Source organism: Spinacia oleracea, chromosome 6 (assembly GCF_020520425.1).
Source record: "Spinacia oleracea cultivar Varoflay chromosome 6, BTI_SOV_V1, whole genome shotgun sequence".
NCBI lineage: Eukaryota > Viridiplantae > Streptophyta > Magnoliopsida > Caryophyllales > Amaranthaceae > Spinacia > Spinacia oleracea.
In genome coordinates, this window is record NC_079492.1 from 143,891,197 (window position 1) to 143,946,484 (window position 55,288).

Below are 55,288 nucleotides of genomic sequence, written 5' to 3' on the forward strand. Positions count from 1 at the left end.
CTTACCCATTGATTTGCCGACTTTTAATTTATCATTCTATTTTGTAATTATATTAAATAAGTTTTATAATTACAACAAATTGAATTAAAATACCACGTTCTCATCCAAGAATATGCAGCTTGCTCTCTCTCAAACAACAATAACAAATAAAAAAATCTACAAGACCTTCTCGATTCCTTCTTTTACTTTGATATGTTCATGTAATTTTTAATGTGCAGATTTCAAATCAACCCTTAATTTGAAGACCCTAATTCGACGAATTACAAATATTAATTAATCTCAATTTTTTATATTGATTTTTCAAGGAAAAGGGAAATTTGTTCAAATTTCAATCTAATTAAATGATTTGAGATGATAATAACAATTAAAAAAGCTAAGTTTATGGCTTTCTATGTTAGATGAAGAAGAATATGCAAAGTAATGGAAATAGAATCATGTTCTTCATTGCCGTTTTTCCAATTAAATTTCAATGGTTGAGATGTGCAACGGTTAAAATAATAGAAGGAAATAAAGAAACATAAACCACTTCGAGGATTTCTCACTTATTTCTCACAACCATGGAGTTTTTTTTTCCCTAACAACAATGGAGGTACAATAAACGGAGGAATGTAAGAAAGAACATGGAAAGATAATTTATTATTTATTTTAATCATTTTTTAATTTATTTAAATCAATGGCCCAGATCAACCAACGATAATGAAGGGTTAAAATTTAGTACATTATAGTAGCTACCGTTTTATTGTAGCCATTGAAAAGCCTTCCAACCTAAAAACCCAGTCTAACAATCTATTTAGCCCAACTTCCACGCCATTAAAAAAGAAATTAGGTAATTTTGAAAAATTTAACCGAGTCCTAGAATTTGAAAATAACAATTAAAAACTTTCATTTTATTACCCGCCTATTTTGACACCCCCTCACACTTCCCTCTATAAATTAACACACTCAAAACACAAAACTCTACCCTTTCCTACTCAAAAAACCACCATGAAACACATCGTTTTCTCCCTCTCCTTCTTTATCCTCCTCACCTTCTCCTTTGCCAAGATCTTCAATCATCACCATGCTCATGATCTTCATATCAAACACAAATCGAACGGTGCAGATTCTTCCACGACCCTCCTCCCCACCGTATCATCCCTTGTATCCGACTACACCAAATCTCATGAGGACGTTAAACAAACAAACCGGATTCCGTTCCCGCTAAAAAACAGGTTCCATCAAAATCTTTTTTCGGGTCACCGGTTCAATAACAAACACAGAAGCCGCTGCCACCACCACCGCCACCGCCACGTGGCGAGGGATTTTCCAGAAGTGGAAGGTGATGACATAAGGATGCTTGATCACGTGAATGAGCCCCATTACATGATCCCAAACTACCATCATGGCTTCCCGCAATTTTTTAGCTACACTCGCTTACAACCATCGCCATTGCTGGATATACCCCTCCCAAAACGACGTCGTTTGTGTTGCTTAAGATGAACAAATAATGAACTGATTTGTAGATAAATAAATATTTATTTATTTATTGATTTGAAAATGAGCATTTATCATTGATTTCGAAAATGAACATTTACTAATTTGAAAATAAACATAGCTAGTGTATAATTATGCCAGTTATGTATTTGAAGCATATATGTTTATATAATGTAATGTGCAATTAGAACATGTCAAATAATATGCTTTACTAAAAATTTGAACATTTAGGCCGCATTGCTTTTGTAAAATTGTACAGAATAACAGACTTACATAATACGTAGTATATATATTACGAAGTATATATTGATAAAATCATCATCCTAATCTCGAGTCTTGCCTTTTATCTAGTACTACGTCTTAAATTTCTATTCTTTTGGATCGAGAAGTAGAATCTTGACCTTAAAAGTTTAGATTATCTGATTTTAAAGAGCAAGTTTCTTATGAGACCGTCATACACATAACATCATTAATGTCTTCATAAAAAAAATATAGCTATACAATACAATGACATAGTGTAACACTATTTGACTATAACGGTTTGATTAGGAAGTATAACTATTTGATTGACTGTAATTATAAAAAATAACTATTTGGTAAGAAATTAATCTTGTACATAAGACCGTCGTATATAATTTTTTTTGTATAATACGAAATAATATTTCCCTACGAGGTATTTCTAACAGTCTTCCTATCCGCAATCGTAACTAGACTAAGCTAGCCACAAAATCTGATACCAAAATGAGATCTATGAGTGGGAATAAGTTACTTCCTTATAAACAGGTACATATATAAAGACGTGCTAATAAAGCCCTACAAACTTCATCTATACCAGATTTATCCACATCGAAGACCTTCCACCACGGCAAATTTCGGAGATGCAAGCCCTGTTCTATTCACCTTATTTCCACTTTATTTCAGGAAAAACAAGTTCAGATAAGTTCAGTTAAGGCTGCGTTCTATTCACCTGATTTCCACTTATTTTTCCTGAACTTATCTGAACTTAACTGAACTTATCTGAACTTATCTGAACTTATTAGAACTTATCAAAACTTATTTTAGTTATAAATTGTACTTGGTCAACCCTTATTTTTCCTGAACTTATCTTATCTGAACTTATCTAAACTTATTTTTCCTGAAATAAGTGGAAATAAGGTGAACAGAACAAGGCCTAAGTTCAGATTAGATAAGTTTAGGAAAAATAAGGGTTGACCAAATACAATTTATAACTAAAATAAGTTTTGATAAGTTCTAATAAGTTCAGTTAAATTCAGATAAGTTCAGAAAAAATAAGTGAAAATCAGGTGAATAGAACGCAACCGCAATAATTTCGCTTCTGAATCAAACGCAAAGCGTAGTACGCAAACTGTCATTTGCTAGGTTCCATGCTTCCTGCCATAACTGAAACCCTAGAGCATATAAAACATGCATGTTTATTGGTAACTCGCAGTTCTTATGTCATTTTCACTTAGGATGTGTTTGGTTTAACGTTAAATGTTTTCTGAAAAAATGATTTTCCCCTTTAAAACATTTTCCGTTGTTTGTATTGGCAAATAACAAGGGTGGTAAACAATTTTTCAATAACTCTCTCACTTTTGGAAATGCTTTCCTTTTAAAATGAAGGAACACCATTTTTGTCACTTAGAAATTTCCTTCCTTTTTTCTCTTTTCCCTTCAATCATCATCCATCTAGTCATCTACTCCTGTTTTCCTACAATTTTTTTTAAAGTTCAAAACAATGAAAACTACGAGTAATTTTCCATGTTTTATATAGGAAATCGTTTTTCATTTTCATTAAAGATATGTTTTCCGACAAATTAAAGAGAGGCTTAAAACTTGGCTAAAATGCCTATTCAAGTAAGGAGTAAAAGTGACGGAGTATTAAAGTCATTAGAATGACAAGAGTCCAGTCTAGTCTACCCCTAGACTCACACTCACTCCACTTTATTTAATTTAACTAGATTAGATCCCGTACACGCACGGATTTTGATCATTTTTTTCCACAAAATATTTAAATTAATATCTCTCAAACTACTGTATAGTTATAACACTAGATTAGATCCCGTGCACGCACGGATTATGATATTTTTTTTGCAAAATATTTAACTAAATATCCCCAAACTAATGCATAATTATAAAAAAAATTAAACATACTCATTTATATTTATTCATCTAATATGTATAGTATATATGTGTAATATGCTACTTTGACCGACATATCGAGTGAATATAATTTCCATTATTAATGTACCAACTTGAATAAAATATTATAAAAAAAAATTAGCAAAATTATTATTACGTGGTATCTATTATTGCAATAATTATAACTAATATTTTTTTCATACATAGATACGGAGTAGTTTATAAAAAGGGTAGAGAATAAAATAAAATAAAAAATATATTTTAGGAAGTTGTTTTAGGCGGGAAAAATTTTACACCAGGAAGTGACATGTGTCATTCCTGGTGTCTGTTTTAGTATATAGTAATAGATTTTTAACATACTCGTTTAAATTTATTCATCTAATATGCATATTTAAAGTATTGAGGGATATATTTTCCATTATTAATATAACGATTTGACTAAAATATTACCAATTTAGAATAATTATTATTACGTTGTATCTATTATTGCCATAATTTATAAACTAAATTTTGTTTCCATACATAAATAATTTATAAAAAATGTAGAGAATAAAAATAAAATAAAACAGATACACCTTTTTTGGGAAAGTGGTTTTGGTGGGAAAAAATTGCACCAGGAATTGACACGTGTAATTCCTGACGTCTCTTTTAGTATACAGTAATAGATAGATTCCTCATCAATCACTATTAACACATTGACAAATGGCACGATCCGATTGATCCCAACATGATCAACTCCCAAACAATCTATTCCCAACTTCCACGGCATTAAAAAATAAAATACGGAGTAGTTAATTTTAGAAGAAAAAAATTAACATAGTCCTAGAATTTGAAAATAAGAAAATAAAAAACAATCAATTTACTCCCCGCCTTTCTTGACACCTCTCACACTTCCCTCTATAAAATCAACACACTCAAAAACACAAAACTCTACCCTTTCCAACTCAGAACACCACCATGAAACGCGTCGTTTTCTCCCTCTCCCTCTTCATCCTCCTCGCCTTCTCCTCTGCCCACCTCTTCAATCATCACTCTCATCGCATCAAACTCTCATCAGACGGCGCAGATTCATCCACCAATATTGATTACGAAACCCGGTTCAATCGAAATGGTCACCGGTTCAACCCACACAGAAGCCGCTGCCACCACCACCACCACCGGTTTATCCGTGACCCTCCCCAGTTCGTTGGGGTTAATGAGTTGGGAGCTGCTCCGGTTCGTGAGTACCGAACCGACGTTGACTTGAGACAGATTTCCACCAAGGATGATAAAGAGGCTGTTTTTCCTGCTGAAGCTAGAGTCCTCCATCACCGCCACATGGCGAGGAACTTTCCAGAAGTTGAGGGTGATGACCAAAAGATGCTTGATCGTTTCAACGGGCACCATTACATGATCCCACACTACCATCATCGCTTCCACCACCACCACCACCACCATCGCTACTATCAAAAGGCGGCGGCGGAGGTGGGAGTGAAGCATGGTGATCATGATCATGAGAACAGGGGGGAACATTTATTGAAAAAGATTGGCAAGTTCTTGGGTTACTTTTAAAATAAGACAACAGGGAAAAAAAAATATTACACAAAAAAAAAAAAAAAAAGCTACTCCGTACTTAGTTGCTTATACTATAAATAAAATGTTTTTTAGGTATGTACTTATATATAGTTGTATATTCTACGAAGTATAATAAAGATGCAGTCTTTTGATTTTGGAGTGGATGTTACAGTCTTACAGATAAACTAGGAAACTTTGGTATAAAATGATGAAATAAGGTGTAACCTTTTGATGATATAAAAGTACGGAGCCCCCTCAAAAAAAAAAAAAAATATAAAAGTACGGAGTAACATTTTCGAATCCACGTTTTCTTTCAGCTGCCTACTGTAAACTAGTAGTTCTTGTTGAACAGGGCCTAAGAGTAACAAAGCAGAAGCTAACCAGAAGGCATTTTGCAAGACCTGATCTAAGAGAATTATGGCTACTTTTGAGAGGAAAAAAATTATACTTCCAGTCACATAGCCTCAAATTAGACAAAACCATAAGCTTCCTGCCAATAGTAATGGAAAGTGGGTGCTCATGAAGTAATACTCCCTCCGTTTCTTTTTGTTATTCCCGTTTGGAATCTTTTTGTGATACAGATACAAAAAAAGTCAAACCAGGAAGAACAAACAGAGCCGGAGGAAGAGTATTAGAGAATGAATATAATTTTATTGTAAACAAACAAACAACATATGTTAGGAAGTTTTCTTCCTTTAACTAGCAGGACATGTAAATATTACAACAACAATTAAACATGTAGATCAACTCAAGTTTGAGTAAAACAAGATCCATCATGAGAGCTAATCAGTTCAGAGCAAGGCCAAGGACTTACCTTTAAAGAAGATCCTTTAACATCAGAACAATTCCAAGGTTGCATTCTTTTGTTCGGTGAGCCTTGAAGATTGATATCAGAAAGACAGATATTAATAAACGGGGCGTTTTTAATCCCCTTTACTAATCCAGGCTGTTGAATCTCCTTACCCCATATGCTCCTCAACGTGATATCCCGAACAACGGGGAGATTGTTTGGATCGAACTTGTCATCTGGATGATCACCAACATCACCACCAATCTTAATGCCTTTCTGGGCCTTTTCAATGTATACATTGGAGATTGTTATGTTTCTTATGTACCCGCCTCTTCCACTATTGGTCTTTATGTGTATGCCGAATTTGATATTGAAAAGGTTAATATGTTCTGCTAACACGTTCTCTACACCACCAGACATCTCACTACCGATAGCAATGCCAGCGAATTTTGATGATCCGGTTATCCTTCGGATGGTGATGTTGGAGCTAGGGCGATTAAAGGCAATTCCGTACTCATCCCATCCACTCTTTATGGCTATTAAATCATCACCGTTTGATATGTACATGTCTTCTATGCAAACATTGGAGCTTGAATCTGAATGCAAATTCAAGAAAGCTGAGTTAGTATACAGGATGGCTTATATCAAAATTCTGACAGGGAAAAAGCTTCCTAACTATCCAATATACAACACTAGTACACAACAGAGGATACATGAAGAACAATAATCTTAACAAAAAAGAAATCTCCTCATGTCAATCACACACACAATTGCAGGATACAAAAGAAAATGGGCAAATGAAGAGTGGATTTGTCAAGAAGACACATTAAAGCTCCGTTTGGTAGAGTGTAAAACGTTTTCACGGAAAACGATTTTCCCGGTTTCAATCATTTTTCGTTGTTTGTTTTGACAAGGGATGAAAAACAATTATCCATAACTCCCTCAAAGGTGGAAAAACCTTTTCCATTTGAAAGGGAGGAAAACCACTTTTCCTCATCACCTCCCTCTACCTTCTTCCATCTTCACCATCTTTTCCCATTTTCTTTTAAGGAACAAACAAAGGAAAACTAGTTTGAATTGTGTTTTCCGTGAAAAATCATTTTACACTGAAAATGTTTTACAACAAACCAAACGGAGCCGAATAGTGCGATTGGATGGGAATTTGGAGGAAAAGGGAAGGAAGAGAGTGAAGGATATATGTTCTTTAGGAAGGGAGTGACATGCAGGTTACATATAGGGTTCTTTGGTTTTATCACTTATCAGCTATTAGTACTTACTACAGTTCAAAATGAAGAAAGTGAATCAATGTTTGATATCCTCGGGGTTTCATATAGGTGTGAGTAGGAATCAGTGCACTGGAAGTTTTCCAAAGACCATGTGAGATGAAAAGAAAGGAGACAATCAGACAACCATGATCGTTTCACAGTAGCTGTTATTTTTGGAAGAAAAATCCAGCAAGTCCACGCGAGTTTAAAAAGTTGAGAGTTTTCGACTTTTCGTAAGATGATCCTAGTTTAACATGCATGGATATTATTCTGCATAAATAGCTATACAAATCACAAACAGTTGCAAATCCAAATTCCAAATTTACTTAAAACAGCACAAGTAGACCAGGACTCCAGGAGCAATGGTCAGGTGACAACATAATAGAGCATTGCCTTTTATACACTACTAGTCTAGTACCCTTAATGTTGCCAGATTATCTTATTTAGTGTGTCATATGTTTTCAAGAAGTGGATATTTGATACAGACAACAATAATCAGGGAGCAATATGATATACTGATATAGAACTGCATTCTATAAATACTAGTACCCGTTGTTATTGCAAAGGGACAATTTTGACAAGTACCTGGATCAACACCATCAGTATTGGGAGAGTCAACTGGAGCCAAAATAGTTACAAATCGAACAACAACATTGCTGAAAAAACCAAATAAGCATCAGATTAGCTTGCATCAAATGATAATTGTCTATCATGTCTGAGCTAAAATACACTCTCACTATAATGAAAGAAGTACAGCTCTTATCTATTCATCCCACCCGAAACCAAAACTAACAAACACGCATGTAAAATAACCATATCAATACCCCTATTTACATCTTTTTTGGTGTGTTGTCAAGTATAACACAAAAGACAGCAAAGACTACCTGCAATAGACAGGGTGAATATTCCAAAATGGAGAATTCTTGAATATCACGTTAGAAATAATAATGTTTTTGGAATGCATGAACTCTAGAAGATGTGGCCTGGTATATTGAAGAGTCTTTCGTCTCCACAAGTTCCACCAAACATCTCCTTGACCATCAATTGTTCCATTTTCACCTGTAAATACCAAGTTATCAGGGGACTTCGAAACATATATGCTCGCAAAACATATCAATCAATGGCTGAGAAGATCATATGAACTCACCAGTAATTATGACGTCATGGAGTCCATCCCCTAGGATGAAGCTCATGTACCTCCCTCCTTCTCGCTCCCTCCCTCTTCCATAAGAAGGCAAAGGATCAGCTAGAGGCCATATTGAAGTATCCTGAGACATAGGACTACAAATTAAAACAAGAAATGCTTCATCATCCCAGGGAAGCAATTTAAATCCTATGAAGCTAAATAAATTCTTTCGTAGAATAAATACTAAGGCTCCGTTTGTTTCAGCGGAAAACAGTTTCAAAGGAAAATGAGTTTCTATGGAAAACAATTTTCAAGGAAAAACATTAAGGGAAAGTAGTTTTCTTTTGTTTGTTTCCTTAAAAGAAAAATTGTAAAGAAAAAGAACATAGAAGTGGATATGAGAGGAGAGAAAAGGAAATGCAAGGATTAGAATGGAAAACTTGGCATTCTTTCTTTTAAAAAGGAAAGTTGTTTTCCACCTTTGGGAAAGTTGTTTTCCACCCTTAACAAAACAAGCAAAGGAAAATGGGAAAACCATTTTCCGGAAAGGTGTTTTCCGTCAAAACAAACGTAGCTTAAAGGTGTGATACGTAACAACACATGCAGCACTCATTTTCAGCCTGTGGTTACTGAACTCCTTAAAGGCACTAAGATCTCAAGAGTGTATGAATATCCATGAGAGATTGAGAGGCTAACTATTCCGAAGACTATCATAAATCAGAATCACACGGTCAACAGAATGGCACTGAAAAAGAAGGGGCAAGACCACATATGATAAGCAGTTGCACGTCATTTCTTTTTGGAGGAAAACTTAAACATCGTAACTTTTTTGTACTAGAAAAAAAGACAGACATCAGAATAAGGACATCCAAGACGCATGGTAGACCATGGAAACAATACATGTCAATGCTTTCACTAAATCAGAGCTCGACGTTATGTTTAAAACCTATCTCTTCTTTCTTTTCACTCCATAGTTTCAGCCTCTTATACACAAACGGTTTGTACAATCAACTTCAAAGGATACTAATGAATCATGGTAAGTCGGGATGAGTGACATGAAACACCATAAAGTCATAAACTTTTAACAAATTAAGAAAGTCAATTAGCTTGCAAGTTACAATTTGAGTCACATCTTATGTAGCACATAACAATGAAGCCTTCTGAAACACAATGGTGTTGTATAAGTGTGTAACGTCATGATGACCAATATGACCCGCATATATGTGTGATCTCTTCTTGGCAAGCGACGAATAATGGTGGGTCACACCAGAATTTGGCATAGAAACACTAAGAAGGGAAGAGAACAAAGTCTACTTGCCGGAAATTCTATGAGATAGGCTGAACACACAAAAATTGAGCATTTTGTTACTTTATCAGAAAGAAAAGTAGCAAATACTATTGGAAACTGCCTTTAGTCATCAGAAAAGAATATCTTGGCCAGATAAGGGACCACAGATGCATTATCTACATACACTATCCCTTTTAAAGGTGCTCTACATACTCTGTCCTCATGTTTATCTGAACAAATAAGAGCTTAATCTATAGTGTATGATAATTTATTAAAACCAGTCTGCTGTTTTTTGCTATTAAGGAAGACAGATATGTATGCACCAAGAACATGCTGAATCATAAAAGCAAGTGGTAGAATATTGCTTCCCGTTCCAGAATAATGGGTCACATTTGAATTTAACAGTTAAACCATAGATTTTCAAAAATTGCATCAAATTATGACGCAGAAATATGATATCATGATCAATGCTCAAAGTTGACAAAAACTGACCACAGAAGTCAAATGTAGCATATTATTACGAGACTGAGTAACAAAATCGTTGCATACATAAAACCCTGGCTACGGTGTACAGACTACAGAGCTATACGCCCATACGATCAGTTACCCGTCTAATTCCCCCTCTAAAAACCAAACTGAAAAGCACATGGACGCATTCACTTCAACTGACCCACCAAAACCCTCAACGAGTCAACGTCTCTAGCAGACTGTACCAAAAAAGACATGAGGACCATACAATTATACAAACCAAAATGGACCTCAATGTCTTAAATTCTTAATAATAAATGAAAGATTGAACCTATTCTTACCACCCTCAATAAGTCCAAATTCATGAAAAAGACTAAATTGCTATCATGAAACTTTATAACATCTAAGAAATGCGGCTTTAAGACTAACCAAAAGTTCCCATTTATAGTTGGTTCTAATTATTTGATCATGACATCCAATAACAAATTATTACACCAATGTAAAAAAGCAATAATCATCTCTAAGGTACTTCACAAGACACATTAATCACATTTATATTTATCTTTGTAAACAGTCATATGATACTCCCTTCGTCTCATGTTAAACTTCCTATTTTCCGGTTTTTCTCAAGTTAAATTCAAATTTTCTCCATTTATCACATGAACCATACTTCTCCATATTTGTATGTTTATCTTGCCTTTCACAAATTCGATCTCAATAATGTTCCTCCTGAAGTCAAATGCAATGTCTAATACTTCCCCTGTTTCAAAATAGTTACATCGTTTTGAATTTCACGTTTGTCAATGCATAATGTTGACCACCAGTATTAATCATTATGTATTAGTAAAAATCATATAAAGTTGATATATTTAAAATATACATCGAAACAAAATCATTAACATTGTATATAGTAATAATTTTTCTTTTTTGTTACAAGTAGAAAATTATGGTCAAAGTAATTTAAGTAAACGGTGTCAAAAGTCAATATGATACAGCTATTTAGAAATCAGATAGTATAAGTATAAGATGAAGGGGGTACTATATGCAACAAAAATAATAAAAAGTTACCCCATTTAACTTAGAAACTCCATGATCCTACATTCAAATTAAAACCATATAATAATGTTAATACTACTCAATTAACTCAAATTCACTCACACAAACATTATGCAATGTAACCAAAGACTATCCATAATAGGTAGCAATTAATGTTTTGACCAGGTAAAACACGGATTAGTTGAATAAAACAAACGAGAGTTAAAAGAAGATTACCTGAGTGGCTTTGATGACAGCACCACTAGCCAAGTAAAGTGTCATACGGCTAGTCAAATTAAACCGGTCAGTTAAGTATACACCCGGCGGTATATACAGCAGCGTACCTCCTCTTCTCCTCAGCCGCTTTATCCTGTATATCGCCGCTCTAAACGCCTTGCTGTTCACCGTCTTTCCGTCACCGACACCCCCGAAATCCGTTATCGATATCTTATCGTACCGGGTTCGCATCGGGACGATATCTGAACACGTCACCACCTCATCGGCGCCGGCGAGAATCGCCGGTAAGAATATTATTATGATCGACAACGTATTTTTGTACATTTTTTCTGATTAATTTTTAATCCAGATAATAGAATGCTTAAATTAGAATCATAAACTAAACATTAATAACACCTTTAAGAAAATGCTTAAATTAGAAAAACTGGGTAAGTGAATAACACCGATTAACGTGTGTTTTGGAGGGAAATGGTAAATGTCGGCAGATAATTTGGCGTCGGACGAGGTAGAGTGAGTGAGGGTGGGAGGAGTAGGAGGATGGGTGTATAGGAATATGAGCTGGAAACGACGTTTGTTTTTGTTGAGTGTCACGACTTACGAGATAGAAGACATTGGGAAAGGAGTTTATGGGACAGGATTTTAAATTAATGACGCCAATTCTATTAATCTAACTGCACTTACGTTAGTTGGTGGGAGTCCATACACATAAAATGGTTTTATGTTGACTGGATTTAAAATGCAATGGGTGATTGACATGTTAAATTGTAAATTTTGGGTTTAGGTGGGAAATGGTATATTTTAGGAGGAAAAGGTTTTTATTTTTCCCGCCAGTTTGCTCTTCACAACGGGTATTTTGGCGCCCAAAACTCCTCTGAAAAGTTCCCGCCTAAATTTCCCCAAAAAAAAAAAAAAAAAAAAAAGTGAAGGTGAACATTAAGTATCCACAGAAGTTTATCACTTACCAGACTTGTTGTAAGAGGTGAACATTCATGAACTCCATTTCTACTTCTCATGTAATACAAAGCAATTACTAAGTAATCTTTTAACTTTGTTATCTACAAATTTGTTCTCGTTTTATGTTTTTTCTTAGTAAATTTTTTTCCCGAATATAATCTTATTGTGATTTTATCATTGTCGTATAATCTATGAACCATTAATTAATCAAGCGGAGTAACCAATGTTGTTGATTGAAGTTGACGGAGAAACCTATGTACCGTGTGTGTATAAGCATTTATTTTCGTGGATAACTTATGTATGTTAACCATTTTAATTTAATTAATTGTATATGTATAATTAAAAAACAAAATGATATTTTATTATATCAATTAATTATTTGTTTATTTGAATTAAATTTGATTTGTATAAAAGCATCCAATGTATCGGAGACTAGAAAAGCATCCAATGTATCGGAGAATCCCGCCTCAATTAATCTTCCCCTATATGTACAGTATGGAGACTGCATCCATTGATGTGGATATTAAGATTCGGGAAATACAGATGATGGCAAGACATGCGCGTGAGATTGAGAAAGGAGAAAGCTCTCCAAGTGAAGGAGTGAATTGGATGAACAAATTCCAAACGAGATGCACTTGGTAGAGAGAGATACTGTTGAAGGACTTAAGGACTCGATTTGGAGTGATGTATTGGAGAAACAAGCATCCAATGTACTGCCATTCATAGGGGAAGATGTTTCAGAGGAACATGTTGAAGGTGACATGAATCTCACGAATAACGTTTTAAGTGAAGCATTGTATGAATCTCACGAAGCCATGATATACCTATTTATATGTATAAAAGCATTGTATGATTTATTTAAATTTGTATTAATAATTAACTTGTTTAATTTCATTTGTTATTCCAGAGTACAATGGTTAGTATAGACCTTAATGTTGAACCTGTCGTCGGAGAAGGAACTATTGTGAATTCAACTACGCCTACCACCCCTTGTCCAGGAATGTGTTTTGAGTCCGGTATTGAGTTTAGTGAATTTTACCATCGTTATGCTTACATGACGGGTTTTGAGTTGTTTGTAATTGGTAATAGGATAAAGAAGGAATACAAGGATAAGGGTGTTAGTAAAATTAACTTTTGATGAAAATAAAAGGAAAATATAAATAACATCCTACTTGTGCACCCTCCTTACAAATTAATAATAATTAAATTGTTATTTATGTTACATTCTTTTCAAATATTTCTATCACTAACGACCAAGCTCGTTATTAATGTATTTATTAATTAGATGGTTATTTCGATCTAATTGTTTTAATTTTTTCGAGTATGTTAGGTGTCTCGTGTGTTTTTATGGACAAATAAAGTACGTGTAAGCTAGTACACTGACACCTAAGTAAACTCGATCGTCTAAGCCAACCCTTTCATGTGTCCAAAACAATTCTCATTCCCGGATAACCTAGTACACTGACACCTAAGTAAACTCGATCGTCTAAGCTAACCCTTTCATGTGTCACGAACAATTCTCATTCCCGGATAACCTACTACCATGATACCTAAGTAAACTCATCCTCTAAGCCAACCCTTTCATGTGCCCCGAACAATTCTCATTCCCGGATAACCTACTATCATGACACCTAAGTAAACTCGATCGTCTAAGCCAACCCTCTCATGTGCCCCGAACAATTCTCATTCCCGGATAACCTACTATCATGACACCTAAGTAAATTCATCCTCTAAGCCAACCCTTTCATGTGACCAAAAACAATTCTCATTCTCGGATAACCTAGTACACTGACACCTAAGTAAACTCGATCGTCTAAGCCAACCCTTTCATGTGTCCCGAACAATTCTTATTCCCGTATAACCTAGTACCATGACACTTAAGTGAACTAGTTACGAGGATTAGCCAACATTTCGTCCGACATGTAGGTGAGTAGGTGTAAGCTTTTCCAATTTTCAAATTAACTTTTGATGAAAATAAAAGGAAAATATAAATAACATCCTACTTGTGCACCCTCCTTACAAATTAATAATAATTAAATTGTTATTTATGTTACATTCTTTTCAAATATTTCTATCACTAATGAACAAGCTCGGTATTAATGTATTTATTAATTACATGGTTATTTCGATGTAATTGTTTTAATTTTTTCGAGTATGTTAGTGTCTCGTGTGTTTTTATGGACAACTAAAGTATGTGCAAGCTCCCTCTATCAAAGCCAACATTTCATATGTCCCGATCGATTCTCATTCCCGGATAACCTAGTACCATGACACCTAAATAAACTCATCGTCTAAGCCAACCCTTTCATGTGTCCCGATCGATTCTCATTCCCGGATAACCTAGTACCATGACACCTAAGTGAACTCGATCGTCTAAGCCAACACTTCATGTGACCCGAACAATTCTTATCTCCGTATAACCTAGTACCATGACACTTAAGGAAACTAGTTACGAGGATTAGCCAACCCTTTCATGTGTCCAAAACAATTCTCATATTCCCGGATAACCTAGTACACTGACACCTAAGTAAACTCGATCGTCTAAGCCAACCCTTTCATGTGTCCAAAACAATTCTCATTCCCGGATAACCTAGTACACTGACACCTAAGTAAACTCTATCGTCTAAGCCAACCCTTTCATGTGTCCCGATCGATTCTTATTCCCGGATAACCTAGTACCATGACACCTAAGTAAACTCATCGTCTAAGCCAACCCTTTTATGTGTCCCGAGCGATTCTCATTCCCGGATAACCTAGTACCATGACACTTAAGTGAACTAGTTACGAGGATTAGCCAACCTTATTAGCAAGACACTTATGTAAACTATGTATAACAATAATATGGACACATACGTATCCCAAAACCAATAATAAGAAAATCACTTAATTAATATGTATACATGATAAACCAAATAACATCGAGGAAATTAAAAACGCATACACACTTCATTAGCAAATTAATGTTAAATCTATGGTGGACCCGGCTACTAATTGCTCATGATGGTATTGGTTCGTTAGTTGATTGGCTGCAGCAACAACCCTTAGTATAGGCGGGAAACAATACAGTAGTGTGTAATTTATAAAAAAAATACATGTTCTAATTTATATTACAACTTAATCTTTACACTAACTATAGTTTCTACACAATACAATTTCAGATTTTTTATTGTATAAAAAAATAATAAATCAGCGATTTCCTTTTTTACAATATAATTTAGATTGTATTTTACAAATACTGAAACCAAACAAATACAATTTCTACGCAAAACCAACAATGGCTTCGGCCTCACGTCACAATGGTCACAACTAAAACATTAACATAGAGCATTGCTTGCACGCTGGTCACGGGTTCAAGTACTGGCTTGAGCATAATAAAACGCGCATTTAGCTTCTTCCCTACCAACCCCCCACCCTTTTTTTCCCCCTTTTTTTTTCCAATTCCCTGCAATTTTCCATTTCTATAGATTTGTCAACAACAACCCATGTTTTTTATTTCCAAACTTAAACAAAACATTGATAACATTAGGGGATATGGATATCAAACTAGGATTAATTAACCAACAACAAACCAAATCCAACATTGCAAATATCGAAAAAAAAATATACAAAATCCGAGAAAAGAACTCCATTGACATAGATGCTCCGACGACGAAGAAGGAGATTTCACAACAAAATTCTTTTTCTGGAAAATCAAAACATAAATTTCATAACAGCTCAAATGAGTTCAAGGAGATGATGAAACATTGGTTTCATCGAAATAAATCCTAGAAAAAAAAAGAATTGTTTTATTATTTGAAATTCAAATTCAAATTGTCCTTGAAATTTTTTCAGATGACTAGGCTGTGACAAGGCAATGAGCTGGCAATGTTACCCAATTGGTGAGCATTTTAAGTCCAGTCATCTTAAAATGATTTTAAGTGAGGGTTTGGCGTTAGTCGGTGTGTGCGGGTCCGATGAGTGTGTTTTTGTACAAACTTTTATGAAAAAATTTATACTCCTCGCATTCTCTTATGTTCTATTGTTTGTCCTATGTTCTAAAAATATTTTTATTGAATATTAGGTTGAATGAAAATGAAAAAGACAAAAATATATTTTATATTAGAGTAAAATTGTGATTTTATATCCATTTTAAATAACACAAATTCTTATTTACAAAGAGTGTACAATAAATATTGTACATCTAAGTAAAAGTTAACACAAAATGCTTAAAAGTTAAGCTTATATAGGTAAAGGTTATTAATTTTTGGTGATAAGTTTTTTCATTTTAGTAAAACTTATTTCTTCAAAATCACTAATAATGTATAAAATTAATCATTTAAACCTTTATTATGTTTTCTATCAACTATTTTTTTTACTAATATGAAAGTTAATCAAAACTAGGTTGAAGTTCCAAAAAAAATGGGTAAAAGTTATCTTGGTGTACAATAAACTTATTGTACACCTTGTGCGCGCAAATAAAAAGGGACAAGTGAATTATATTGTTGGGATTGTACATGTGTGGAGGGTTCAAGGGAAATAATCAAGGGTGTATAAGGAGAGGTTTGGGGGATGAAAGAAATGTTTGATTGGGCAAACCCATAGGGGCTACTTGGTACTCAACGACCATACATGGCAGCAACAAGCGATTCTAAAATTGCGCGATCCATCGGGGCCGTTGTGTGTCGGTTGATTTTTGCGCCGAATGTTGCTAGCCTCATTTCTTTGTGTTTTAGATCAAACAACGTGGCTTGTGTTAGGACCCTTAGATTATCTTGTATACCCTAATGTCATATATACTCATTGTAGGTTTGTAACAGATTTAAAAATAGAAAGTCCTCATTGAAAGCTCATACACTTAGTGTGTAAGTGTGTAAGTGTGAGAGAGTTGTGAGGCGAATCTTGCTTAGCTTGATAATCTATTTGTAAATCTTCATCAATATTTCGATCTAGTGGATTGGTGGGTTTTCATCCTGTACTCGGGTTTCCCACTGTCAACTTTATTATACTTGATTTTGTTACTTAGTTCTTCAACATCGTTAATGGTTGTTGTTACAAAAATAGTTTGCACACTTCTAATTCACGGCAATTGGTATCAGAGCCAAGATTGTTTGGTGTAGATTTGAGAATGTGTTCGCGTGGTTAATTTGTTGTTTGTGATTGGAAAAAAAAACTTCAATAATCGGTGTTAATTTTCATATTTTTGGTGTTGAAATTTCAAAATTGTGATCATGTGGGTAGGGTTTCAATAGAGTGTTATTGAAACTTAAATGTTTAAATTTTGGATTGAATCGAACAATGGAATAAGGTTGATTGAGGCTGAGAAGAAACCGATAATGTATATGAATCATAAGGAATTGAAAATTTACGGAGTGGGTGTTGAAAGATATAAATGATTTTCTCATAGTGATATCTGACAGTAAACTAAAAAATAGTTGTTATGACTGTGTTTGAGGAAAATCCATGGAGATTTGTCACGGGACTTCGGGTTGAATTCGTGGGACAAATGATGGGGTATTGGAAACCTCGGGGAAACACATGGTTAATCATGGGGGAATGACGTACAGTTCTTTACGAAAATATGGTTTGGGCGGATCATCATTGAACGAGAGCGTGGTTGCGGTGTTTCAATGATGGAGGATGGCTGGGGGAAAACATGTCAAGATAAGGTGTTGTGAGGTGATATGAATCTTTACATTAGCGTTCATTTGATTGAAATATCATTATAAAATCCAAATTTATTTTTAACTTAACAAGCTATTTTTTTACCGAGTTTGATCTTGAGTAGGTTACAAACGTATGAGCTCATCTACCCCTATTTTCGATCATAGTTGTGCCAGATTCGAGCCGAAAAGGAAAAATCTATTACTATATACTAAAAGAGACACCAGGAATGACACGTGTCAATTTCTGGTGCGTTTTTTTGCCGCCAAAAACCACTTCCCCAAAAAAAGAGTATCTGTTTATTTTATTTTTATTCTCCACATTTTTTATAACTATTTATGTATGGAAACAAATTTTAGTTTATAAATTATGGAAATAATAGATACGGCGTAATAATAATTGCTAAATTTGTAATATTTTAGTCAAATCGTTATATTAATAATGGAAAATATATCACACAATATTTTGGTCAAATTGTTATATTAGCATTTTAAATATGCATATTAGATGAATAAATTTAAACGAATATGTTAAAAATGTTATAACTATGCAGTAGTTTGGAAGATATTCAATTAAATATTTAGTGAAAAAAATATCAAAATCCGTGCATACACGGGATCTAATCTAGTAGTCTATACTTCAATACTCCACTTGACCAAACTTCACTCTTTTTCCCGCCAAAAGCCCAAGTTCACATTTCCAGCGCCAATTTCATCCCGCCATTTGAAACCCTCAAACTCACTCCCTTTCTCTCTCCTCAATTTTCAGCTTCACCTCCTCAGAAGACAGTCGATCCAATCTTCGCTTTACTTCTCCGGTCTCCGTCACCGTCGTCGACACTACCATTTTCATCTTCAGGTATACTATCTCTCCTCACCTTTCCAAAGAAATCATGCTTAAAGTTTGCAATTGTATATGAGATTTTACCAAAATTGATGTATGTGTACCGCGAAAATTATCAACTCTAGAACAATTCATCTTACAATTTGGTGAATTTGAGGTAGAAATCCAAGATGACGCGAGATGAGGCAAAAAACGACAGGGATGACATGTTAATCGACGGTCCCGATTATCAAAACCCTAACCCTAATTTGATTTCCGACGGTTTCAATGCTAGTTACCTCAAAGTTTATTATTGTAAGTCTTTAATTTTAGTTAATTTTGGTTAATTTTACTCGTATTGAAGTTACTTATTGTAATATAATTTTTGCCTATGTTGTGATTCCAGCAAAGCTGTTTCCGTATTCTGATATGTTCAAATGGATGTCATATGGAAATGGTAATCTTTTAATTATGATTATTTATTTAATGTACGAAATTGAATTGCCAATTATTGAGTAGTAGTGTTCATTGATTTTCTTTGGTATTCGATATATATATGGCAGATGGAAAGCACCCAGGATGTGATTCGTCCTATTTTGGCAGAAGGGAACTTTCATTCACGTTGGACAATGATATATATTTGCGGTTTCAATCTTTCAAAACTGCTTCAGAACTTGAAAGTGCAGTCAAGGAGAAATGCCCCTTTAAAATAGACATTGGTCCTGTTTACAGTGTTGATGTAAGCGCCCCTACGTTTTTCTATTTATATTTAGGTTGATCATTTATCCTCTGGTTTATTCCTGGTGTTAGTAATAGTAGTAGTTAAAGTTGTTGATTAATCCTATCCTCGGATAAAATGGTAGAGCAGAAAAAGCATCCCCTCATATTCAATTAATTACCAATTTATTTTGTCACCGAGTTGAATTTCCTCCTGTGTTTCTTGATGATACATGGAATCTTTTATGTGCATCCAGGTCTACTCTGAAGTTTTAGTAGCTTTCTGTTTATTAGAGGTCTTTATCAATTAGTAATCCTAAATTAGTACGAAGTGATTTGACAATTAGATTAAATGGTGTTTACTATTCTGTCACCGTTGTTTTTCGGGAAGCATGATTTTTGCTTTTTAATTGCAAAAGAGTAAGTTTTAGAGAGTTGCTGTCTAATAGTTGATTGCACTTCACTCCAGCCATCGAAGAGACATGCCTATGCACAAACTGGGGACAACGTCTTCAAACCTGTGGAAAGAGAGCTTATATTTGATATTGTAAGCTTCGGAACTCTAATATTTCACTGTCTAATTGCGTCAACTACCTGACTTGTGTGGTTAACATTGTTTTTTTTTCAGGATATGACAGATTATGATGATATCAGATATTGCTGCTCTGGTGCTGATGTATGCCGGGACTGTTGGCCTCTGATGACAGCTGCTATTAAAATTATTGATATTGCTCTCAGAGGTATATCAGCAACTTTTCTGAAACTTTTGTAACTTTTGTGGTGTCTATTTTTTGTGTATTATGACAATTACAAGAGCCTCGTAATAAGAATTTGATGCTTGCTAGTTTACTAACAACTGTCAGTCTGTCAGTCTCGAAGAAATGAATACGATGTTTCACAGAACTTGTTATATCATGCTATTAGTGGTGGAATACTGAGATGTTCGTGTGCTACATTGTGAAATTTCCGGATAAGTTTTAGTTTGCTGCCAGTTGCATCCGACAGTATCCAATGTTCATGTTTATATTCATATCAATTGTGCGTTTGTGGCGGTAATTATAATGTTTATTTTTAATCAAAATGTCAACTGTGTTTGAAAAAATGCACCTGTCCAAACTCCAAATGCTCGTAATGATGCGTTTTTTATGGGGATCCATGTGTATATATAAACAAGTTCTGATTGTGAGATACTGTAACTGTTTTCATGTACAGATGATTTTGGTTTCAATCATATCCTCTGGGTATTTAGTGGTCGGCGTGGTGTACATTGTTGGGTTTGTGATGCAAAAGCAAGAAGGTAAAGATAAGTGAAAAGTTCTTAGTACTTAGGTAACAGAATTATGTGTACAAAGATCGTTGAAATATAGAAACATCTCTTCTCTGCAGGTTAACGAATGAACAACGAGCTGCTATTGCTGAGTATTTTCACGTGTACAAGGTGATTAACTGTTGGGCTAAAGAAGAAACAGTATACTTCTGCTGACTGGTCTTAATAAAGTGTCTGAAATACTTTGTTTTCTCCTGTATATTGTCTTCCCAGGGCAACGAGAATAGTCAGAAAAAGGTTTCCTTAGGGGGTCCAGGTCTTCATCCATTTCTCGTGTAAGTGCAGATCTGCGTTTTTTTTAATGTCTCTGGATTGATCTTTTACTTATTTATATCTACCTTGCAGGAGATCATACACTGAAGTTCTAAAGAAATTTTTTGAGGAGACATATCTTAGTAGTCAGATGCTTCTTTCTTCTGAAGAGAGATATGAGAAGGTTCTAGAGATGATTCCTGATGAATGTATGCAATCGGAATTGTTGTCAATAATCTTATCACTGACAGCCTTTTGGGTCTCTGTCATTTCCATTTTGTTTGATATGGCAATCGGTGTTTGCAGCTATTACTTCTGAACTTCGGGGGAAATGGCAGGATAATAGACGATCATCTAAAGAAGACACCAACGTTTTCCGCTGGGGTCAGCTAAAGCATGTCCTTCAATCTGGGAAGCAGAAGGTATTGCACTCTTTTAGTTATGCACACACATCATATTTATGAAATTGTACCCAACGGACCCAACTCGAGGATTAATTAATATATGAACGTAGATGAAGGAAGTTGTGATAAAACTTCTATAATTTTATAGGCAGGGGTCAAATGGCACATAAGGTGGCTGGTTCCAGTTTATGTGTATGAATAGGAGCTAGGATGTCCTTATTCGATGTTATCATGTTTCTTGCACTATTTGTTCTACGAATGATCTTAAATTACTAGGAACTCAAAAGAACCGTTTTTTGTGCAGTTTTCATATATTTCTGCTCAAGGAGCATCATGCCTCTTTTTTAATCCAAATCTTAATCCCTCTTTGTCTAGTCAATGTTCTGATTCTTGATTATATACTTCTTTTTCTATGGAAACTTAATAACTGGGATTTTTACCTAGAAGCAAAATTAGGAACCACCACAATACCCCAACTATAACAATGGGGGAGGTGAGAATCAAACCCAATCTCGTAGTTGGAAGGTGGAAACTCTAGTACTCTACCATTAAACTCCCACTTAATTCTAAACTCTTTGATTAAATCCCCTTCATAATCTTTGCAAGACGTTTATAGCATTCAAATTGGTCAATCAGAATATCCAGTCAAAGTTAATTAATAGTTCATAATATTTCAGGGACAAGGACTTCGCAAGTGTGTTGAAGAGATTGTATTCTCTTATACATACCCCAGGCTAGATAGTGAGGTTCGTTGACTCCTGTACTTTCCATAACATTTTAATACCTCGAAATAAGAGCAAGTGCTATACTCAAATACAACAACTATGATAAGCTTAAGTAAATATGCTTCAATATCTCAGGTCACTAAGCATATGAATCATTTATTGAAGGCCCCATTCTGCGTGCACCCCAAAACAGGTTAGCAGCTTTGTTATTGTTGTAAGTCTTTCAGTCTTTCCTGTTATGGACAAGTTGCCAAGTTCTGGGGAAATGCCTATCCTTGAGTGACCACGGCTTGAACTTGACAGACTTCCAAATTCCGTTTCTTGGTTTGACAAATTAAGAATCATATGCATTCTGAGCCTGTTCGAAATAATTTTTTAACGGAATCTGTGACATGTTGGTATTTAGGTCGTGTATGTGTTCCTATTGATCCCAACAACTGTGAGGATTTTGATCCTACCAATGTACCAACCCTTTCTCAGGTGAGCTTGTTACCCCTACACCAACTATTGTAACATTTCTTGTATGGAGTAATCACCTCACATGTTTATATGTGGAAAAATTGCAGCTTCTGGAAGAACTTAACAGGGAAAGTCTTGGAGAGGATGTTGAAACAGGTAGGTTTTTTTCTTGTTTCATAGTGCAAAAGAAAAAGCAATGAAGAGACATACCTAAATGCAGATGATGCATTTCTCTTCAGCTGACTTTAGAGTATTTTATACATAGTTGTTTCGCATGCAGAAAGACAAGGTTCATGTACCTCATATTTTGCATCAAGTCTTGCTGCATGTGAAACTACTATGTATATGTTTTCAAACTTCTTCAGGATATGTCTCTTGAATAAATTTCATTGTTAAATAAAGTGAAGCACAGTATTTGCAACAGCCTATCTCAGTTGTCTCTGAAGGAAATAAGTGTCTGTTTTAATTGTGTGGCAGACTTGGAGAGAACTTCGCTTGGCAAATCAATCGCTCTTTTCAGGTCATCATTCTTGCAGCCCCTATTGAAATCGTGCAAGGTAAATCTCATCTTTAAAAGTATTCAGAATACCCTATTTCTGTACCTTAAGTAGACTATCTACTACCTGTTCTAGGCCCAATGAAAGCCATGAATAGTTTATATACTGCACCATACTATCCGGGGCTGACATATGCTCTAACTATTGCAGGAAGAATTGGAAGATTCCTATAACAAAAAACTTCAGCAGAGCAAGGATTCACTGACTTGGTAGATGTTTCTATTCGGTTTATCTCGATTCTAGATTTTTCTTCTGTTCTCTGCTGTGTCTATGTAAGTGTCTAAATTATGTATGTATAATTTGTTATTTAGTCAGTAGGAGATAAAATGTACTACAGAAGTGCCCTGCAGTCCAGGTCATAACATTTGATGGATACTCTTCTATTTCATTACTATCTATAAAGTTTATGGCAACATAAATCCGTGAAGCTTTACGACCTCACAGTACAGTACGATTTTCATTTTCTTCCTGATGTTTGTGTGCGATTGTCTTTATCCAAGTTTCTTGCATATAGGAGCTCAACCTAAACCTAATGATCAAAGGTGTTTTTGCCCCTTTTCTAATTAATTTATTTTTGTTGAGGCATCAAAAGCTTATGCTATCCGGTTTCTGCTGAAAAACATGCTTTAGGAGTTTCAACCCTTTGTGTGGATCTATGAACGAGTTCCCTAAACCAGTACTGGTTGTTGGATTACTTGGATAGTCAGAAGGATGATAAATCCATCTAAGAGATGAGCAAAAAAAGATCCAATCTCAGGTGAAAATATGGTGTATGCACCCGGGTGGGTGCACAATGCTCAATGTGCACCCTGTTTTTAGATGAACATATTGTTTACCCAAAGAACATATGGTAAATGAACATGTAGTTCAAATATTCCACTTGTACATGTACATTGAAATCATTCTTCTTGTTCAATAGATGCTCAATGAATGTTCATTAGGGTGCACAATGAGCACTGTGCACCCGGGTGTATAATCCAAATTGAGAATCTCAGGGGCACATAGAAATTACCGACTTACATCAGAGAGTTTGGGGGTTTTCTTGACTAAATAGGTGAGTATTTTCGGAAGGAAAACCCACAAGATTGGATAATTATGCCCATCTCAGAGGAGGGGTGATGAAATTTAAACAAACCTAACCGCACCAGCTCTCTACGAGTAACAACATTAGATGCTAACAATCAGTCTTGATTTTACCTCTGATGTATATTTTGCACAGCCTTAATCATAAATCACTTTATAAATTGGTTATTTTTTTTTTCCAAGGGGGGCATTCTTTGCAGGAAATTCATTTTAATTATATTTTGAGGTAATAATCCTGTTTCGCTAATGATGGAACGTGTTTTCTGTAACTTAGTTCCTTAAAAGCTTCCTTCATTTTCCCATCTTTCTCAAATTAGATCCGCACAAATGTTGTGGTACCAACTAGAAAGATTATATATGATACTGCTCGAAACTGTTTCGTTATGTACTGTCATTTTACATGGGATTGGTAATGCCAAATCATAAGCTGTTTCTACACCACTTACAGTGAATGAAAGGGCAGGACCACCATGTGAAATTTGTTGCATCTATGCCTCCTTAATGATGCCAGAGTGGTGAGCCATAGTGCCCTTCTCTACTCACTTTGCTAATAAGAGGATCAACTTATCGGACTTGCCAAAGCATGCTACCAGGTACACATTTTTTAGCTTTACCCGTGATTTGATGCCCGATATTGTCACTATATATGCTGGTTGCTTGGATTTGTTACCAGTCAGTCTTGAGAGTACGGAGTACTGTCTACAGGTCAGGTTAACTGCACACTAGTCTGATATCTTTTCCTGGTTTATAGATGTATCCAAATGTTATCTGTGTGCATTTTCAGGTGATTATTGGATTTTTTTTTATTCTCTGCTTTGCGGTTAACCTTGTTTGGGGGTAACAGAGGGCCAGACCTGATTGCTGTTAGTTATTGTCTAGCTCAAACTTGGGTTGATAGGGAAAGTAAATTTTGTACATTGTGAACCCATCCAGACAGGCTTGTGTGCTTAAGGATGAAAATGACGCAAGTAGACTTAAAGCTCACCTTAGCTTGAGAACTCCTGACCGAAACTCGACTTGAACTCAAAACCTCTACTTTACCATTGTCTCATGCTTAGTTTTGTCTCGAACGGATCAGCCAAATAACCAATTCCTATTATTTTTATTTTTTTTAAATTGTAAGAAAATAGAAAAGACAAAATTATTGATTAGCCTCTAAAAAATTAAATGGCCATAGCTTAAAGTATATTATTGCGCTTAGTTGTCAAACTCAAAACTTGAGTAATTGTGGAAATTGCTTAAGTGCTTAACCTTTTGAATTTATGGATTGGCTTAGGCCTTAGGGTGAGTTTGGGGTGAGATCGGCTCACACAATCACACTATTACGGAGTAGTAAGTAAAATTTACCTCTCAAATTAGGAAATCACTCCTAAATTAGTAGTCTTGAATTCGCAATAAATATTGCGACATTGACTGGAAAGACTTTGCCATGCTCAATAATGTAAAATATCCGATTGGTTCAAAGACATTCGACCCTAGCAACACACAGTAGAAGCTAATGGTTGTTATCTTGGGAATTTATTAGAATCCCTTGATCCAGAGAAATGAGCGGGGCTAACTAGCTACTCTGTAATTGTTCGCCATCTAATAGGGGTATGATGGGAGTAAAAAAAAAGTTCACTTTTCCTTGGTTGCCATTGTCATTTACTCTTCTAGTCCATTGGACAAAGATGTTAGGAACACAACATATTGTTATATAAAGTTTTTTCAAAACAGAATATATGGTTAAGGATATGACTAATACTTCCTTCACCATCCATACATTCATAACTTGTCATAAATAATATAGGGACAAGTAACATGCTCTAGAGTCTTACCAAAATGACTACCAAGTTCACTTCTAAACAAACTAGCCAAGATATGTAATAAAATTACTTAATCTAAGTATATCACATAGCTATTAAGACCTCTTAATATTTGTTAACTCTGTTCTAATTAGCAAGAACTTCCCATATCAACTCTGGATCAAAAGATGGCATTTTCTCTAAAGAACAGTCTTCAAAACCAAAATCATCTGTCATCATAGGATAGCTGGTGAATGAATCAGAAGACGGTGAAGCTCCGTTTCCATTGCTCCACCAACCCTCTTCAGAAATATCTGGTGAAACCATCCCACTGTCATTAACAATGGTTGAACAGAATGATGAAGATGAAGAATACGAGTTCATCAAACTATCATTCTCATTCAAGTTGCTATCACCACTGTGAGTAGTACTTTTATTACTCTTCTCTTCACCACTACCGCCTTTGATACCACCACTCTCACTAATTGTCGCTTCTTTCTGCTTCTTTTTCGCAATTCTGTTGGCTCTTTCCTTCTTCAACTTCTGGCAAATTGCTTGGATTTTTGCATCTACAGCAGACTTGACTGCATTCATCCTAGCCGAATCCCCAAACCCGAGCTTTGTCGCTCCATCCTTAAGATTTGGGAAATTAAGCCTAGCATACTCCCCTCGAAGCTTGTAGGCTGCACGATCATAAGCATAAGCAGCAGTTTCTGCTGTTTCATAAGTACCCAACCAAACCCTCATTCTGTTCTGTGGTAGTCTAATCTCAGCCACCCATTTCCCCCAATGCCTCTGCCTCACTCCTCTGTAAAGCTTCTTCTTCATAGGGTTGTTCAAAGTAGTGCTAGGATTTTGGAACAACTGGTTGCTCAATGAAGAAGAGCCATAAACCCCAACCTTATTTGACTGGTTATCGAGACAAAATTGCTGGAGTAGATCTCTTTGTTTAAGGTAAACAGAGGACCCTAATGGCTCAAGCAAGGAATTGATGTTGTTAGTAGTAGTGAGTGAATTAGAAGGCTGGCAGGGGTAGTAAGAAAAGATTGAATCCAAAGTGTTGGTGTTATTAGCACCTGCTGTTAAGATAAGTGCTGATACTGAATCTCTAATGTCAATTGGTGTTGTGAATGATGATGATGTTTGGTAGTTCTCTTCCATTTCTTGGTGTTTTTGACTTTTCTGTAAGAGAGATTAGAGTTAAAAGCTCTGGAATCAAAGAACTTCAAAAAATTAGTCCCTTTTTTTCCAGAAAATCTGAAGAACAGATCAAATGTTCTTACAAAAAAAAAACAGAGGAAAAAACCAGTGATCCCACCAAAAATGAGGAACACTAGAAATGTAAGAAGAAGATTTTAGTTCTTGCTGGATTTTTTTTGAAAGATCACAAAAGATTTTTTTGGTATAGACAGAGAGAAAAGAGAGGGAGATGTGTCTAAAAACTTCTGTGATAAAGGATAGAGTTTGGTTTGGTTTGGTTAGATTTGAGTCAGGGTTTTAAGTGTATTTATAGACAGGAGTTAAAGCTCTATAATGTTTTGCGTAGACTTTCAAAACCCTCTGTTCACAACTTCTTTACGACTTTGCACAACAGGACAAGTTTCCCCTTTATGAGTGATAAAAAATTCACTTTTTACTCTTTCTTGATCTTTTTTTCGTTCACATATTGTAAGAGGAAATTGTTGAACTTCCCTCAACTTTTCGAGTTTGTTTGATTTATACTTTCTCCGGTCTTTTTTACTTGATCTCTAGTTCCATGAAACATGGTTTGAAGATAAACGGACAACTTTGATTGAAGAGACAAACATAAATTCTAATAAAAACTGTAGAATTGAGATTTTACTGTATTAAAAAACGTTTCACCTTTTACTCATTTTTTGAAACTTTTCCATTCACACATCCAAACAGGAAAATGATGAAATTTGTTTCAATTGTAATCAAATTGTTTTCAAATTTGTTTGATATGTATAAAGTTTTGTGTTATTTTTGTTGTTCTTGGTTATTTCATTGTCAAACTTTATGCCAAGTATGGTACATGGTAGAAAATGTGTTATACATGGAGGATCACCATTGCGTTGGAGGCTGATGTAATGGGTTTCTAAATAGACTTTTGCTATGTTTACATGTTACAAGTGTCAAGGTGGAACTTTTGACGACTTTTTTATGCAAGCTTCTTTGTACTTTGGTTGGGGAGTAGAGTTGGCCAAGTAATTCACTTATCTAGAAGCTTTCGGAATTCTTTTTAGGTCATTATTTATTTGAATTACACACATTTACCCTTTACCATTTACATACACACAAAATTTACAAAGTTATTTAGGGGCTGTCATTTTTGCAGAAAATGGCTAGCAAATATGTGCACAAAGAGCATATGCACATATACGGATATACCTACTGTGAGTAGAACACATAAAACTAGAAATGTGAAAAATCGATCTTTGAAGATGCATGACAATAATTATCTAGGTATGTGGTGAAATTAGAGTAGTTAGAAGAAAGGTTTAAATTACTCGGCATTGTAAATAAGATAGATGGTTTTAGAGTTTGACTCATAAGTCCACTACTCGATGGTTGGTTTGTGGATCGGCACATGTTGACTTGTGTCGAGGGTGAATTGGGTTATACTAGGTGAGCTCTATTGGCAAGCAGGTCAAAGTCGAATTAGATCAACCCCGTCCTACGGACACCTTTCAACTCCACCTATAATTTACTACTATGGAGTGTCGTTTTACTTATGTGAATAGTTGAATTGTATCTAAGCACAACTCCATTGTCCCATTTTGTTTGACATTCTATTTGTCATTAATGCTTCCTCTCTCACCGTTCTAGCAATTTTCATGTAAAACAAGTGAGAACTCAATTGTGGTTATGCTGCTCAACATAAGGACAATATCTCCTAGGACAAGGAATAAGTATCAGTTAAATTTGTATTTTTAGGTGTGGAAAGCAAGTAAAAATTACCTATTTTTTCAATTTTTTTTAAAAAAAGTGTGTAATTTTCAAAATTCTTCAACACATAGTGAACGAGTGTAGAGCTCTCACTCGTCTCTTGTGTTTTAGTCCTCTTTATCGGTATTTGGTATTTGAATAAAGAAAAGATCTTATACTTTACTGAGTATATTGTTGTTTACTAAGTATCAGTAAATTAGTATGAGACAGTCCGACAACAATTACCGAAGAAGTTCCTCTCCCTAGGGCCCACCCTTCTCCCCTGCAGCTAACAAAAAAAGTCAGCCGGCCAGTAGCAAGGCAAACGTTCTCGTGAGTTGACTCTGTCTACTCGTCGGTATTGGATAAAAAGTGTCTTTTTGACTTTGGATCATTGGCTGTTTAGGCTTTGAACCGAAAGGGAACTGCTACCTTGTTTCCTCACTTCTTGTTACATAAGTTTGTTAACAGTTCACACTCACAGTATATGCAATTACTACTCTTATCCACGCGTCATTTGCTTTAAGGTACTACCCTTTATTGCTTCCTTTGGTCCCTTCTTTTGCAGGATTATTACATTTATCTTTGCCTTTTTTTTATTATTATTTTTATCAAGTTGAATTTATTGAAAATCAATCAAATTCTCAAATTATTTTCAGAAGTACTCCGTAATAATATTTGTTTGTTTCAATTTAATGATTCTGTCACCTATATGGTCCTATTTTAATTTTTCTTTCTAGTGTAGCGTCATAGATTCATAGTACTACGGAGTAATCCTTATAATGAAGTTACTAATACCTCTTTCATGAAAAGACTTGGTCAATGTCATTTCCCATCAGGACATTACTACTAATAGAACATTAAAAAATAATTAATAAAGCTGATGTGGATTCCACTACCACACTCTCTATTAGGGGTGTAAGTGGATTGAGAAAAGTCCAAAGTCCAATCCAGTCCAGTCCAAACTTGTCGGACTGGATCGGACTTGAAAATTTTTGGATCGGAATTGGACTCAAATTACCAAGTCCAATTATTTTTGGACTGGACTTGGACTCAACTTTTTGGAGTCCAAAAATCCAATTAAGTCCAAAGTTTTAAGATTTTATTTATAGATAAACATATGTAATTTGAAAACTATTGTGAAATATGTGATTTTTAGGCCTTTATATACTATGTGCAACAAAAAACAATCAAATATTACCCTATATATAAAACCCATAACCCAAAAATATTCTATCAACCTCTTTCTCTTTCCCTTTCTGTCGTCGGTTGTGATGGTCCATTATTAAGCTTCAATATTTTAAAATTTTATTTTTTTAAGAACTGGAACCTCTTTTGGCTAAGTATTTAGATGTGTAAGACATAATGTTACTTGCAATTATATTATTTATTAATGGATAATTTTTTCCCTTTATGCAAAAGTGACATGTAGTTATACTCCGTAGGTGTTAAAGTATTTCATACCCAATTTTTAATACTCATAAATTCTATTTTATGTGTATTATTGCATTCTTTTTTGAATTTAGTATTATTTTCATTTATGTTCAAACCAGTTGAGTTTAACTTTTTAGAAAAAAAAATTAAAATAAAGTTTTTTTTCAAAAAAAAAATCGGATCGGATTAGACTGGATTCGGACTCAAGATTTTTTTATAGATCGGACTGGATCGGACTTGAAAAAAGTTTGGATCGGACTCGAACTGAAATATCCAAGTCCAAAAATTTTTGGATTGGATTTGGACTTGGCAAAGTCCAATCCAGTCCATCCAATTTACACCCCTACTATCTATTAGTGGTGGGTAGTTTACCCGGTGGGTAGATAAAGTTTTTTTCGTTACATCGGACATTGCTACATCTACCCACTGGGTAGATAACCCACTACTAATAGAACATTAAAAAATAATTAATAAAGCTGATGTGGATTCCACTACCACACTCTCTATTAGTGGTGGGTAGATAAAGTTTTTTCCGTTGCATCGGACATTGCTACATCTACCCACTGGGTAGATAACCCACTACTAATAGAACAATGCAACTTGAGTTTTGATACGCGTAATATAAATTTATTGTCATTGTTGGGAAATGTTTGGTTGACCCTTAGATTTAACCGTCACTAGAATAAGAAGAAAATTGTGTTAACAGTCGACCTGGCATGTGCACTTTAACATTTAGAGCAATTTTAATGGCAAGTTAATTGTCAAAATAGCTTGTCATACCACCTAAACTATTAGCTAATATAATTTCTAGCTAATTTGTGTCTCATTGACAAGCTAATTTACCAAACTAGCTTGATATGTAATTGGTTTCACTTTACATTTAGCCCTTTAACTTTATCTCTTTTTTTAAAAATATAAATTTCTAATTGGACAATGTTTTCCAAAGCAAATAAGCTTGTTCAAATTAATTATTAACATCGCTTAAATGGTTAAAAGTAGCTTGAGACTTTTTGCTGATTGCAAGTCCCTAATTACGATCATTTAAGATACTCTTAGTGCCCTCGTATTTGAATTTGGTTTTTGTGCAGCTATTGTGCTGATAGTCTGATACCTCTTGTTATGATGTACTCCATACTCCGTACTTCCTAACCATAACCCACGTCCTAGCACACATAGTGTCGTGTCTTGTTATGCTTTTATCGTGCTTTTTCGTGTTGGATCATGACGTGTTGAACTTAAACTAGACTCCTTTTTTCTACGAAGTATACGCGGTTGCTTCAGTTGTGTTTTTGTTAGCTGGTGTAATGTAACGGTGCTCTTCGTGGTTAATTGACGATTTATTCATGCTCAATCAAAGAAATATTTACTTGACGATGTCACATTGTTTCACTAAGACATGTTGCATGTTCTCCACGGATAAAATATCTCGTTGGCGCTAGGTTGAGGTATTTAAGTGTCTTTTGTTGTATGAACTTTATTTTTAGTAGTGTTTAGAAATTATACTGTTTCCTTTCTTGCTCATGTTGACTAATTCTTTACAATTAATAGTCTAATCGGTATAAATTTTGACCATGACATATGCCGTTGGTGGAAGAATTAAGCGCCGGTTCAAATGTTCAATATTGTTCTTTATTTTCTGGTTATTTTTTAAGAAAATTAAAAACAAAATTATGAAAATCCGCTGATTTTTTTTTTTTTTTTTTTTTTAAAGTTTTCAAAATCAACATGTTTATTATAGATGTGATTGGTTTTTGTTTAACGATTTAATCTAAATTATTCGACTTTCAGACTCAAAAACAAAAAAGTGAAAACTGGCAGTGATGTTGAACGAATCCTACTTGCGTATATTGCCACTTCACATTTATGATCATGTGGATGTAATATGAAGATTTTAAGTTAAAATTACATACCATAGGGAAATGATACTTAATATGTTTTTTTTGGTGTTAGCACCCGGTTCACCCTTAGGGTTAATCCGGATTCGGGGCGAGTTCTGGGTGGTTAGGTTCAATTCCTCTCCCAATTATAGTTGCGGGGGATCGAACACGGGTTCTCCCTACCAAGTTCAGCCCCAATCACCACTGAACCAACAAACAATTGGTAATGATACTTAATATGTAGTATTACGTAGCGTATAACTCTGCATACCGCATTTTGGGCACCACTGAGAGATGAGAGCAAAAGTGGTGTATGTGTTGAGGCTTAATAAGTAATGTGGCTTAATACCTAATGCAGATATTTTGACCTAGTCGGACTTATATGATCAAACATCGTATAACTGTAAGTTAAAATGATATTTGAAGAGATTTTTCATACCCAAGAAAAACATCAAAAGATAAATGTAACTTTACAAAAGAAAGAATTTTTTTACAAAATGACATATTGATAATCCCGTATTCAATTTTAAGATTTCCGGATCCGCCATTGATCTAGACTTTTAACATTAGGTGATGTTGTTTTTTAATGAAAAGGTAGTAGGACAAGTTGTTATTACATGGTCATAAAAGCAGAAAGGCAAACATCACACTCATACGGAGTAAGAGGGGCCCTTGTTTGTTAGAAAAGAGAGGCATTAAAGATGTAAAGGTGAACCTTGGAAAGTTAAGGGCCTCTCAAAGAAACAAGGCTCGTGAATCACCCAATCTTTTTAATTAGTGACAAAAGAGGTCATTTAATTTACATCCATGTGAAATATAAAGCCTAACCACTACTTAAAGTCAATATGTGGGGGGTCTTTCCATGTTTTGCTCTTCTAAAATTTACTTTCTTTCTTCCTAGTCATTTTCATGAGCTTTTCTTGTTCAATTCTATATTGGCTTGTTAGTTTTTCCTTCCCATCTTTGTTGTACGGTTGATTTAAATTTAAACTACATGCTTAACACATGATTAGATATAAATAAGTACATTGTACTCAATATAAAGTTTATATTCCTCTCTTCAGTGAATCAAGAAGAATAGAACAATATTCTATAGCTACTGAGTTCCTCGTACTAGATTGCCATGACTCGAATGTAAATATATTTTTCAAAAAGAATAATGAAATATTGTGTTTAGTTTTTAACTGTTTGATTTTTTATTCTTCCATTGATCGTGTACTTAAATTTTTTACAAAAACTTATATAAGATGGTCTTATGTATATGACCAACTTTTTTACCAAACAGTTATGCATTGGATCAAATAGTTATGTTCTATGTTAAGATAAGAAAGAGCACCCCTAAAGGAATACCAAAGAAAATCTGGTGCCCATTTAAGTAGATGAGCATAGTTATGTTCTATGTTCTATGTAGTATTCATTATACTTTCTAATCAAATAGTTATACTTTTATTCTAATAGTTACATTTTGAGATCATATATTTATGTTTTTCAATGTTGACATCAACGGCCTTATACATAAGACGGTTTTATGCATCAAATCTTATAGATTTTCTTCTTCTTAATTTTTAGTATAATCGGATCGAAACACTTATTGTTATTCTTTTTTATTGCACCATTACTGCTTAAGGACTAGAGGAAAATCAAAGTACAACATACTTAAAAGTTCTTTACGTGTAAATGCCGGCAAATTCTTTTTATTCCTAATAATGTTTCTACCAAAATTTCAAGAAGCTCAAAAACTATGATAGATACAATTATTCCTTAGTTAGCTGTTAACAATATTTGTTCATATCACAACTGTCTAAATTGATAGATAATTGTTTGTCATAATGCAAACCACAGATAAAATTCCCTTTGTTGTGGATAAACTCACAATTTTCATCCATACATAACTTTTATAATTTTTGTCTATAGGGTGATAATAAGATAATGACATATACGAAAAATAAAAGTACATACGTAGAATATACAAGTAAATGTTAGATGAACCAATTTATTGACAACCTTTTTTAAAACCAATTTTAATTAAAATTTCATAGAGTATATCTTCTGCTAGACAATTAACTAAAATGATTTGACTAAATTCTTAAACATGTTACCTTTTTCATCTACAATAATGCTACTTTTTACTTAGCTAATTTCTTACCTAATACGAAGTAATTAAAAGTCCCGCCATACCACGTCTTTTACAAAATTTTGGCAATCTTATACTTCAATTTTTCAAACAAAAAAAGAAGTTACTCCTCACTCTCATCCTAATCTTGTTGTAAAGAGGATAGTTATTTTTTCTTTTTTTTGGTAGTTGAGGACAATAACTATTGATGGAAAGCTTCAAAAAGGTGAGTCTTGGAAGTATTAGGAGTTTAGTCTTACTAGTACAGAAAGCACTGGGCCCACAGAAAAAAAGAAGTGGGCCCACAGAAATAGCAGGGGCCCACAAATAGCCGACTATATGGAGTGAAATGAGAAATGGTCCACTTGCCAGGGTGTCCAACGGCCCAAATGGCTTATCAGCTTATCACTTTAAGCAAAGCCCTAAAAGATACTATTCATGCCACGCGTCTTACTATTATACCCCTTTGATAAAAAGCCAGATATTACCAGATCTTTGTGATAAGGAATTCTCACATGTCGTTTTGCAAGTTCAGCAGCATAAACGCAGCGTTTTCAACATCATTGTTTCCGATAGCGTTTTAGGTGTGAAAGTGTGATATCATAGTGATATCATGGAGACATAGAGGTATGGAGGAAAAAAAATCTAGTCTTTACTTAGGTTGATTTATGATTGTGAGTTTGGTTACGTGTTTTATTATCTAACATCAAGATCAATATGATCTATCGTAGTCTAGTAGAGTGATTCATTCTCATGGAATCACTACAAAAAGTGAGTGTGTGGCTTTGATTCATATCGTACACAAAAGAATATGTATATCGACGAACTTATAAAAGTACGATCCTGGTCTCATTTGATAATCAGTTGTTGGTGGTTCCACTTAGATATATGTTGACTTTTCTATTCACGTTTGCTGGTTTATGATGGTTGTTTGATATTTGCAAGAATCAAACAACCATATGAATAAACCGTTTAACAAAAACGGTTAGTTTTTCGTTTTTGGTGGACAAGTTAAGTTTTAGCAATGTAAAGTAAACCGTTTCTAAAAAAAATAGCGTTGTTTAATCGCATTGGAAAACCAATGAATAAACCGTTTAACAAAAAGGACCGTAAAATAAGTGATATATTTGCATAATTAATTTCTCAAAGCTAATCCTGCTTCGGATTAATTTGAGTAGACAATGAAATTGTATGGCCATTGAGCATTAAAATAAAAAAGGGGGAAGAGAGAATTTAAGTTTTAAACACGTAATTTTCAAAGGTACATAACATGAATGATAAGTATGGGCCGGGCATGGGCCGCATGGTATTGGGTTATATAGTTATATGGTCCCTTGTTGTATACAGTAGATATGACCACGATGACAAGTACGACTATGACTTTACTTCGTTTGTAAACCGCGTCCGAGCTGCGTTGCATCAGAAACAAAAAAATGAGGCTCATATTATGCTCATAATCAAGTTTAAGTAACCTCACATAGTCACATGCGTTTAGAGGGAGCAACCACCCTGGACGACAGGATGAGCCGGACTTTTCTGATACAGTCTACAACCCGACCCACCCTAATCCTCAAATGTGTCTGTCCTGAACTGACTAACCTAACTCGTGACCCACCTAACCCAACAAGGACACATGTAACCGTTACGGTGGCCACATTTGACTTTTAATGAATTTAGCACAAGACGACTAGACTATTATGTCAATAAAGGAACTTAGTAACCAAATGATTAATCTTACATTCTTACTATCTAAGTCCACCATAAATTAAGTAAAATTCTAAATATTCAAACTCATCTTTATTATATAAGCTACTATTGTTGGGGGTTTGGTGTCTCCTTTTTCAAATTATTATTTTACGTTGCTAACATATTAAATTATACGTAGTATGATAGTAATGATTACTTTAAAATTACCTGCGACCTTTGTTAAGATCCGCCTCACTAAATATTATATTGTGAGTATCACAAAATAATAAAAGAAGTGATAGTTAACTACTTCATTAGGGTAAAGGGCTACTTACCTTATCGCCATATAGTTTTAAGGTGAAATCAATTCTTATGAAGTGGACTCTCCCTGTTAGGGATGGATGCAGCCCAGACTTGTATGAAATGGTATCGAGTCAAACCCATGGGGAGTGATAAAGACACTTTGTCCCATTACGTGCATGTTGAAAATATAAGATTGGAACTACTCTCCTTATTGTCATACGGTACTATGAAACAGAGGAAGGATAAATCAATATCTGATATGTATTTCAAGATATATATCACCCCACTAAACGACAAAATAGGCTAAAGACAAACGCTAAAGGACAAAATCAATTTTTTTTTTCAAGATATATATCACCCCACCTGTTTTAATGTTTGTCTTATCCCTATTTTGTCGTTTAGTGGGGTAATATGTATCTGAAATATATATCAAATATTGGTCTCTCCGACCTCCTATAAAGCATGATTTTGAGGTGAAACCTCATACAGTCTTGTAAAGTAGACTCTCTGACCTTTTATATAGATTTTTTTAATTAATATAAAATGTTACACATACATCGCGTATATAAAAACTAATAGAATAACAGAATAACTCTTCAAACTCAAGGATCTAAATATCTAATCATAGAAAGGGTGGAGTGATCTAGGGGGCACAGAGAAGTAGTGAAGGCGTTTCTTCAATGGATCGTGGTCCCTCCATTGTGGATATGATCTTGATGTTGTCTGATCTGACATTTAATAAACATATATTTTTTCCTCCATTGTTTGTAATTTCATGCAAATTAGAAGGACACATATGTAATTATAGCACATTAATGATTAATCATAATGCCCTGTTTTTCTTTATGACTATTATAATTTACAATAATTGATCAATTGTGATAATTAGTAGTTGAATAGGTCAACATTTGTAAATTGTCGTGTGGACTTTTTAGCAAGCTGTAGCTTGTACGGTGTCAGTTCTAATATTGAGCTAGTGATCATCGAGTTATTAGCTAGGGATGGACAAATAGTTGAAACTCTTGAGTAACATATGTTGTACTCATTTATGTTTTCGTGTTTATATCACGGTGAATATGTTTGCCAACGTACACTTGGTACATAATATGAAAAGATACATGATTGAGGGGGCCGGGTAACGTGATGCTAGCAATCCCTATCTATCAGAGGCTTGCATGGCTCAGGTTCAAATCTCGTCGAAAGAATTAGAAGGCATTGTGAATTTCTATGTACTACGTATGACATATGAGTGTGCTATTAAGCCTAAAAACACGTACAAGAGAGAGTATATATACCCAACAATAATATGGACATCGATGATCATAAATATCAGAATTTTATATCGATCATACTTCCTTCAATCACTTAACATACATACGTAGTACTACATATGTAGTAGTATTTTATTTTATTTTCCTCGTATTATTCATTTATCTATTTTTTTTCTTTTCTTTCTTATAATGTACGGAGTACCCTTCAAAGTTTAAAGTACAGGGTAAATATTGAAAAACAATGCTCAATGTAATAACCATTAGAAATTACTTACTCCGTAAGTCCGTAGTCCGGAATATTTTTTTTGTTGAAATATATAGGGAATATATCTATCATATCATATGCGAAAACAATTCTTTAGATTCATATTGAAACAAGAGTAACATTCACAAATAACTTAATCGAGAAACTATGCATGGTTGACCATTTTCGCCTTAAGTCATATTATCATACTAAAAAAATTCAACTTGTACATAATCATTAATCAACGCTTATTTTAGAATTCATTAAGTAACATCGTAATCGCAATTAGCACCGGCTATTAAATATATCTCACCATATACACAATTAATCAACAACATAGCATGTATTATTATTATGTTTAAGAATGAGTCAAATATTAGCTAGCATTGGTCAAACTTGTAAGAGACTCATATAGTGACCTTGAGGTCGTATGAGTCACATTAAGGTCCCTCTAATTCTTACAAAAATGTCAATCTAAGTGAGCTGTCCTAATCTTTTAGAATATTATTTAATTTATACATACAAAAAGAGGGGATGGGCGGTTTGACAAAATCCCAATAATTTTTCAAAATTTCTAGACCTAGCTAGAAACTATAAGTTTAATAATGCAACCTTTATAAAGATAGATCATTTTGACTTCACTCTTTTTATACTAGCTCCGTTTCACAGTACTTGCATCATTTTTTTTCTTCACGTATCCCAACATGTTTCTTCAAACATTAATATCTCTAATGGCGCGTAAGTAAAAATTATAAAAAATTGATTTGAAATCCTCACATTGATACGAATTTATGTTTGTTTTTACGTACATAATGTGAAAGAATAATTGTCAAAATTAGTTAATGAATAGTGTCAAAAAGAGAAATGATGCATCTATTGCAGAAGGGGGAAAGTATATTACTAGTACTAGCTTTGGAGCCCGTTCAAAGAACGGGCAATTATATAGTGTTTGTTAAGCCGTTTTTTCAAGTGTTAATTTTATTGAGAGCCTGTGATTTTAGTTAGAGTATAATTCGTATGATTTAAATAGAGGTGATCAAATTTCTAAGTTTAAAAAAATATATAAATTATATTGTGAATTAATATTAAGTGTTAAAGAGGGAGATGAAGTAGTAGAGGTTGAATGTGAATTCAATGGTGAATTGATGTTGGATGAGGAAGATGAAATGGAAGATGTGCTGAAGTTGTGAAATGCTCGTATAACAAACAACATGAAAAATTAAAAATTAAAAATACTAGGTATATATTATATTATTAACATAGATGATCCCTCCGTCCACAAATAATGTTTCTGTTTGATTTAACCATATATGTATATTAAAGTTTTTAGCGAGGCCAGTGCATTGGGTTTTGTTTGATGTGTTCGTGGATTTTTCATTTTAAAGATCTGTTTTATTCAAATTACTTTGTCTGAACTTATTTCGTCTAAATACACTTATCTGTATGTGAATATGTACATAAAAAGCTTATTTTTTTTTCGAACTTTTCTAAATTTTCATAACTAGACTTATCTATATTTATCTAGTATGAAATTAGTCAAAGTAAGAGATTTTATTGTGGACATCTTAAAAAAGAATACAACAACATTACTTATGTGCGGAGAAGTACTTTATTATGGAGAATAAAGATATGCGGAGCTTCATTAATAATTGGAGGAAGGATATAAAGATTTAATCGATCATATCCTAACAATGAACAACCAACAAAGCTTTTAGGTAGAACTCGAAATCTAATCAATGTAAACTGCATTTTTTAAGTTTTTACGTGTATATGATCGATTATGCATGGCGTGTCACAATCTTATTTAGCCCTAATATGTGGGTAAGTTGACTTATTGCGGCTTGCCACGTGGTATAGTTTGTCAACTCCAAACCCAAGTCGGTATTAAACTATTACGTATGGCATTCAGTTTTCATTTATTGTGCTCGATCTATATGGAGTACCAATAAACAGAAGTTAAAGATTTTTCTTTAATTAATTCCACCCAATTAATTGCATTATAAATTATTAATTTATTAGCGTGATTGGCTAGCGTGGCGTTTATGAAGCGAAACGAACGAAAAGAAATGGACAATGATAGAGTGACCCTACACTACAAGAATTTGTATCTTTAACGACAACCTAATTACGATAGGTCAAAAATCCCGTCGCAAAAGCCTTTTGCGACGGGGCTAACAACCAAACAATGACGGGAATAACCGTCGCAAATGTCTTTTACGACGGGTTTATGACGGATTTACGACGGGATTTCTATTAACGACGGCCCCTTTTATGACGGGTTCGCGACAGGAAATCCCGTCGTTAATGAATGATTATTGGCTTTTCGCGACGGGATTTCCCGTCGTTAATAGTACAATTTCTTGTAGTGCTAAGGGTTGGTAACCCTTTCAATATTGAATTTTGATTGTTTACAAATGCATTGAAACTTTACATACAATACTTTCTCTCTCCAATTAATTATATTTATATATTTTTTTATTTTATATGTATCTTAGGGGTGGCCAACCCTTAGGGTCAACCAAACATTTTCCAAAAGAAATGTTGGGGGATCGAGGGGGATGGAGAAGGGCGGTAAGGGATTAGAACAATAGAACCAGTACATGTTTTCAAAAAAAAAAAAAAAGTAGTGTATGTTTCGAACAATGCCCCGATAATAAACTTACAATGTTGAATGATACATGAAATGTTTTATTTACGTGTTTACATGTGTTGTGTACTCGAGTTTGACCTTTTTAATAACTATGAAATCTTTTTTTTTTTTTGGTGTACCACCCGGTTCACTCTTAGGGCTAATCCCGCTTCAGGGCGAGTTCTGAGTAGATATTCTACAGTCCCCTCCTAATTGTTGTTGCGAGGGATCGAACACGGGGTCCTCCCTACCAAGTTCAGCCTCAATCACCACTGAACCAACATGCAATTAGTTAGATCGTTTATTTTATTTAATTTGGATGCGAATGTAATGTATGTAGTACTTATCATTTTTTAGTAATGGCGTTCTTCCCTTTTTGGGTTGTTAGTATTCGTAAATCATGTCTAATCATGTCGTAATATATATATATATATATATATATATATATATATATATATATATATATATATATATATATATATATATATATATATATTATATATATATATAGCACAATTGTTGACTAATTAATGAAAAACATGTTCTATTATAAGTGAAAAATAGACAAATTAAAAATGCAGCAATTATTCAAACCTATTTTTAATAATGGTAACAAAATTAAATTTTCTTGCAATCACTATGTGGTGATCGAACATTAATAACATTAATCATGTGAAAAATAGTATAAATACATGTACACTAATCCTATCCCACTTAAATATATTTAAATAGAGTTAAAAGACATAAACTATAGTATATCTAAGATGGTAAGCTTTCTACTCTTTTTCTTGTTGGTTCCATGTTCGAACCCTGACAAAAAAAATTGTGTATCAATATATCAAAAGCACATCCTCCATGTCATTATGTGTAACATGATTTGCCTTGGAGATTTAATAATGATATAGATTCGTATTATCTTCCCTAATTACATTTTATTGTATATCTATTACAACTGGGATTAAACTATAAATATATTGTATTTTATAGCTAACTGTGTGTATCAAATAAACTAGCTTTTAGCCCGTTTTATACACGGGCTATATTTTAGGAAACTCAATTAAAAAAAAGAAGGTAAATTGACATACCAAAATGATAAAGGTATAAATGTATAATATTTCACTAAAAACTTTCACTAATAATTTTGATCGTACGTAGACATACTAAAATTTCCAAGATATATTGGGTGGAAACATTACTTTTATGGAATATATTATGAGCTCCCCAAGACCACAAATAATATACTACGTAATACATATAGTATAGATTACCAAATACTTTAATATACATATATGGTTAAATCACAGTTGGACATAATCTATACTATATGATTAATAATCTATAATATAAGTTATATAATGTTAAGGGAATTAAATTTGACAATACTATGTAAATCATCATTTAGTTGTGAAACAGAGAGTAAGTTGCAGCTGAATTGAGGAACATAAAGGACATGTTTGAGAATTATATTATCCGATAACCGAACTGATCCTTCATGTGTAGCTTTTTCTTTCTTGCCATTAGGAAGAGAGATAGGACATTCATAATTAATATCAATAATATCAAACAACCAATTTTTATCACCTGTGACATGGTGCGTTGCTCCGGTATCAATTATCCATAAATTGGTATTAAACTTACCATTTAGACGATGATCCGGAACTGAAGTATTACCGATGAGCCCTGCAATAGCATTCCATTGTTCATGGGTGAACAATTGGGTTTGTTGTGTTGAAGTTTGATTTTCTGGCCCAGTAATAGTATTTGCATTGTTTGTGGATGTAGAGTGGGCCATATTTGCACGAGGAGGACCACGTGAATTTGCACCCTTGCCACGCCCACGTGATGTTGCCCATGGTTTGCTACGCCCACGTGGGCCATCTCTCTTGGGCCGATCTTCAGGGTAGCCCACAAGTTCGTAGCAGGTATCAACAGAGTGGCCATGTTTTTTGCAATGGGTACACGGGACTAAAGCCCAACAAAAGGAGGCCTCATGACCTGATTTCTGGCAATGTGAACAGTATGATATGTCTACGCGGGTTCGTACTTTCTCCGTGTTGGTAGGTGTGCGGATGGTAAAGCCAGCAATCTCAGTTGGGATTTCGTCCGGCATGGCTTGCCGGACCCGTTCATCTTGTGTTACCAACTGATAAGCCCGATCCAGGGAAGGAAGTGGATCTTGAGATAAAATATTAGTACGTTGTTGAGCATAATACGGGGTATAAAGACCCATCAAAAATTCATGAAGTTTAGCCGTTTCACGTCTTTGAACATGTTTTTCTGCAGCAGAACAATTAGAACAACAAGTACAGGAAATAATAGGTTCGAGATTACTTAAGTCTTCCCATAATGCATTAAGTTTTCCATAATATTGAGAGACCGACATAGACTTTGTTTGTTCGCAACGACCAATAGATGATTTAAGTTGTTGAATTCTAGGACCATTAACAACAGAAAAACGATGTTTAAGATGATCCCACAAGCGTTTGGGCTCTCTATATTTTGTTAATTGAGATTTTACCTCAGGATCAATAGTGTTGGTAATCCAAGAAAGAAGCATGGCATTGATCGTAGTCCAATCTGATTGTGTGCATGGTGGAATAGGAGATGTGATAGTGCCATCCAAGAATTGAAATTTACGCCGTGCTTCCAATGCTAGTTGAACATCACTAGCCCATTCATCATAATTATTATTACGCAAGCGAGTAGGGGTGATAAAATCACCTGGACGATCTTGACTACCTAAATAAAAAGGAGAATCGGGTTCGATCCTCTTAGGGGGAGGAGGTGGTGTTGCCTCGTCGTTAGTCATAAAAAAAAAAAAAAAAAGAAACAGGTTATGTTATGTAATTAGAATGATATTCTAATTCTAATTCCCTTAACATATAACTTACAGTTGCGTTTGTTATGTAGGGGATAAAAACGAATCAAGGCTCCGTTTGGTAGGGCGTAAAACGTTTTCATTGAAAACGATTTTTCCATTTTCAATCATTTTACGTTGTTTGGTTGGGTAAGGGATGAAAACCAATTTTCCATGACTCCCTCAAAGGTGGAAAACCCTTTTCCATTTTAAAGGAAGGGAAACCACTTTTCCTTCTTTCATCCTTACCTCTCTCTCCTTTCTCCTTTCTTCCCCTCAATCTTCACCATCTTTTTCTATTTTCCTTTAAGTTACCAAACAAAGGAAAACTAGTTTGAAATTGTGTTTTCCCTTGAAAAATGTTTTTCATGGAAAATCATTGTACAATTAAAACGTTTTACGCCATACTAAACGAAGCCTAAGTGCATTCTAAACAAATTTAGCGCATTTATTATCTTAAGAGCTGATTGATCACATATCTATTTTTGCCAAGTTGGGGGAGAATTGATCACATATAATCAAATATTATCTTAAGAGCTGAGTTCTAAAGCCCAATTGACAAGCACGTAATGATAGATTGTTCATTTTGCCAACCAAACCCATTTTACATTTTGCTAACTAAGCCCATTTTATTATTTCAATTTCTACTAATATGGTTCATCATCCGTTATTTTTTATTCTTTACGTATTTCGTTTTAGGTGTCCCGTTTTAACTTTTGTATTTGTAATAGTTCACACTTCAACCAAACAAGTAAGGAAAGATGGAAAAATTATTTTCCGAGAAATTATTATCCTTCTAATATAGCCTAAGTTATACTCTGTAGGAAGTCTTCGCCTTGGTGTCCCAATACTATGCATTCCTTGGTCTCCCTCAAAATATGGTTTATGCACCCGCGTGCACAATTCTCACTGTGCACCCTATTTTTAAATTAACATTTAGTTTAAATTTAAAGAATATAATATTTATACCCAAAAAACATTTAGTAATGAACATATAGTTCAAATCCAAAGAACTTATATATTACTCCCTCTGTATTTATTTAAGAGATACACTTGCCTTTTCCGGCCGTATTTATTTAAGAGATACACTTGACATTTTTAGTAACTTATCAACCCCACCATTTAATTAAATAATCTATCTACACCCCACCTCCACCCCCAACTCCCTAAAATGACATGGTCACCACTTGTTTTACTTATTAAAATATCTACTCAACCCCACTTGTTTTATTACTTTCTTTCAACCAATTATTCTTCTTAATACCCGTGTCCGGCCAAGTGTATCTCTTAAATAAATACGGAGGGAGTAAAATATTTCACTTATACGCGTAAATTGAAATTGCTTTCCATGTTCATTAGGTGCTCAACGAATGTATTGAATGTTCATTAGGGGCTTATTAAATACGAAGTACTACATATTCATTAGGGCGCACAATAAACGAGTGTGTAATTCAAATTGCGGGTCTCCATGCCCTTCCAAATATTTTCTCTTGGCCCAGACTAAAACTTCCTCATTACAATCAGGCCCGTTGGACAATTTTGTTTGAAGCCTGCAACTCGCAAAAATTATTTAAGAAAAAAAAAAGAAAAGTAAAAAACCGAGTAAAAAAATATCAAGATCAACCTTGGTAGTTTGATTTTGACTTCCTCTAAAATTTCAGAGAATACTCCCCACACACACTCTCTGTCGCTCTCACTGAAACTTTCTCAATACGAACTTTTTGATTGATGGATTCATTCATGAGACCTGAGATTAGCTGCTGAACTCCCCTGAAGAGGGAAGCCTAGGATTTTCAGGGTTACCTTCAATTTTTCCTGAAATAAACTGGGTTTGATTGAATGTTACGCAGTCATTCAGGAATCTTCATGTAATTTAAGAAAATGGGCAATTCTCAATTTTTGAAAAGATTATATCTTTTTGGCAATCTTTTGCTGCTGCTACTTGTTGTGGATTCTTCTGATGTCAATTTCAAGGTAAAATTCTCCATTTTCCTTAATGATTTGATGTATGGTGTATGATTATTGATACATACTTTTTAGATTTTACAGTAATTTTATTATGTATATTTTTGCAATTTAGGTAAATGGTGGTTTGAAGGGCAATAATCCTTCAATTGCTAACAATAATGGTACTAAGAATTCAAATGAGCAAGTTACCCTAGTAGTGAAGAAGGAAGAACAATTAGAAATTTCAAATGGGGTTGTACATAAAGATCTTGGTAGTAGCAATTTTAATGAGTCATTACAGTCTAAAGAAGGTCAGAATCAGAAAATTGATGATGATAGTACAAATGAATCAAATGATGAGTTGAAAAATAAGGTTGATGAGAGTGGCAACAACAACATAGTAGGGTTAGGAGAAGTGATTGATTCTAAAAATGAGGCTAAAAAGGATGGAACTGGCGAATCGAGTAGCTCCTTGATTGGCATTGAGAAGGAGAAGTTGCAAGACGATGAATGTGATCCATCTAATATGTGTGTTGATCCAAAGAAGAATTTAACTGCCTGTTTAAGAGTTCCAGGCAATGGTATGTTCTTTTTTGATTAAATGTTTGCATTTGAAATTCAATTGATCTGCAACATAGCTGTTATTTAATCGCATGATCGAGCATTGTTTCATAAGCAGCAATATTGTTTTCCATTGCTCTAACTTGTTTTGGTTATTGTCTCATAAGGCCTAATTGGGCCTGTATCTAAGTAGAGTTTGAGAATTTGTTCCTGATGTTTTTGACATGTAGCCAATCATATTTGTTGAGATGATTCGATGACCATTGAAGTCACTTATGTTTGATGAATTACTGCGAAGAAAATCTAGTGCTAAAGAGAATGATTTTGCCTTTGGGGTAATAATACAAGAGTAGAAAAATAAATCACTATTTTTTGGGTATTTTCAGCTATCAGAATGAGGAGTATTTTCGAAGCGTTATGAGATATTTTTAGTGTGGACTAAAATTACCTTAATGATAGATATTTTTAGTGTGGGTTAAAATTATCTTAATGGTAGCAAGCAGCAGCTAAATTGATACTTTATCACATTCCCTGTGGTAACTGGAAGCTGCACCTTTCTTAGAAGTAGGGGGCGAAGGGGAACAAGGGTAATAAGAAAGAAATCTTATTGCTGAAGTTATGGGATTCTTCCCTCAAAAAAAGAAAAGAAAAAAGAGGTAATTGGATTCTTGACTTCTCTGAGGGTTAAACTTGTCACTAGGGAACACACATTCTTTTCTTTCAAACAAAATTTAAGGGAAAGAGAACTAATACAAAGAATATTATGTAATGGTTCTACTTGTGATGTTGGTTTAGTCTCATAAAGAATTAAATTGTAAAGTTGTCTAATCATAGCTACTTGATGTATCCAATAAGTAAGTATATGAATAACCATCGTTAAAGGAATCGGTTACTTTGTTGAGGACCATATTGTATATTTGTACTTCCAACATCAATATCAAAATTGGCATTAATGTCTCTAATGAGGCTTTTGGCAAAGGCTGGGGATGAGATGCAGACATTTTTATGTCCGGTAAACGTGAATGGAAAGTAGGGGGAGCAATGAAGTTTAGTGGGGAAATTTATGTAGGTTCGTACTTTCGCTTGAAAACTCCTGATAAGGACTTATCTGAATATATTTATGCAAATTTGAACGTGTTAACCCTCATCTTCTTGAAACTTTTCTTTTTGTCTGTCTTTATGCTGGAAAGATAAAGGCCTTACTCCATTATAGTCCAAAGCCAAATAACAACTCTTTCACTTACATTAATTCAAAGCTCATTGGTGTTCTTGGAAGCATAGAAATCTAGTGTGTTGCACCAATATTCGACAATAAGTGCCAGGCCAGAGATGGTGCCCATAGTATTGGATTCTCTTTCAGGCTACAAGTCATTCCTCCAAGACTTTTTCAGCCCTTTGGATATGGGACATCAGATTATTAGACCTAGGATTGTCCCTAATAAAATCCATAACTCATGTTTGTGAATCATTGACGTGGTCTCTCAACAGTTGACAAACATTGGGTGGAAGTCTCTTTGGGGCTGAGCATCCTACCATGTTTTCAAGTGCTGTAATTGGAACCAAGAATGGATTGACAACCTAAAAACATATATGCGAATACTATCCAACCAATAGGTTCTGGTTACAAGACGCTTTTAAGTTTTAGTGTAGTTTCCGCACAAAAATCCTTCTTATTGAAACATAATAGAATCTCATTGAGTTGCCTAGTAGCCAACAACACCATATGTGACAATGCACCAAGATTAATTTTACTCGATGCCATAAGCCATGTAACATGTTCATCCAACTTTTTTCAGAAGCTCATGAGAAATCTCATGCAATATTGAATGAAAGCTCCTGATTTCCCAAACTCCCTCCTAAGATTAGCTAAGCTGCACATTGTTTATCACGAGTAGACAGCCTTATACCCGCAATGGTGTAAGTTATTTTTTTAAGATCCTTTCTAGTGCCAACAAACTTAAAATAGAGGATATATCTTAGGTCGAACATTTGGCAAATATAATTAGTCATGCACATAAGGGTGTAAGGCCTTTTTCAGAGAGTGTGGTGGGAAAGGTATTGGAAATTAGAGGGAAGTCTCCATGGATCCCATAGAGCTGTATGTAATGCTTAGGGTCTATATTTTGCAGAGTAAATAACCAAGATATAATATTATGTGGAATTAACCTAAAATATCCCATTTTTAACTATTAATCACACCTTTGGGTCTTCTTAGCATCAGGTGAAAGTCTTTCGTTCTAATGTTTTCTTGGGTTATCTAGTAAACAACACAGTAAAACGTGAATCTAGAACCAAGGTGCACTGTGGAAATTATGTTTGTCATACGAGTGCTCGATCATTTTTGTAGATAGCACTTAGACACTCGGAGCTGGTTGGCTGCCTTTTCCTCTTTCACTTCCTCTGCATATTTGTTGAATCGTTGCACACAGAATGGATTATCAAGCTTTTATTTCCCTTGGGGTCTATGTTTCATCATGTTGTAGTCTCTGTTGTGATTATTGTTTCTTTAACTTACATGTGATTCCTTGTAATTCTCCAGATTCTCCAGATCTTTCACTTCTGATCCGGAATAAAGGATCAGAGCCTGTAACTGTCACCATTATAGCTCCTGAATATGTTCAATTGGAGGAAACAAAAGTTCTACTTCAACAAAAAGAAGACAAAAAGGTAAATTTACATATGAAAATCGCTTTTGGTAGTTGGTCAAAAGAACTAGTAATGATGTAATCCTACCTAATTAAAATGTCCAGGTCAGCAGATGAACTTTGTGTATCATGTTGATGCCTCATATTGTTGGTACTCCGTATAACGGTTATTGTAGGTTACCAAAGTGCTGGATTTTGTGTCTTTGGCCCACTAAGCTATAATGAGTAATGACAGCAGTTCTTCAGTCCATCTAGGCGACTTATTCACTTAGGCTCCGTTTGGTAGGGCGTAAAACATTTTCCGAAAAAACAGTTTTCCTCTATTTTCTATTTTACATTGTTTGGTTGCTAAGGAGTGTAAAACCATTTTCCCTTCAAAATGAAGGGAAAACTGTTTTCCTTGGTTTTCCTTATCTCTCTTGTACACTCCTCTCACTACTTGCTTACTTTCCCTTTCATTTTCCTTTTGTTTCTTCATTTTTCTTACATGGAACCAAACAATGGAAAACTAATTTTCGAATTGTGTTTTCCATGAAAATTGTTTTACACTGAAAATGTTTTACACCCAACCAAACGTAGCCTTAGAGCGAATTGAACCTGCTTCAGTACTTTCTTTGTAATTAAAACAAAACCCTTGACAATTATGAGCCCTAAATATCGATTAGAAGCTGTTCATGAAATTTGTGAATTTGTGCTGAACTGCTGGTCTGAGCTATTTGAATCCGATAAAGTTATTTGATGCCATGGTTGACATGTTTGCTGTTTCTCAAGTGCTATTCAATCAAATTCCAAGCTTTGTTGTGCTACAAGTTTGTGCTGTTTACATTTTTACACGACAGTGATTTCATGTTGCTGTTTTCTGAAGAGATTCCTGTAGCCCTTTCAGTCTATTAAGCGTGTTGTCTAGATATTATATCCGCTTTCATTTCTCGAAATTTCTTACTATAGCTATAATCTGATTGTAACAGATACTCGAGTTTCTTACAATGCATGTATGAATTTGATTTATTATCATTAGAAGTTTTACTCGTCAAGCCCACAATGACCAATTTCGTTCTTTTTCTGTCATTATTCCTTTTTTTCAAATGATCCATGAACATGTATTGAATACCTGCATTTGTACAAACATATATCCATAATTTTCGGCTGACTTGTAACTTTGATCTTGGTTCTGAACATATTGAAGTGATCAATTTGACAGAAAACAATTCATTATAGATACCTTGTGGCTTTCACGTACAGAATATTACCTCCTCTTTTTTTTTTCATCTCTGAAATAAAATTAAAGGCAATATTCAACTGATAATGAACTAATGGTAACTTTTATTGCAGGTTAAGGTAACGGTGGCATATGAGGCACAAGATAGCTTAATTTTATTAACAACAGAAAATAGCCGTTGCACTCTCGACTTCAAAGAGTTGATTCCACGTGATTCGAGAGTAGAGGCCCGTTATGTTTTCAAGTTCAGATATTTCAGCAACTTAACCAGAATTCAGTGTATGATACTCTTAACCCTATCTGCATTTCTGGTGTTTGGAACTGCTTGGATGTGTTCTGGTATGTGTAAGAAGCTATATCAAGGGAACCGGTATCAACCCATCGACACAGAGCTACCACTTTCAGTAGTGTCTAAAGTGGGTCCCGAATCAGGTGATGGCTGGGACGACAGTTGGGACGACCACTGGGATGATGAGGAAGCGCCCAAGACTCCATCGTTGCCTCTTACACCGAGTCTTTCATCTAGAGGCCTTGCCTCTCGGCGTCTTATCAAGGATGGGTGGAAAGATTAACTTATATCATTGAAAACAAGATCAAACACACAATCGAAAACAAGATCTAGATTGGGTCTTATATAGGAATTTAGGACTCATATAGGAAGAAAGTTTTGTACTTCTATTGTGCGACATTGTAACTATTCTTTGGCCCTGTTCTTTTTGGCTTAATTTCACTTTCAAAGTCTATTTTTCAGTTTAGAAGCATTCAATTCAGTTCAATTCAGTTCAACACAAATAAACAGGATTTTTCTCATAAATATAAAAAGAAAGAAATTTCTTTTTTTGCTAATGTTAATGGAAATGGTAAAAATTGAAACAAAAAAGTATTGGACCCTTGTACTTTGTTAGCCTTTAGATGAGGTGATTTGTGATGGATTCAAATCCATGCAATGGCCTTTGTTGTGGACCTAAGTGGGCTTTGGATGGGCCCTTGTACTTTGTTAGCCTTTAGATGAGGTGATTTGTGATGGATTCAAATCCATGCAATGGACTTTGTTGTGGACCTAAGTGGGCTTTGGATGGCCTACCCAAACTTAACATAATGGGGTGGGCCTAGACCCAAATAATATTGATCTTAACAACTGCTATGATTGTAGTGGGTCAATATTGAATACTGATCGTCGGTTTGGGCCTCTTCTCACGTGCACATTTAGTGGACCTAAAGGCTTTAAATCTTAAAATCAAAACACTTGACCTCTTGTGGTGGCAGTCATGAGGTCTGTTATGACTGATTGATTTGTTTTCAAATTCATGTATTAATTGAGTAATGACCAATGCTGTCAAGATCGGAGTCCTACATTGATTCGATGAGTAAATGCAAGCATAAAATAACGCGTTTTAAGTAATTTAAAAAAATACTTCGTATTATCCCTTAAAAAAAAAACTACTTCGACTTAAAGTTGATACTTAAATATTTTAAAGTGCACAAGTTATCCAAAGCCAAAACAGAATTTACATCTGATAAGATGTGTGCAAGCTTGGTGGGCTACGGTATGGATCATTTTCAAGTCTTAAAGAGTAATTAATAAAATTATAAAACTTCTTTTATTTTGTACAATTGTTAAATGAAAAATGAGTTAACAAAATATACTTCAGTATAATTTACCATTGTAATCATTTTATTCTGATTAACTATTTAGAACGATAACATTTTTTAAAATCGGAGTTGAAATTTTAACACAATGATCTAACATTGACTGATAAAAATCTTGTTTACATCTTCAATCCAATAAATTAATATGAAATGGTATAATTAAAATACAACTTTCATTAAAAATATGCAACCATAAAAAATTATTTTTTAAAAAAAACAGAAGAAGTAAAGTTTTAACATTTTTTTTTGACATAGGAGCTTTAATACTGTTTGTGAACTGTGAGGCACATAAGGTTATACTAGTAGATTACTAGATTACTAGATTATAATCAACATTAAAAAAAAACAAATCAGAAAAAAAAAATATAGCTTCAACCCAAACTCAGATATTTTTATTTTGTATTTGTGGCGTTTCTATTTTTATTTTAATCTCATATGCCTAACCTACACGAACTGCACAGGAAATACGCACGAACATATGGCACATGCACAATAAATGAAGTATGGTATGGACTATGGAGTATGATATGCTATCAGTTGGACAGTTGGACAATTAGAGCCCTTAATTGTTTTTGCTCTTTCGAATTTAAGTACGTTTATAGTCCGTGTGATGTACTGGTTAAATATATCAATCAAATTAATTTAGTGAGACAATGAGAAACGTTGAGTAGGAATTATGAGGTGGCAATAGGTTTATAAATTTTCCAGTTTTAAATTCTTACTTATATTAAAAAGCCCCAACGCCACCATCTTCTTTGCGTAATTTTCCATCCCAAATTTACCCCTTCTTTTTCTTAATTATTACAATTCAATTAAATTTGATTTTTGCTATGATTTTCAGATTTTGTTGGCAAGACACTTATTAACATGTTAGACACGTGGCTAGAGATTGAAGATTGATTCTTATTTTCAATATCAGAGAAGGGACTTCCTTTATCCTTCTTCTAAAGATAAGATAATGTGTCATGAATTTTCTATGTTAATTTGTTCTTGATATGTAAATCAAATTATTATATTTAATTTAGTGTCTTTATTTTTTCCTTTCATTTGCATGCAACGAAATATATTATCTCTGTTTTGACTATATTTCTTTATCTTTATATAAAAGCCCTAACATCTTTTCATTTTTGCATAACTTTGTTTGGCCCATTCTACCCCTCCTCCTGCCTATATATTATTCTTTCTTTATTTATAATTGTGAAGTATTCGATTTATACTTGTATTAAACATGTCAATTTTATTTATTGGCCAACTATCTAACATACATCATCATTTGGAATGAAGTGTACGTAGTACGGAGTACGGAGTATATATATACTTCGTACAAATTAACATCAGTTATGTGAGAAAAAAAGGCATTGTACCTTTTGTGATCGTATTTTAAGTGAGTACGTATATAATCATAAAGATTTCACATTCGATCTCATTTGGCCTGGAAAAGGTATAGTTTTTTTTTTCTTTTGATTTTTTGTTTAAGCACAATGCTTGGAAGCTAGAGAAAGTGCAGTAATAATTACAAAGTTGTTTCAAGATATAAGATATATATGTAACGCCCCGACCTCTAATTCAATAATTTAAAGCATAATTAGCAGCGGAATTAACCTAATTGGTCGGGACATTACCTGCCGTAACTTCCTTTTCGGAAATTACAAGGCAGACATCAATCAAAAGCCTTTAAATGCTCCAAAATATATAATAATCCTTTATATTACCAAAATGAAAGTACATAACTTACTAAAAGTCTTTAATTAAAACTTATTAAACTATTAGAACCGTAAACATAAACTAGGTGGATAATATTAATGTGAAACTCCTCGCCACTACTCGTGTCCATCATTCCCCGCAGTACCTAAAACGGAAAACAAAACGGTGAGCCGAAGACTCAGTAACGAACTATTCTAGCAGCGCAAATTCATTTCAATTCATTTTATTTAGTAACACAGGGAGAATAGAATAAGTAAAACATTTAATAAAACATCATATTCACTTCATTCATAAACTTTGCAATTTAACATGCTAGTTGTCGGCAAGTACGAACCGTGAAGGAATTCTCCACTGGGCCTGGGCCCATAAGAGCCTGGGCTCATCGTAACATGGGCCTGGGCCCTGAGCCTGGGCTCATAAACCATGGGAGCCTGGGCTCGTAATCCATGGGTGGACAGGTGTCCGTGGTGCATGCATGACCGATAGATAGGAAGATGGTAGTTTATATACCGCCAGACAAACCAGTTCTTTCACTTTCATTTATCATGTTGTATGTAATTTTACCAAGCCTTGGCTTGTATTTCAATTCGAAATAACATAACTCATTTTATATCATAAAACATCATTTAGATTCTGGGATCCATAAAACATCATTTCATTCAACGCATCATATAAACATTATTTTATGAGAAAACTCAAACAAATCATATTATAAAGAATAATTCAAACAAATCATAATTCATTCCCACAATCCATAAAACGTGTCAAAACATTTAATTCATAAATCCAATCATAACGTCATAATTTCGTAATACATTTATAAAGGGATTGCGGGTACTAGCAATAGCCGTTACCTCACTTCCGCAATTTTGCTAAGGAATTCGCTTGGTTCGTTCGTCCTGAGCTCCGAGTCCAATTTCTTTCAAAATATTAAATTATTGAATTAGTATTAAATCGATGAATAATCTAAAATCAATAGTTTATAAATAAATTTATAAGTAATGAATAAATAATGAATTTTAAATAAAAAAATAATTTCGAAATTTATTGAAAATATTATTAACCAAAATTTCAATCGAAATATATATTTATATTCATAAATCGATTTTCATTTGAATTTCATTATTGTTAAATAAAGCCTTTAATTTATTTTAGTAAAATCGATAATTAAACCTGAAAAATAATAACAATCTATTAGTAAATAATTAATTCATAAAATGTATTAAAACATGAAATTTAATAATTAGGAAATCTGAAATGGTAATTCAATTTAACTCACCAAAGGCCCAAATGAGTGTGGCCCAATTTAATTTGTGGGTTTTAAGGGAAGTGAATCAAAACCAAAATAAGTTTTGGTTTTCTGGGAGCAGTGCTCGAACGAAACAGGGAAGGGGGAGGGGGCCGAAACAGGGGAAGCGGAGCAAGGAGGGCACGAGGAGGAAGGAGGGAAGGGGTGTGAGGCGTCTGGCTGGGCGACGCAGCGCCGGAAGGCGACGGTGAGGGCGGTGGTTTGCGGTGGTGGTCCAGGCGAGGGGAGGAGGGAGTGCGAAAATGAAGGGGAAGCAGGGGAGGGTTGTGAGGGAGAGCGAGTACGAAAGGGTGGTTCTGGGCGGTGGTTGAGGTGGACGCGGTTGCTGGTGGTTATCGGAGGGATAAGGTGGTGATGGTGGTGCGGTGGTTGTGGTGTTGGTGCGGTGGGGCGAAAGAGAGGAAACAGGGGAGAGTAGAGGAGGTGGGTCGCGAAGGAGGTGAGAGAGCAGGGGGAGGTACGGTGGGCGTGCGGTGGTGCTGGAGGGAGACGGTGGTCAAGGTGGTGGTTGGGCGGAGGTGGTTCGCTGTGGTGGTGGTCGAAGGTGGTTATCGATGGTGGTTCGAATCAGAGAAGAGGAGGGGAGTGGAATTGGAGTTTTTGATTTTGGTTTTTGGTTGAGGGAATTGATCTCTGATTGTTGAATTTGTAAAGGGAAGGAGTAAGAATTCAATTTGAACTTGGCAATGAATGTGTATCAGATTGAGGGAAAAGGAGAAGGAAGGAAGTTGACTTCTTGGTTTGAGCGTGGGGAGCAAGAAAATAAAGCTGACATTTTCATTTTTTTTATTATTTTTTTTTTATTATTT

The 55,288-nt window shown here is 34.5% G+C and overlaps 4 protein-coding genes across 5 annotated transcripts; 2 read left to right on the plus strand and 2 right to left on the minus strand.

Annotated features, from left to right (window-relative positions):
* Window positions 1-5,800: 5,800 nt before the first annotated feature.
* Window positions 5,801-12,028, minus strand: LOC110786423 (probable polygalacturonase). Its single transcript, XM_021990979.2, has 5 exons — window positions 11,379-12,028; window positions 8,372-8,492; window positions 8,109-8,283; window positions 7,810-7,880; window positions 5,801-6,555 (listed from the first exon to the last, which is right to left on the minus strand). Exons 1-5 carry the CDS (start codon window positions 11,700-11,702, stop codon window positions 5,918-5,920), a joined length of 1,329 nt encoding a protein of 442 aa, XP_021846671.1. The 5' UTR covers window positions 11,703-12,028; the 3' UTR covers window positions 5,801-5,917.
* Window positions 12,029-18,665: 6,637 nt separating this feature from the next.
* On the plus strand, window positions 18,666-23,671 carry LOC110786420 (uncharacterized). 2 transcript variants are annotated; one of them, XM_021990977.2, is made up of 17 exons: window positions 18,666-18,830; window positions 18,973-19,109; window positions 19,201-19,251; window positions 19,358-19,533; window positions 19,981-20,058; window positions 20,140-20,251; window positions 20,724-20,808; window positions 20,898-20,949; window positions 21,052-21,113; window positions 21,184-21,299; window positions 21,397-21,512; window positions 22,172-22,240; window positions 22,355-22,412; window positions 22,626-22,699; window positions 22,786-22,834; window positions 23,156-23,235; window positions 23,386-23,671. In XM_021990977.2, exons 2-17 carry the CDS (start codon window positions 18,986-18,988, stop codon window positions 23,446-23,448), a joined length of 1,365 nt encoding a protein of 454 aa, XP_021846669.1. In that variant the 5' UTR covers window positions 18,666-18,830; window positions 18,973-18,985; the 3' UTR covers window positions 23,449-23,671. The 2 variants fall into 2 exon arrangements, with proteins under 2 accessions (XP_021846669.1, XP_021846668.1); XM_021990976.2 differs by having other exon boundaries at window positions 18,667-18,830; window positions 18,977-19,109.
* Window positions 23,672-25,991: 2,320 nt separating this feature from the next.
* LOC110786422 (ethylene-responsive transcription factor ERF061) lies at window positions 25,992-27,594 on the minus strand. Its single transcript, XM_021990978.2, has one exon. The coding sequence runs from the start codon at window positions 27,261-27,263 to the stop codon at window positions 26,250-26,252; it is 1,014 nt and encodes a 337-aa protein (XP_021846670.2). The 5' UTR covers window positions 27,264-27,594; the 3' UTR covers window positions 25,992-26,249.
* Window positions 27,595-45,046: 17,452 nt separating this feature from the next.
* On the plus strand, window positions 45,047-50,566 carry LOC110786419 (uncharacterized). The gene is made up of 4 exons (XM_021990975.2): window positions 45,047-45,418; window positions 45,525-45,972; window positions 48,492-48,619; window positions 49,930-50,566. The coding sequence occupies exons 1-4, from the start codon at window positions 45,326-45,328 to the stop codon at window positions 50,386-50,388; spliced, it is 1,128 nt and encodes a 375-aa protein (XP_021846667.1). The 5' UTR covers window positions 45,047-45,325; the 3' UTR covers window positions 50,389-50,566.
* Window positions 50,567-55,288: the final 4,722 nt, after the last annotated feature.

Excerpts from the sequence above, each read along its gene's own strand:
- LOC110786423 (XM_021990979.2), bottom strand. The coding sequence starts at position 11,702 with ATGTACAAAAATACGTTGTCGATCATAATAATATTCTTACCGGCGATT. Across the intron at positions 8,493-11,378 it reads CTGTCATCAAAGCCACTCAG|GATACTTCAATATGGCCTCT; the intron begins GTAATCTTCTTT and ends CCTATGTCTCAG. Across the intron at positions 8,284-8,371 it reads CCATGACGTCATAATTACTG|GTGAAAATGGAACAATTGAT; the intron begins GTGAGTTCATAT and ends TGGTATTTACAG.
- LOC110786420 (XM_021990977.2), top strand. The coding sequence starts at position 18,986 with ATGACGCGAGATGAGGCAAAAAACGACAGGGATGACATGTTAATCGAC. Across the intron at positions 22,241-22,354 it reads ACCCCAGGCTAGATAGTGAG|GTCACTAAGCATATGAATCA; the intron begins GTTCGTTGACTC and ends TCAATATCTCAG. Across the intron at positions 22,413-22,625 it reads CTGCGTGCACCCCAAAACAG|GTCGTGTATGTGTTCCTATT; the intron begins GTTAGCAGCTTT and ends GTTGGTATTTAG.
- LOC110786422 (XM_021990978.2), bottom strand. The coding sequence starts at position 27,263 with ATGGAAGAGAACTACCAAACATCATCATCATTCACAACACCAATTGAC.
- LOC110786419 (XM_021990975.2), top strand. The coding sequence starts at position 45,326 with ATGGGCAATTCTCAATTTTTGAAAAGATTATATCTTTTTGGCAATCTT. Across the intron at positions 45,419-45,524 it reads CTTCTGATGTCAATTTCAAG|GTAAATGGTGGTTTGAAGGG; the intron begins GTAAAATTCTCC and ends TTTGCAATTTAG. Across the intron at positions 48,620-49,929 it reads AACAAAAAGAAGACAAAAAG|GTTAAGGTAACGGTGGCATA; the intron begins GTAAATTTACAT and ends CTTTTATTGCAG.